Below are 72,089 nucleotides of genomic sequence, written 5' to 3'. Positions count from 1 at the left end.
TGTGATCTTAATGATTTCCATCCTGGTGAACACATATACTCAGACATTTGAATGAGTCATTCCACCACTCTAACAAGAAATCTGTTGTAAAAGTTACTGTACTGTTTGTGAGTGGGAAAACCTGATACTTTTGCCAGCTAATGGTTACACAAGACAAGGTGCTAAAATGAATCTTCTCCTTCATTATCACGTTAAGACATTCTCTTGGGTTTCTGATATATAGAGTCAAGTCATCTGCATAGAAGGACGTAAATATATGGTGGCGGGTATAGTGCAGGGCATATTCTGGGCAGAGCTGCTGGAGTTTAGCTGCTAGCAGTTGTAGAACCATAGAAAAAAGAATGATGGTGTGGGGGGCAACCATGTCGGATGCCAGAAGCAATGGGATGTTTATTAAGATGATTTTCATTCATCCGGATCTTGAATACTGGAGATGTATAAAGCAGCTTTATCCAGTTTGTAAATGCCTGGGGCATTCCCATTCTGTCAAGTAAGTGAAAGAAACATCCCCGTTCAAGGGAGTCAAATACTTTTGAGGCGTCCCAAAAAAAGCTGCAGTGTCTAAGTCGAGGTTCAGGTCATTTAACAATGGGAAAAAGCTTTGTAAGTTATGGGCTGTTACACGACCATATATAAAACTAGACTCATCATGTTTTCTGATGATGACTGAGGTTAGTAATTAGCTTACCTCAGATTTTCACATGGCAGTTGATCAGTGACAGCATTGGTTTTCCACCTTCAAAAGCCACATTAAGAGAGATTCAGGAAATGAGGGGCGGTAGCAGTGTGACACAGACCTCAGCAGCCCCTGCTGTGAAGGCGGTCCTCCAACCATTCAAGGGGGCCCCCTATTCAGCTGAAGACCAATGAATATATAAAGGATGTAGCAGACTCAGGGGCTTCCTCTGCATGTTCTGTAGGGCGACAACATCATTTTGTGTTATGCCTCTGGGGCGGTGAGTATGTGCTGCTTCCTGGCCTCTTTAAATCCTGCCCACAAGTGTGTGCCCGAATAGGAACAAATTGTTTATAAAAGTCAGCCGTCAGGCTGTCTGAGCCAGCGTTTTAACCTCTTGAAGGCCACTTATCATCCCTTCATAAATTCATCCAATATGAATGGTTGTACCAAGCATAAATGGTGTGTATCTCCCAGCCATCCAGATGAAGTGCGGTAGGTTCTTTGAAGGTCTAATTTCAGCCTCTTAAATAGTGACAATCCTAAAAGGATTTACTTAGCAACACCTATTAGATCCACATTTCCCTAACGATCTTTACATTTTCTTATTTATAAATATTTACACATGATAAATATTTACCATACCTCTAATTACAAGCTATACAGTCCTACATTGAAATGAACATCCTCACCACAATAAGATAAGTCTGAGTTCTTCTTTTGATAAGATTCAGTCATTAAAAATAATACAAAACATATACCAAGTTTATATTTGTAGTCTTGGAAAGTTAGAAGTGTGAAAGCACTATATCATTACACTCTCACAGCAAATTCGAGAATCCCCGAGTGCTACTTCAAATTTCAGTGGAAATTTCTCATCATTCAAAGCCAAGTTGAGAGCACATAGCATCGACAGGTAGTAGAACGTGGAGCATCACCATAAATATACGTCAGCATGGATGAAGTGCGACAAGATAGAATTTCACAGCCATTACGGGTGTTTGCCTGGGTTCGGGTAAGTGGGTTGAGAAAGGTCCCACCTTGCCCTTGAACAACTCAAAGGGGGAAGTAGATTTTGGGGGGATTAACTGTGTTTTCAACGTGCACAAAAAGTATTTATTGAGCGCTGTGGGTATGTTGACAAATAGATATACAAGCTTAAATAGGATTCCCATCTTCATCAAACCTATGTGTCGACCAACTATAGCAGGAGTGACATCCAGTGTTTGATCTGTTCTGTGATCTTAATGATTTATGTCCTGAATGTTTGATGTTTTCCTCCTTTTTGATGTTTTTTCTCCTTTTTTCCAGTAGCAAATATACATAGGAAATTGTATTGATATACAGTAGCTGTTCTAAAGGTTAATGCAATAATAACAGAACTGCACACATATTCACCTTAGATGTGAATTTTATCATGCGTGTCAAGATCCTACATTTCCCCGCCTATACCATTGTTCACTACAGGTCTTCCTTGCTCAGCGTTAAGAAATGGCATATCAATTTGTAACTGCATTTACAAACCCCCCAATTAATCCTGAATTAATCTAACAATTATCCATTAAAACAGTCCGACTCCATATTTCCAGATGTGCTGATGTGTTAAATAATCATGAAGTCGCGATTAAGCAACAGTTGGTCTCATAAAACCAGTGTTTAAAGAAACAAAAAATCGGAAATTATTGTTATGGTAATTAGGAATGGGAACCTGATGCACTTGTTTAAACGTAAATTAAAAATGTAATGATTTTGTTGGACGTCAAACACCATATACCAGATAGCATCATTTGATCTGCTGCAACAAGCCACTAAGAAGGAGTGCTGGAATCGATATACCGTATTGGGAACCTTTCCATATGATTAAATATAGAACATTTCAAACACAAATACAGAGTATATTTTAAGTGGCACCGTGGGAAGCATAATAAACCTAAAGGATTACACATCTGCAAGAGGTGTTTATTCACTGTTTGGATACATGTATAGGTTTATTTTTTAATGTTGGACACATTGCTGAACATAATTGCTTTTCGATGCATTGGCAGTGTAGTTCGGGATACATTTACACAGATCATGTTCGCAGTTTAATGGGTCATATAGCTCATCCTTTCACATAAATCCTCACACATGAATTCAACAAGGATCTATTACCTCTCCTCTTTAACTTATCTCCTACATAACTCTTTAACTTTATTTGATCCATCCCCTGTGCTATAACTACGCAGGTGATGTTCAAATCAGCTTGAAAATGGAAGAGCCCAGAAGACCAACAAGAACTAGAACTGAATGATTGCCTTTGCACCATGTAAACATGAATGATGAATAATTTCCTGAACCTTAACATTGCAAAGACAGATATCTAGACCTCTGGCAAATAGCATAAACATCAATCTATGGACATATTGCAAAGGGACATGACACCCTTCTAAAAAATAAAGATAGATTGTTGGAAATGGCCTTTCTGCAGGGTCACCCCCAAACGTTTTGCCTTCCTCCTCCTCTTTTTCTGACCTCATTTTTGCTGGCTTTAGGACTCTGCTCACTTTACCACTTCTAATCGGTGCTAAAGTGTACATGCTCTCTACTTAAAACATGGTGACATTGGCTCATACCCAATTAGCTTATTTAATTTACTTGTAAGTCTCTAGTCAAGTGCACTACATGTGCCAAGGCCTGTTAATTAAATGTTACTAGTGGGCTGCAGTACTGGTTGTGCCACCCACATAAGTAGCCCCCTAATCATGTCTCAGACCTGCCATTGCAGGGCCTGTGTGTGAAGTTTCACCGCCACTTCAACTTGGCATTTAAAAGTAATTCCCAACTTTAAACTCCCCTTTTTCTACTTATATGTCACCCCTAAGGTAGGCCCTAGGTAGCCCATAGGGCATGGTGCTATGTAGGTAAAAGGCAGGACATGAACATGTGTGTTCTAAATGTCCTATTAGTGTAAAATTCCTAAATTTGTTTTACACTGCTGTGAGGCCTGCTCCTTTCATAGGAAAACATAGGGGCTACCCTCATATACTTTTTGATTAGTAGATCCTGATCTGAAAGGAGTAGACAGGTCATATTTAGTATAGCCAGAATGTTAATAGAAAGTCCTGCTTATTGGTGAAGTTGGATTTAATATTGCTATTCTAGAAATTCCACTTTTAGAAAGTGAGCATTTCTCTACACTCAAATCCTTCTGTGCCTTACAATCCATGTCTGGCTAGGTTTAGTTGACAGCTCCCTTGTGTATTCACTTAGACAACCCCAAACACAGGATGCTCAGTCACACTTACACATATCTGCATACTGAATGGGTCTTCCTGGGCTGGGAGGGTGGAAGGCCTGACACTTACATGTGAAAGGACAGTGGCCTGCCCTCACACAATGGACTGCCACACCCCCTACTGGGACCCTGGCAGACAGGATGGAACTGAAAGGGGACCTTGTGCACTTATAAGCCACTCTATGAAGTCTTCCCCACTTCAAAGGCACATTGGGGTATTTAAACAGGGTCCCTGACCCTACCGACTTAGACACTTCTGAAAAAGGTACCACTGGAGAAGAATCCCTGAACCAGAACCTGCAACCTGCCAAGAGGAACTGCCTGGCTGCCCAAAGGACTTACCTGACTGCTTTTCTGCAAAGGACTGCAGTGCTGCTGTTGACTTGCTGCTTTGCTGCCCTTTGGCTCTGCTGAGAAGTGCTCTCCAAGGGCTTCGATAGAGCTTGCCTCCTGTTCCTTGAAGTCTCAGGACCAAAAAGACTTTATCTCTGCAAAATCAACACACAGCCTGCAAGAAACGATGCACAGCATGCATTGCGGTGAGAAAATCACTGCATGCCGAACCAGAATGACGCAGCCTGGCTCCCTGAGAATAGATCGGTGCAGCGCCAGCGTTGCGACCGGAACTTCGATGCACGTCCCACTGGATTGAAACAAAGCCAAACTGGAATGAGCCAGCCTGACTTCCTGTGAGAAGAATCGATGCAGCGCCTGTTGTGCGACAAAAAGTTCCATGCATCACCCACCAAATCGATTCAGCCCCTGTGATTTCATCCTGCACGCCCAGGATTTCTCTGCTTCCAGAAACCCTGCAACCCGAAGAGGATCCCAGTCTATGTGCCGGAAATCAACGCACACCTCCCCGTTTTCCACACATCTCCTCCTCTGGAGCCCCTTGCGTAGAATTTAAATGCAAACCAAGTACTTTGTGCTTGTAAGAGACACTTGTTGCTTTTTAAGAACTAAACACTCCTTTTATCATTTTCTAGAGTGATAATTCAAAGAGTACTCATCAAATCTTGATCGTTTTTGACCTGCATTTAACCAGATAAATATTATATATTCTTCTAAACACTGTGTGGTGTATTTTTGTGGTGTTATACTGTGTTTTTGCATGATTTATTGCACAAATACTTTACACATTGCCTTCTAAGTTAAGCCTCACTACTCAGTGCCAAGCTACCAGAGGGTGGATACAGGCTAATTTGCATTGTGTGTGACTTACCCTGACTAGAGTGAGGGTCCTTGCTTGGACAGGGGGTAACCTGACTGCCAACCAAAGACACCAATACTAACATAGATGATGATTTTCAGAGCGATCATGCATGCTAACTTGTCCATAATACCACCTGCTAACTAGGTCATGAGAATCACCTACCACACTATGTAAATCTTTTGCAGGATCTACCTTGTATACCAAATAGCTGTTGGTCATTCTCACTCTCATCATATGCAGGTCTGAGTATGCCAAGGGCACCTACCTTGATGCCTCAGGATTCATTATACATGAGTGTCAACCCATTCACAACACTACAGCAAGATTGCTCCTCTGCCTACACCCCAGGGAACACATGACACCAATCCTAAGACTCCTGGTTTCCGGTAGCAAGAAGAAACAGAGACATTGCACCATCCACTCTAAATAGGCTGGGTTTGTAATATCCTTCCCCCCCATGGCCCCTCCTCAGAACACTGGAGAAAGCATTCCGTCTCGGATCAAGTGGGGCTACTTTGATGAAATACATAAGGCCCCCTCATCTCTAAATGCGGCTGGCAAAGGTTTGGTGAGCAAGATACTCCACTGCGCTTGTATCCTGTCTGACAAACTCTCAGTCATTCTCTGGTGGTGTATGTTTAAATAGCGGAGGTCATAATTCATGGATATATTTTTGTTGCAGCTAACATTATCTATATTACTTCCATTAAATAATATTCTCAGGCTGTGCATGTTGCTCCACATTGTTTTGCAAAATATCTCAATTTTTCCGGTAAAAAGCTCTCAAAAAAATGGGACCTCAGTAGTGTTCTCTTTTAAATTGACATTTATGTATCCAAATTAACTGTACTAGATTGGAAATGCACTCGGCTCACAGTATTAAATAACAGCTGCCAAATTAGATAAAAGGTCCCAGGACCATTAGTATTTGGCTCATTTTAAAATATGTTTTTCCGCTTGATTAACATGTTGCCATCGTTTGACCTTTTGAAAACCCACAGTGCATGTTAGACTGGAACTTTACAATTATTCTCTTTGCTTTGTGGCTTGCAGCAAAATTCGTTGAGTTAAATGCGTACAGCTGGAACAAGTTCTGATCAGCAGTTAATACAATAGAATTTCGAAGCACATTTATATCCTTCCATCTTTCTTTTTGTGTGGTCACTGAGTGACAATATTATATATGTATACATTATTTTCTATTGTAGTTATAATTAGGTCAAACTTTCGCATTTTTTGTTTTCTTAATAACTTTGGCACCTTTTGTCCAATCTTTCATTCATGTAAAGTGTTGTGTAGATTCGTCAAGCCCAGGCAAGAAAAAGAATGATTTCTCATTTTAATCCCTAGTGAAATGTTTGTTCTCCAATATAAAAAAAAAAAAAAAAAAAAAACAAAAAAAAAAACGTTGTAAAGTGTGATTTTTTTAAATTCGGTGGAAACCAAATGGTTGACCGTTGAGTACCACAGTACCTGCGTGGCTTCTAAAATTAAAAAAATGCTATCTTCTGATTGGTCACTGCAGTTTTTTTCCCGTTGGTCATTTCAGTACCCAGGATCCAGAAAAGGACCCACAGTACTAAAATGATCTGATTGGCTGGCTGTGAAATGAGAGAAAGGTCGCAGATGCCATTACAGCCCTCAGGAACTCGGTTAAGAGTCCTGACAAAAATTAACAAGCATTTACAATGCTCTAACTCTCCCATTAGCGAGAGTTAGAGCTGTTGGCGTTGTAAATGATAATGACAACCTCGCGTTTAGGACCTTATAAATATTTAGCCATGCAGCACATTAAGGCCCGTATTTATACTTTTTTTAGCACCGCATTTGCGCCGCTTTTTGGCGCAAAACGGCGCAAACCTACAAAATACAATGGCATTTTGCAAGTTTGCACTGTTTTTGCGTCAAAAAACGACGCAAATGCGGCGCAAAAAAAGTATAAATACGGGCCTAAGCCTTTATCAGAAATAACTGTGTTTGTGCATTCCTTCATACAATTGTCATTAGACTGTAATGCTCTCAACAGCCTCCACAGAGCACCACAATAAAAATAGCATTTTGAGGAAATATGGTCATATAAACATATATTCATAAAAATGATTGCAGTGTAATCATATAATCAGCCCCTCGAGCCAGCCAATCAGATCATTTTAGTACTGTGGGTCCTTTTCTGGATCCTGGGTACTGAAATGACCAACGGGAAAAAAACTGCAGTGACCAATCAGAAGATAGCATTTTTTTAATTTTAGAAGCCACGCAGGTACTGTGGTACTCAACGGTCAACCATTTGGTTTCCACCGAATTTAAAAAAATCACACTTTACAACGTTTTTTTTTTTGTTTTTTTTGTTGTTTTTTTTTTATATTGGAGAACAAACATTTCACTAGGGATTAAAATGAGAAATCATTCTTTTTCTTGCCTGGGCTTGACGAATCTACACAACACTTTACATGAATGAAAGATTGGACAAAAGGTGCCAAAGTTATTAAGAAAACAAAAAATGCGAAAGTTTGACCTAATTATAACTACAATAGAAAATAATGTATACATATATAATATTGTCACTCAGTGACCACACAAAAAGAAAGATGGAAGGATATAAATGTGCTTCGAAATTCTATTGTATGAACTGCTGATCAGAACTTGTTCCAGCTGTACGCATTTAACTCAACGAATTTTGCTGCAAGCCACAAAGCAAAGAGAATAATTGTAAAGTTCCAGTCTAACATGCACTGTGGGTTTTCAAAAGGTCAAACGATGGCAACATGTTAATCAAGCGGAAAAACATATTTTAAAATGAGCCAAATACTAATGGTCCTGGGACCTTTTATCTAATTTGGCAGCTGTTATTTAATACTGTGAGCCGAGTGCATTTCCAATCTAGTACAGTTAATTTGGATACATAAATGTCAATTTAAAAGAGAACACTACTGAGGTCCCATTTTTTTGAGAGCTTTTTACCGGAAAAATTGAGATATTTTGCAAAACAATGTGGAGCAACATGCACAGCCTGAGAATATTATTTAATGGAAGTAATATAGATAATGTTAGCTGCAACAAAAATATATCCATGAATTATGACCTCCGCTATTTAAACATACACCACCAGAGAATGACTGAGAGTTTGTCAGACAGGATACAAGCGCAGTGGAGTATCTTGCTCACCAAACCTTTGCCACCTTTTTAGCTCCGCAGTGCGTCGTTTTTTGGAAATAAAAAAATGACACAAATGCGGCGCTAAAAAAGTACAATTATAGGCCATAGTGCTTTAAATATTTTCTTTAAAATATCATTTAACTGTGGAGTCAATGACACAAGGGTGCCGTGCCACAGATCATTACTAGATGTCCCTGTAGAGTCAATAGCAGAAGGTGCATTACTACTGATCGTGGCTAGATGTCCCTGTAGAATCAAAAACAGAATGTGTGGTACAACTGGTAATGGGTAGATGTCCCTGTAGAGCCAACTGAATTATTAATGCCTTAGAATCAATTACCATTTTGAGTGAAACATAGTGCACTACACATTTGCAGGCCAACCACATGACTGTCAAAACAATAATGCCAACAAAGCCCTTAAAACACAAACTTCTCCCAACTACAAAAAACAAAAGCTTTAGCTACAGAAAAGAAAAAATATATATAAACTTAAAGACACACTTAGGTTATGATATTTGGGCCCCCTCTCACCTAGTGTGACCCACAAGATTGCCTGAACAGAAAGAGCACAGCATTTTAAATGTTTCGGGCAAAGGTCCATTGCCCTAGGACCACCACAGGCTGAGTTATGGGCACAAATGTGTTGTAAACTGAATGCCTGCAAAGCATTATGGGCTGAGTTTCTGTGAATACATTAAACCTTTATCAGAATTAAAGTGTGTTCATTCATTAGCAGAAGGTGCAGTACCACTGGTGGTGGCTAAATGTCCCATTAGCAGAAGATGCAGTACCACTGGTGGTGGCAGCCGCATGTCCCTGTTGAACCAGCGCTGTATATAGTGGATTATACACCTACAGGCCAGGCATAATTGTCAGAATATTAACAAATCCCTTATAACCAAAACTCCTCTCAACTATTTAAAACATGAATAAACAAATGTTTCAGCTATGAAAGAATTTCAATATGCCCTGAGTGGTGGAAGAGGTTATGATATTTGGATCCCCTCTCACCTAGTGTAACCCACAAGAATGCCTGAACAGAAAGAGCACATCACTCTAAATGTTTTGGGGGTGGTCCCATTGCCCTAGGACCACCACAGGTTGAGTTATGGGCACAAGCGTGTTGTAAAACAAATGCCTGCAAAGCATTATGGGCTGAGTTTCCAAGAATTTATTACAAATTTATGCAAAATAAAGTGTGTTATTCTTTTGTTCACTATGGGCTGAGTTTCCATGAATACATTAAACCTTTGTTTCCTTGAACACATTAAACCTTTATGCAAAATAAAGTGTGTTATTCTGAAGGCCAGGAAGAATTGTCAGAACACTAACAAGGCACTTATCACACAAACTCCTCTAAGCTGTAAAAAACAAGTTTCAGCTAAGAGAGAATTAGAATGTACATTGAATGGTGAAAGAGGTTGAGATATTTGCTTCCCCCATCACCCTCTCCCTCACTCTCACCCTCACCTTCACCTAGTGTGACCCACAAGATTGCCTGAACAGAAAGTACACATTGTTCTAAGTGGTTTTTTTTTGTGGGGGGGGGTGGGTCCTTTGCCCTAGGACCACCACAGGTGGAATTATGGGCACAAAAGTGTTGTGAAACAAATGCCTGCAAAGCACTGTGGGCTAAGTCTCAACAAGCGCATTCAACCTTCATCAGAAATACATTGCATTCTTCTGCAGAAGATGCAGTATCAGTGGTGGTGGCTAAATGACCCTGTTGAGCCCACTAAGTCAGTATTATTTTGGAACAACTATTCCATCAATATCATAGTACACAACAGATCTGAAGGACAGGACAGGCCAGGCCACAAGAATAACACAAACTCCTCAGAGCAATAGAAGCAAAAGTGTCAACTACAAGAGAGTTCAAAAATGCACTAAGTGATGGAAGAGGTTATGATATGTAGGCCCCCTCATTCCTAGTGTGACCAACAAGATTGCTTTTACAGAAAGAGCACATCGTTATAAATGTTTTTGGGGTGGTCCCATCGCCCTAGAAGCACCACAGGCTGAGTTATGGGCACAAATGTGCTGTAAAACAAATGCTTGCAAAGCATTATGGGTCGAGGTTTCGCAAGTGCATGGAATATTGTAGTATCGGCTCTCCCGCTGTGCCGAAGAGCATTAGGATTCATTCCTAGGTCAATTTCATGTTTTATATAGCAAGAAAAAAGTACAAAACAGGTACAACACTACTTGTTATTACTCACTATGTGAAGTAAGGGCCCAGTGCTAGGCAAACACGGGAAACGAACTGCGCCCATGAACATGAGTGCTGACAAACACGAGAGGCAGGAAACAAAGAAAAATAGTCCATCTAAACAACAGAATAACATGTGAGGTGTAAGTAAACTGTACTTGGCCGGTGCGTTTTGGATTCCTATTGCCCAGTGAGAATCTCTTATGTGGTACTGATGGGTTAGCAGTTTGTGGAGGGGTGGGAGTTGGCCAACTGTGGGGTTTGGGTGGAGGACCCACTTTCTCATTGCCTCCACTGCCCCTGTCACTCTCTGCTTATGACCTCACATATTACATGACTCATAATATGTTAATTGCCATAATTGATGACATCATGTCAAATGACACAATTGATGACATTGCTGATGCCCAATGCCATGCATAGTGATTGGCTGCCCACTGCATTGTTGTATGTAGTGTCTGGCCTGAAGGCAACCGACCGGTACCAGGAGAAAAATCCTATGGTATCTTAGTATAGTAATAGTTTAGGATTGTAGAACTATGGAATGTGGAACCAAGATCTGAGATGGTTGGCAGACGGTGGAATGATGCAGGTCAGTTATCCGTTGCCAATCTTTGTGGATGGGATGGCTCCCATATGCTGATGTACTTAATAAAGCTGACCATGTCCACTATTACTGCCTGGGCGTCCTGCTTCTCTACAATGGCAACGATCATGGTGTGATCCCCTATACTGCAAAAAAAGATCTTACTAAAGAAGAGAGAAGTGAGGCGAGGAGAGAGAAACAGATCGTCTGTTAGTTCTGTGGCTGCGGCCCAGTGTGTGGAAAAGGCAGACTGACCCTGTTTATTCAGTGGCTGCAGCCTAACATGTTTGTGTAGGAAAAGGAGATGTCCCAACATGTGGTATTTTTATTTTGAGCAACATAAGGTACTTTGTGGGTTATCACTTTCCGTGGGTTGGTTGACTTTCAAATTGCACAACCTGAGGAGCTGTTTGCTCTTACTAGTTCTCTTGCATGGAGGCTCTTCGCTCCCGTGCATTTGTTCTGTTGCCACTGCCTCAGGCTTCATGTTGCATGGCTCCTGTGTTCCCCATCTGTAAAGACCGTCTCAACGTGGTACCTCTCATCTACAAGCTCATTGGATGGGGAATGCGGCGCATGTTGTGTTGTATATTTTGAGCCCAAGCTGTTTGACTCCTTTATGCAGATGTTGCCATTACAATGGCTTGTTTCCATGGCAGAAAGGAAATAGAACACTGTGGTTTGTGGTTGTGGTGTTTATTCTACCGCATGTTCAAGCGAAGTCGCAGAGGGTGATGCGCCACTGTTAAGTTGATTTGAGCAATGCAGAACTCTGATTTTTGTGGGAAAACCCCCCAAAAAACACACTATCGGACCCTATGATTGAAGCACTATATAGTAAGATACCTATGATTTAAGCAGAATTGAGGTGTGCTGTTATTACTAAGCTCTGACTTACTTGACATGTTGTTTAATCGTAATACAGTGGGTAGGTTTAAGGGGGTTGTGTTTTGTGATCTCGTGTGTGAGTCACACACCGTTGGGGAAGTATGGTTTTCAGGTGTGAGTCACAAACTGGCGTTTTGCAGACTAAGAAAGTATTGTTTTAGGAACCCAGATTAAGGTTAATGGGGAAAAACATCATCATTCAATTCAGTAATAATTGTCTATATCGCCTATTCAATCCTTGTTGATATTTTATACGGTTATCAATCAATCCGTCAATCAGTAAATTTAAGAAGCGCGCTACTCACCCATTAGGGTCTCAAGGTGCTGGGGGGGTAGGGGGGAAGCTACTGGTCGAAGAGCCATGTTTTGAGGCATTTCCTGAAAAGTTAGGAGGACCTGGGTCTGGCGTAGCTGGAGTGGTAGCGCGTTCCAGGTCTTGGCGGCGAGGTGTGAGAAGGATCTTCCTCCGGCGGTGGTGCATCGGATGCGGGGGATGGTGGCGAGGGCGAGGTTGGCGGAGCAGAGATGACGTGCGGGAGTGTGAAAAGTGAGTCTGGCACTGAGGTAGGCGGGTCCTGTTTTGTAGAGGGCTTTGTGAGCGTGGGTCAGGAGCTTGAAGGTGATCCTCTTTGGTATGGGTAGCCAGTGCAGGTCTCTGAGGTAGGGGGAGATGTGGTTGAGGCGTGGTACGTCGAGGATGAGGCGGCGGCCGCATTCTGGATTTGCTGTAGCTTTGATAGAAGTTTGTCTGTTGTTCCAGCATAGAGGGCATTACCGTAATCCAATCTGCTGCTGACCAGGGTGTGGGTGACAGTTTTTCTGGTCTCGACGGGGATCCACTTGAAGATCTTCCGGAGCATGCGGAGGATGTTGTAGCATGAAGATCTGCTGAGTCGTGCTGAGAGTGAGGTCCAAAGATGAAACCAAGATGAAACCAAGGTTGCGAGCTTGGGTGGTGGGTGATGGTGCAGTGCCTAGGGATTTTGGCCACCAGGAGTTGTTCCACACTGAACGGTTGGGGCCGAAGATGAGGATCCCAGTTTTGGCTGTGTTGAGCTTGAGGTGGCTTGATTCCATCCAATTGGAGATGGCCTGAAGTCTGTTGTTGAGGTTGTTTTTAGCGGTGGTGGGGTCATTTGTGCGGGAGAGGATCAGCTGAGTGTCATCTGTGTATGAAATTATGTTGATGTGGTGTGCTCGTGCGATGTTGGCGAGTGGGGCCATGTAGACATTGAAGAGCGTGGGACTGAGGGAGGAACCCTGGGGGACTCCACAGATGATCCTGGTGGCTTCGGACTGGAACGGTGGAAGGCGGACTCTCTGGTTTCTGTCGGCGAGAAAAGATGAGATCCAGTTGAGGGCTTTGTTGCGGATTCCAGAGTTGTAGAGGCGTGTATGTAGGGTGCGATGGCATACCGTGTCGAAGGCAGCGGAGAGGTACAGCAGGATGAGGTTTCGCCTTTATCTAGCATGATTCTTATGTCATCCGTGGCAGCGATGAGTGCGGTCTCAGTGCTGTGATTTTTTCTGAATCCGGATTGGGAGGTGTCGAGAGCCTTGTTGTCTTCCAGGAAGCGGGAGAGTTGGGCGTTGATGATTTTTTCGATGACCTTGGCCGGGAAGGGGAGGAGGGAGATTGGTCGATAGTTCTTTGGGTCATCTGCTTTGGGCTTCTTCAGTAGTGCGTTGACTTCTGCGGGTTTCCAGAGGTCTGGGAAGGTGGCCGATTCGAAGGAGCTGTTGACGGTGTTGCTCGGGGGGTCCTGTGACAGAGCATCAGGAGTGAGGTTGTCGGAGGGTTTGAAGCTGTGGCGAATTTCTTCTATCTTGTGGCGGAAAGGGGTGGCGAGGGAGTTGCCGAACTCTTGCGTAGCGGGGGGTTCGTTGGAGCAGGTCCTGGGGTTGGATAGGTCTCTGAGGATGCCGAAGAGTTCTTTGCTGTTGTGGGCGTTGTTATCTATGCATTTTTTTAAATGGGCTCTTTTTGTAGTGCGGATTAGCTGGTGATGCTTGCAGATGGACTCCTTGAGTGCGAAGTGGTTGTGCTTGCTGGGATCAAGGCGCAGGGCTTTCTCTTTTTTCCGGCATTCACATTTGGAGGCTTGTAAGTCATGTGTGAACCAGTTGGGTTTGGTGTTGTGCAGGGTGTTTGAGGGTTTTTTGAGTGGTGCAATGGTGTTGGAGCAGTCTGCTAACCAGTGATGTAGGTTGGTGCCTTTTGTCGGGATGCGTGGTTGTGGGTGGTATGTCTGGGCCAGGGTGGAGATCAGATTTTGCTCCAGTTGAGTCGGGGTGGTTGTGTGCGGTGTTGGTGTGTAGTTGGTTTCTGTTAGGAGAAGTGGATGCAACGGTGGTCTGTCCAGGCTAGTTCGGTGCTGTGGCTGAAGGAGACGTGGCTGTTGGTGGGGAAGATGGGGTTGAGTGTGTGGCCTGCGGTGTGAGTGGGTGATGAGACGAGTTGTTTGAATCCGAGGTTGGCAAGGTTGTCCAGTAGGTGGCTGGTGTTGATGTCATTGTTGTTTTCAAGATGGAAGTTTAGATCGCCGAGGAGGATGTAATCTGCTGAAGTGAGGGCCTGTGCGCTGACGATGTCGGCAATGGAGTCACAGAATTGTGCTCGGGGCCTGGGGGTCTGTAGACCAGTGTTCATTTGAGGGTGGTGTTGGAGTTGATGTGGATGCTGAAGTGAAGGTGCTCAGCGGAGTTCAGTGTGTCGAGGGTGCTGGTTGAGACTTTGATGGTGCTTTTGTGGACTATGGCGATTCCCCCCCGGCTTGTTGGTGCGGTCTCTCCTGGAGATCTTGTATCCTTCAGGGATGGCAATAGCAATGTCAGTTTCAGAGGCTAAGTTAGTCCAGGTTTCGGTGAGGAAGGCGACGTCTGGTGATTTGGAGGTCAACAGGTCCCAAAGTTCGATGGTGTGTTTGTGGATGGAGCGAGTGTTGAGTAAGATACAGTTGAGGTGGTTGTTGGCGGGGTTTGTGTTGTGTATTAGGGTGCAGGAGAAATGACAGGCTTGGCAGGTGGAGGGTCCTTTGGTGGTCCTGGGGGAGGCCTGGAAACAAGTGGAGATGCTTCCTGGGTTAAGGGCATGGAGATCTCTGGGGGTGTAGTGGAGTCTGGAGGGCGAGGACCAGGGGGACAGGCGCTGGGCGCGGTCCAGACGCGGACGGGCGCAGACGGGCTTGCCTGTGGTGTGCGCCTCTGGTGCGCCAGCGGCTACCACCATTAAAAAGGGAGGAGGGAGAGAGGAGCAGTTGGGAGGCGGGAGGAATACAGCGAATGGTGCACAAGGGGGGAGGGGCCACAGGGAGGCAGCGGCGGGATGCACAGTGCAGAAATCGAAGGCAAAAGTCAAAGAAGGCAAAAAGACCCAAAACGAAATCAAAGTCACAAAACTAAGTCACAAATTCCTAAAACGAAGGCAGAAAGTCTTAGGGCACAAATTCTACCAAAGACACAAAGCGCAAATCTAAGGACGCTTACCTGCAGCCCACTAGACACCAGGGATGAGGCGCAGGTGGGTGCCTGTGGGTGGAGTAGGGCCTCACACACGCGAACTGTAGCGTGGGCAGGGGACAGGAAACACAGCACAGCAAGGTGGTGCTGCAGGCGTGGGGGAGCGAGCTCCTGACCAAAATTAGGTCGGAGGTCACTCACCCGCATCGCTCAGTGACCACCATTAAGAAGGGAGGAGGGAGGGAGTAGCAGCTGGGAGGCGGGAGAGAAACAGCCAATGGAGGCGTAAGGGGGGCGGGACCGCAGGGAGGCAGCGGCGGTATGGCACGGTACAGAAAACGAAGGCAAAAGGCAAAGAAGGCAAGAAGACACAAAACGAAATCAAAGTCACAAAACTAAGTCACAAATTCCTAAAACAGAGGCAGAAAGTCACAAGACACAAAGTCTACCAAACACACAAAGCGCAAGTCTAGGGACGCTTACCTGCAGCCCACTAGACACCATGGATGAGGCGCAGGTGTGTGCCTGTGGGTGTAGGATGGCCTCAAACACGCGAACGGTAGCGTGGGCGGGGCACAGGAAACACGGCACAGCAAGGTGGTGCTGCGGGTGTGGGGGAGCGACCTCCTGACCGAAATTAGGTTGGAGGTCACTCACCCGTGTCGCGCAGCGACCGCCATTAAGAAGGGAGGAGGGAGGGAGGAGCAGCTGGGAGGCGGGAGGGAAACAGCGAATGGGGGCGTGAGGGCGCGGGCCGCAGGGAGGCAGCGGCAGGATGGCACGGTACAGAAAACTAAGGAAAAAGGCAAAGAAGGCAAAAAGACACAAAACGAAATCAAAGTCACAAAACAAAGTCACAAATTCTTAAAACTGAGGCAGAAAGTCACAAGGCACAAAGTCTACCAAAGACACAAAGCTCAAGTCTAGGGACGCTACCTGCAGCCCACTAGACACCAGGGATGAGGCGCAGGCGGGTGCCTGCGGGTGGAAGAGGGCCTCGAACACACGAACAGTAGCGTGGGCGGGGGACAGGAAACACGGCACAGCAAGGTGGTGCTGCGGGCGTGGGGGAGCGAGTTCCTGACCGAAATTATGTCCAAATCAATTTTGAGTCTGGATCATTATGCTCTAGTACCTTGATTTATTGTAAGTATGCAAAACATTACACCATCACCATTTTTCTTTTCCTCTCCTGGGGAACCATCTATCACATAGTCAAATTGGAAGAACGTTTTCTTACTTTATACCCACGTTTGTGGCATCTCACCGTTACTACACTGCCTAGAGTTTGAAGGCCAGGAGGTCTTTGAACACTTGCCCAGCCTAGAAAGGAGTGATTATGATGACCTAAATGAATTCAAGGTGTGTTTAAGTAAATTAGATAAATATTATGGGCCTGATTACGAGTCTAGCGGTGACTAGACCAGGCTTGTGGTGGCGGTCAGGACCTCAGCTGCTTTGGTGGTTCAACCGCCACATTATGACCCTGGCGGTCAGACCGCTGTCTGATGGGTCTGATGGGTTGATGGAGGGTGCAGGTCACAATCAGCTATGGAAGCACTGCATGTTTTACTGCCATGAAAAAGTACTACCAGGTGCTGGTGCCACCTGCTGTAGTAGCATTGCCGCTGGCTCAATTACAAACCGGTGACAGTGCTGCTGCCACTTTCCTGCTGGGCTGACAGGCAAAAACCTTGGTTTCTGCCTGTCAGCTCAGCGGGAAAGTCATAATAGGTCCGGCAGGGGGCTCGCCAGTAAAGGTGGCAACCTCCCCGTCGGAAGTTCTGCGGACAGGTCTTCCCGTCTGCCGAATAAGTAATCAGGCACTATCTACCGAAAGAGAGCACGATCTTAGAACATTATCACTAAAGTAGAAGAGTCAAAAAACCACAAGAGTCTGTTAAATCGTATGTCACTGATCTACGTGAGTTAGCCACTACGCGCAAATTTCCTGGTTCCCCAGAAGAACATCTATGTGACCAATTCATGTCGGGTTGCAATTCATAGGTCAGCGTTGGCAGAAAGATGATCTGAAGTTAGACGAGGGATTACTAGTGACTAAACGTATTGAACACTCACTAGCCTGTGTGGAAGTCATAAACAATTAATAACACTACAGAGCCCACAAAGATAGCACAGAACACAAACAAAGCACACAGTAAGCACTCAGAGGGTCCGCCTGGTTCTAATCTCAAGAAGACATTCAAGGGAAAGTGCTTCAAATGTGGAAACATCGGCCACCTAGCTAAGAATGAGTCATGTCCAGCCTTTTCTGTCTAGTGCCGCAGTTTGGGTAAAAAGGGGGCACTTTTCCAAATGCTGCAAGACCACGCAGAAAGCCAAAATGATGAAAGAGGTGGAGCTAGAAGATGATAATGACTGTGATTATGATGATCTGCATTGTGGTGAAGTTGTACTTAAGGCCCCGAGCGAATAATAGGCATGTGTAAGCCATCGCAATTAAATGTGCGAGCACGGAATACTGAGGCAGCGTCATCGTGAAGCCATCTCGAACATCTTTAATTCATTTACAGACAGTTCCTGCCCCTTCAGCTCACTCTTGCAGCTTTCTCCCTTAGTGACGCTTTTTCATTTTTCTTTTCCTCCCTCTTTCCCATATGTGTCTTTTGCTCACAGTAAATGCCTGAGGCACAAAAACAAGTGGCGACCCTCAAAAATAAGTGCTGGTGCCCTACACCGGAAACCACAGGCTCAAATTAGGCACTGCTAAGAGGTACAGCTAGACAGGGAGCTGCAGAGTGATAGTAGGCAAAGGTCAAATAGACAGAATGTTCACTTTTTCAGGAGGCCCCTTGAAAAGCAGGGGCCCTGGGTAATTGCTCACTTTGACCATGCCTCGAAATGTCTCTGCCCTAACTCGTCTCTCTAATTTCAGAGCCTTTGTATTTTCTCTCATTAAGGCCCCGAGCGCGTGTAAGCCATCACTAATTAGTGTTGGTACAACTTTTCAGTTAAATAAGTTCGATTATATCAGGAAATCAAAATTAAATGATATAGAAAGTTTCAAGTCTTCTCACGTGCACACCATCTTTTGGTCTTTGTTGGTATGTATCCAATGTAGAACGCAAGCAAGAAAGAGACACTGAGGGTAAAAGTTATGAATCTGCAACCACCGTAAGGGAGTGCCTCAAGTTAGCTGGTTCTGCCAGCAGACGGAACACAAATACTCTCACTCACTCTCACTCACTCTTTCATGGTTAGATACGCTTACTCAGCTACCAGAGATATTTGCCGCTGCACTGACTGCCAAAGTGCATGTAGATTTTGCTCGATTGCCCTCAAGGTTAATAAAAGCACTCAACAGACGGATTACAGCACTTTGCCACAATAACATCATGTGCTTATATAAATGTACTCTCAGCAATAATGCTTAACCATATATTTATGTTGTGCGAGTGCATTGCAATCATGCATCTGGAATACTAATATGCCCAGAGCTGGTAAAGATTGCAAGCCATATCTGCTTAGACAGCTATCGACTGGCTGCAGTATTCAATATCTGCAGGAGTTCTCATATAAAACAACCTTGCCAGCAATTGAGAAATAATAAAATTGAAACAAGCAGGCTTCACATGCAGTCCCCATAATAAACACTTTGCTCTGTGCACTGGGAAAAAGCAGGGAACTGGAAAATGCAATAACCCTTCAAGAATAAGAGAGGCATGAACCTTTCAGAAAAGAAATGCCGGTCTAAGACTAAAGGGAGATAATAAAATCACAAACACAAATCAGTTACCTCCTCACAAACATCAAGTGCAGTATTCAGAAGCAAATACGCATTCAACAGTGTTTAAGTCTACAAAGGACCAAGACCCATATTTATACATTTTTTGCATCTCATTTGCGTCATTTTTTTTACGCAAAAGTGGCGCAAACTTACAAAATATAATTGTATTTTCTGTTTGCGTTGCTTTTGCGTAAAAAAATGACGCAAATGCGGCGCAAAACAAAGTATAAGTGCCTCATGTATTGATATTCCAAATAAGAAATCAAAATTTGCGAATTTACAGCAATTCACAATTTCTTATGTCTTATTTGATATGTACTAATCTGTATTCGGTAGAAGTGGTGACAATTTGACTTCCACTGAATGCATTGGTATTGTGTGAACCATCCTATGCATTAATAGGTTGGGTCACAAAATACCAAATCCTAGTGGGTTGCAATTCGACCTACATCTTTAATATTCATAAAGTAGGTCACAAATTGTGACCCACTACGGTTGGCTAGGGTCAAAGGCATGGTCCTGAGAGAGCGTAGCTTATATAATCTATGTTAACATGAAATTATTATGAACTAATGTGTGATGATGCCCCATAGAAAATGTATTAATGTATTTTGCTAAAATGTGCTCTTGAAAATGTGCCCATGGGGAGTGGCCGTCAACATATACAGGGACTAATGAAACTAACTAATAATGTTGAAATGTTATGTTATGATATGATTTGACACTAATAATAAAAGATATATGTAAAGGTTTTGCTAATAAATCATTAGGCTTTAGTTAGCATGAGTCGAGGCTTAGCTGCCTGACTCTCATGTTAAATGTGTTTTTTTTAACGTGCAGTGTGCTGACTTGCTGAAGGACATGAACTCTTGTTTTTCTCCAAACTAGAAGCTGAATGTAACCTTAGTAGATCCGTTCTCATGAAATTCGACTTGCTTGTAGAAACATTTTAGCTGAATGCAACACTGTAGACCAGTCATAGGTACAAGGTCGCCTGAACCGGTACAGACAATGGAGCCACTGACCGAAGATGTGCAAAGGACCACAAGACTATGAAATCATACCGGACATTCCACCCGTTAAAGACGTCAATCATAAGGACCAATAAAATACGTGAGAACTTTTATGGGGTGACAAATTCGATGACCTAATATGAAGACAATTGGTTAAAGATAGTGGGGTGCAACCCCTTGTCCAACCAAATTTTAGGGGAATGTACAACAAAAAGGGGATAAAAACCCTTGACACCAGGAAGTAAATTAGAACGGAGAGGGAGAACAGTAGAGAATAGGAGAGAGTTAGGGAGATGCTGATGCGATTTGCTATGATCCAGAGACTTTGTCACTTTGCTTAGTGACTTGCTAATTTTACTTAGTACCTTGCCCTTAGATTGCCCGTTTACACTTTACCTCCTTCTGAGGGAAGTGCCCCCTTTTCCCAGAGCTGAATTCTTGATGGCGAATCAACTGATGTTCTGAGGACGAAGACCGAACTTGAATGCTGACCCCAAACGGAGGGTAACTATATGACAATGAAATTGTGATTATCTGTTTGCTTTTCCTTTCTAGGTACCAACTGCTTCTTTTGACAGAGACCATAGTTAGATGTTTTCCAAATTGGTGTTACTAATTTGTTTTGCATGAAGCCCAACATGCCAATGCTAATTAGAGGTTAGTTAAGAGGGTTCACTAAACTGACGCAAATAGACAAATGACTGAATCTATGCTTTGTTGAATAACATTATGATGATACTCTGGTAGAATAACCTGTGCTGACGCCGTGTTATATTCTAATGTTCGTGATTCTTGCTTGGATGAAATCTTATCAGAGTTGCCATATTGTGACTATGCTAATGTGTTTCTTGGTTTTGAGACTAATAAACTTAATATTAGAATTGTAATCAATAGGGAATAAATATCACAAAATTCATATTATTCTGGTGTGGTTATTCATGGCTGAAAGGTAATGGTGTTTCTGAGTTTCATCAAATGTCATTGACTAAGATGAATTGCATTGTTTTAATAAATATTGATGACGTTATTGACATATTGATTGACATGCTGATTAGCTATCTCGTCATTTAGGTATGCCTGATTACACAAAGCCTTTTCTACTGTTTTGTCATGAACGTGATGCATGTTCTTTGTCTGTTTTAACACAGGTCCATGGAGGTGCAAACTGCCCAGTAGCATATTTGTCAGCTACCTTGGACCCAGTCGCAGCAGCCTTACCGGGATGTTTGCGTGCAGTTGTAGCAGTTGGTCAAAGCCTCACACAGTGTGAAGGCATAGTGATGGGAAATCCCTTCACAGTAATGGTTCCTCATTTTTCTAACCCGAACCAAGACACAGCATATGACAAATGCTAGGTTAACTAGATACGAGACCGTTATACTGGGGTCTCCGAATGTTTCCCTCAAGAGATGTACTGTATTGAACCCGGCAACTTTACTTCCTATTGAAAATGCAGACATTAGTGATGCTGAGGAAGTGGAACATGATTGTCTTGAGGTAAAAGAACTATGCACCAAACTAAGACCTGACATAAATGATACCCAGTTAGAAGAAAATTATTACATTATGTTTGTTGGTGGTTCATGCTTGAGAGACTCAGTGGGAGTACTGAGAGCTGGGTATGCCGTGTGTACAATCACCGGTATTCTAGAAGCTTCCTGGCTTGAAAGAGTGTACTCTGCATAAGTGGCTGAATTAATTGCCATTACTAAGGCATGAAACGCAGCTGAAAACCTGAAAGTCACTATCTATACTGACAGCAGATACGGATTCGGAATTGTACATGATTTTGGCCAACTATGGTCACACAGGGGTTTCATGACCTCTTCTGGTTCAGCAGTGAAAAATTGTGAAAAGATTAAGGATTTGTTGCATGCGATTGAGTTACCTATTGAAATTGCCGTGGTGAAATGCAATGCTCATGTTAAGTCACAAGACTTTGTGTCAATGGGAAACGGCTATGCAGATCAAGTCGCAAGGTTTTGCACATTGAACTGTATATCGTTCCGAGATCAGTGGGAATTGTTGCCTGAAACTGAAAATGAAACATGTTTGAATTTTGCATTAAGGGTGGTTGACACATTAGATTAGCTAAAATTACTGCAGGGACGTGCTGGCAAAGAAGAGAAAATCTCCTGGCAGAGAATGCACTGTATACAAAGAGCTGATGACTTATGGGTCTCAGAGGAGGGGAAATGGTCTTGCCAAACAGTCTTCTGTCACAGTTTGCAAGGTTCTCTCATGGCCAAGCCCATATAGGGAGAGACACAATGATCAGATTGTTCAAAATTGATTGGTTCAATCCAAAATTCAGACAAGCTGCAGAGGTTATCTGTCAGAGGTGCATCATCTGTCTACAGATGAATGCAGGAAAAGGGACGGTGGTAAATATGAGCCACGTTGGGAGAGCTTGCGGTCCATTTAGCAGGATGTAGATGGACTTCATTGAGATGCCTATGTGTGGAGGATTGAGATATGTGTTGGTGACTGTGTGTGTTTTCAGTCGCTGGATTGAAGCTTACCCTACACGAAGGCTGACAGTCTCACAGTAGCAAAGCTGTTGCTTAGGGAATTAATACCACATTTTCGATTCCCGATCTCTTTAGAATCAGATAGGGCAGACACTTTGAAAATGAGGTGATTAAGCTCTTGTGTGCTGCATTGAACATTGAGCAGAAGCTGCATTGTAGCTATCGCCCTGAAGCATCAGGACTAGTGGAACAGATGAATGGTACCTTGAAGTCGAGAATGGCAAAAATGTGCGCAGCTACCAATCTGAAATGGGCAGATGCACTGCCCTTAGTACTGATGTCAATGAGAAACACACCTGACAAGAAAACAGGACTATCTCTACACGAGATTCTGATGGGTCGAGCTATGTGATTGCCCGCAGTACCTGCAAATGCTCTTGTGAATATCACGGATGATATGGTGTTGGACTACTGCAAGGGTCTGGCTGATGTGGTCCGCCCTTTTTCTCACCAGGTGGAGGCTAACACATTGCCACCGATCAGTGATCCAGCTCACACCCTGAAAGCCGGTGACTGGGTTGTTGTCAAGAAACATGTGAGGAAGTCGTGTTTGGAGCCGCATTGGAAGGGGCCATATTAAGTAATATTGACCACCACTACTGCTGTGAAATGTGCTGGCGTTCCGAATTGGATACATGCCAGTCACACAAAGAGAGTGACGTGTCCAACTGACGAGGAACTTGAAGTATCCAAAACAACAGCTGCAGAAAAGGAAGTCTCAGGGCCGGAGAGTATTCAAAAGGGAACTGAGACTGAAGGAGAACCCACTAAGGACGGCTTAGTCACTCAAAGTGAATTCCAGAGGGGTGACAGTGAGCCTATCTCAGCTGAGGTAGCAGGGGAACCGACACAAAGAGAGGTTCTCCCAGAAGCAGAGGGGTACGGGTTTGAAGTTGAGCCCGTGACAGACCCTGAAGGCGAGGGGAAGAAGCAGAGGGAGGTCAAAGTGGACTGACTTCTCCTGAGCTGATTGCAGGTCCATCAAGAGAAAACACCATAGCACAAGAGGAGGGCGCTGTTCAACGTTCTGAAGGGCCAAACAGAAAGAAAACTCATAAAGGAGATAACTGGCCGAAGCAACAAGCTGCAGGAGAGAAAGTGATCCCTTGTGATACAATAGAGGAAGAAGTTGACACAACCAGAAAAGAAGATCTCAGTGAAGGAGAATTACAAAGTGAACGCAGACTGAAAAGAAAAAGAGTCACAAACAGGAGGTACGCAGGTCCGGAATGGGCATATGAAACAACAGCTGAATGGTAACAAGAATTCTTGGCGTTCTGTTTTGATCGGGGGTAACAGGTCAATACTACGGCACCTGAATTCAACTCTAGAAAAAGACTGTGATAAAATATTGACATGAAAAATGGAAAGCTGAGAAAAGAGACTGATAAATTACCGGATGTGACACTGATAACCTGAATTACCATTGAAAACCGATTATGACAAACTGCTAAACCTGATTTGACAAAAGGGTCCTGGGGTGAGTGAAACGCTGTGAATACTCGCAGAGAGAGAAACTTTGCACAAGAAAAAAAAAGAGCTTTTCTATTGTCCTCAAGTTGATTGTTTGCCTTATATTTTTCTGATGTCTGATTCTTTACAGATCCTGGGTTACACTAAGAGTAAGAGTAAAAAGGGAAGGATGTGTGGTTGGTTGAGTGCTATTCTAGGTATTGTGTGTGCAATAATAATTATGGGTGTGATTGTGGGAATGCCATGGATGGATAAGAAAGTGACTAACAATGCTTCAAAACCTGAGACTGTACACTAACACCGTGAGAGAAGTTTGAGCAGGATGTGAATTACTTGCATGAGGGAACTAATTCAAAAGGGGAACTATCTACTAATGTCTTCTATCGCTTGTTGAATGAGTATGTTGACACAATGGATGCAAAGAATTGTTATGTGTGCACAAAGATCCCTTCGTAAGTGCAAGAAGGGGTTACTTATCATAGCTTGCCGCTAACTTACAGGATAAGCTGTAGTCTGCTATTAACAAGATTCTGTGATCAAGAGGATGTACAATACTTCTACTCTAACTTGGATGTAGTGTTTTCTTTTGTGCCTGTGATTGAGTTTCTAAACAAATTAGCTAAAGAACACAGCATAAAATTAGTTAGGGGTTTCTTTGGGCCAACACTGACATTTGGGACAGATTATGCGCACTTCAATAATCTAACCTGCTTACTTACGCCTGTAGAGAAGAGCTTCTTAGATCAAACTGAGGATAGACGAAAGGCATTAAAGGAAAGGTTAGAAAAGGGATTAGAAAAATGCACGCTTGCAAATGATTATGCTTACACTGCAATAAAGACACAGGGCAAGTTAGCTATAGACACATTACATGTAGGTAGGCTTTGTATATATAGGCTGAAATCTGAGCATGACACTTTATTTGTGGGAACGAGTGAATGCAGGAATGTGTTTTTGTTTCAGAGTAAATGGACATTCATGTTAAATGGACAGGATCCAGCGATCCCTGGGATCTATTATATATGTGGACGTAATGCTTGTTACCGTCTCCCGAAGGGATGGTATGGGACATGTTATTTGGGAATAGTTTTCCCAAAGATTTACCAGATTGATGACTTAAAGCAAATTCCTAAAATGTCTGAATTACAACATACTAGACAAAAGAGAGAGACCGCGGGTGCTGTCATTGGTGACATATTTGGAGCCATAATTCCTTCAGTAGGGGTCATCTTAAACACTATAAAGATTTGAAAGTTGTCTACTTGTGGATAACATGCTCACAAACTTCACAAGGGCTATACTCCTGATGGATACTGAACTTGCTGTGGAGAGAGCTATGACACTTCAAAACCAGCTTGCTTTAGACATTCCTTTAGCAAAGAGTGGCGGAGTCTGTAAGATGCTTAATGAGTGCCATTGTTGTGCATCCATACCAGATAACAGCAAAAAGATTAGAGGTATGCTTATTAACCTAACAAGAGATAGTGCAGATTTGAAGGAGCTGAAGGAACCTGGAGTTTGGGGAAAAAGGAATTACCAGAGTAGGGAATTGGTTTAGTAATATTTGGAATGGGGTTCTTGCAAAAATATTAGGGGGTCTATTGATTGTTCCAATTTGTTTATTGGGATTATGGTTATCATACAAAGTTAATGAAAGAATTAAAAGAAATTTGACAAAACTAAACAAAAGAAATGAAGAAAATGAAAGGGAGAAAATGTTTAAAGAAATTTAGGAAAGTTCACACAAAGGACAGGATGTTGAAATGTGCATTATGTTGAAAGTGAAAGGTTAAGAAGGGAAAGGTTTGTGTGATGACAAGTGTCATCAGAGGAGGGACTGAGAGAGCGTAGCTTATATAATCTATATTAACATGAAATGATTATGAACTAATGTGTGATGATGCCGCATAGAAAATGTATTAATGTATTTTGCTAAAATGTGCACTTGAAAATGTGCCCACAGGGAGTGGCCTCCAACATATACGGGGACTAATGAAACTAACTAATAATGTTGAAATGTTATGTTATGATATGATTTTACACTAATAATAAAAGATATATGTAAAGGTTTTGCTAATAAATCATTAGACTTTAGTTAGCATGAGTCGAGGCCTAGCTGCCTGACTCTCATTTTAAATGTGTTTTTTTTAACATGCAGTGTGCTGACTTGCTGAAGGACATGGACTCTTGTTTTTCTCCAAACAAGAAGTTGAATGTAACCATATTAGATCCGTTCTCATGAAATTCGACTTGCTTATAGAAACATTTTAGCTGAATGCAACACTGTAGACCAGTCGTAGGTATAAGGTCGTCTGAACCGGTACAGACAATGGAGCCACTGACCGAAGATGTGCAAAGGACCACAAGACTATGAAATCATACCGGACATTCCACCCGCTAAAGACGTCAATCATAAGGACCAATAAAATACGTGAGAACTGTTATGGGATGACAAATTTGATGACCTAATCTGAAGACAATTGGTTAGAGATAGTGGGGTGCAACCTCTTGTCCAACCAAATTTTAGGGGAATGTACAACAAAAAGGGGATAAAAACCCTTGACACCAGGAAGTAAATTAGAACGGAGAGGGAGAACAGGAGAGAATAGGAGAGAGTTAGGGAGATGCTGATGTTATTTGCTATGATCCAGAGACTTTGTCACTTTGCTTAGTGACTTGCTAATTTTACTTAGAATCATCCTTGCCCTTAGATTGCCTGTTTACACTTTACCTCCTTATGAGGGAAGTGCCCCCTTTTCTCTGAGCTGAATTCTTGATGGCGAATCAACTGATGTCCTGAGGATGAAGACCAAACTTGAATGCTGACCCCAAACGGAGGGTAACTATATGACAATGAAATTGTGATTGTCTGTTTGCTTTTCCTTTCTAGGTACCAACTGCTTCTTTTGACAGAGACCATAGTTAGATGTTTTCCAAATTGTTGTTACTAAATTGTTTTGCATGAAGCCCAACATGCCAATGCTAGTTAGAGGTTAGTTAAGAGGGTTCACTAAACTGACGCAAATAGACAAATGACTGAATCTATGCTTTGTTGAATAACATTATGATGATACTCTGCTAGAATAACCTATGCTGACGCTGTGTTATATTCTAATGTTCGTGATTCTTGCTTTGATGAAATCTTATCAGAGTTGCCATATTGTGACTATGCTAATGTGTTTCTTGGTTTTGAGACTAATAAACTTACTAGTAGAATTGTAATCAATAGGGAATAAATATCACAAAATTCATATTATTCTGGTGTGTTTATTCATGTCTGAAAGGTAATGGTGTTTCTGAGTTTCATCAAATGTCATTGACTAAGATGAATTGCATTGTTTTAATAAATATTGATGACGTTATTGACATATTGATTGACATGCTGATTAGCTATCTCGTCCTAAGGTGTCTTTAATCAGGGTCAAAAGATTCATTGGCCTAAAACGAATCCCAAAGTGAGTAAATTAGTCATGAAGGGACGCGTTATCAGTCCCATGCTGTGGTTAGCAGACCACCATGTCTGTGATTGTTTTTAAATATAGCGATCTCTTTTTTATAACAACTAGTTTGTTTTCCTACAAGGAAAATGGAATGCGTTTAAAAAAATGAAGTATGGACCGCTGCTTGCTCCTGAGATGTTTTTTACCACATTCACAAGGGGGAAGGGTCCCTCCTTTGACTTGGTGTTAAAATATGAATGTTTCTAACTGGATTGTGGTTGCAAAAATATTAACATTAATATTAACACATAGCTGGCATGCAGGGTCACTGATTCAGTCTGACACATGGGATACAGCCTGATCAGTACGAGAACGGATTCCTCACACCACACAAAGGGAGTTCCCATATCAGGGTTCACCTCTGGATTTCGCCCCCTTCAATGCTCTTCTCTCCCTCAGGAGGCACACTAGTCTTGTCGAGCAGGCAGGTGCATGGGCTCCAGTTTCCAGAGCAGGTAGTCTTGGTTTCCCAAGGTCCTCCATGTAATGTACCAGTGCAGGAACTTCTGCACTCTGTGTATATCCGCAGCACACTCACTGCCAAGTATTGATATGTCCCCTCACCCAGCAGGGAGACTAGCAGGCTTAGGCCTCTAGTCCTGATCACAGGCAGTAGTCTTCAAGACCTTCCCCTCCTCACACAGCCCATCTAGCGGTAGATGACAAAAATTGGGGATGCAAACTCCTCTTTTGATAGTCCTATTTCAGGCACAAAATGTAATTTAGTATCTGGGGCTTTAATGTTTTATGCTGGGGTTCTACTTCTTTGAAATAGACATCTTTCCCCTTTCTTCTTCTTCCTGAAGGATGTCCGTAACAAAAGGCAGGGCTCCGAAGCTAATTAACCCACAACAAGATTCATGGGAGCGACAAGAGTTCCCACCTGGATGTCAGCCACAGTGATATGCGCATCAAAAGGTTAATCTAGCATCATGGAATCCTCATCCTCAAACCCCTTTGTCACACTCTAGAAAAGAATCCTGGAATAGCAGTGTCCAAGTGCACTACAATCTGGCTGCAACAAATATTTGACAGTGGTCTGTATGACACCGCAGGTTCCCGTGGCGTCCCATTCACAGGCTGTGGTTAGATCAACGGTCCACATTCCAGGCGGCCGGTCCTGCAGCCGGCCGTTTTTTGAGACATGACCTGTTTTTTCAATCATGGCGTGGCCTACGAGTCCTAACTCGGACTCCAGGCCGAGCCGCAATTGCTGGTGGCCCACTTAATTCCCCATATCTCACCTGCATTCCTGGAACTTTCTTCTTTCTTCTTTCTTTTTTCTTCTTTTCTTTTTTTTCTTCGTGTAGCTATGTTGTCTTTCTCCCAGGTGTCTGTGGGTTTTTCCCTGCCAGCACTGCTGCTTCCTTTTCTGACATGACATTTTTTTCTGTTCATCTCTATGTGGCATTCCCAATTCAAGATGGTGTCATTAGTTCTATCTGCATGTCACTTCCTGTATGGTGGTATAACAGCACAGAAGGCTTTCCTATCTCTGTGTTGCAAACACATCCGCCTTGGTGGTGATCCTCACTCCTGCTTCCAGTTATTCTGGATCTCTTTTTTCCTGTTTTCCAGCAGTTTTTTGTTGATTCCTGATTCCGACTCCTTGTTGTTTCTCTTTTTTTCCTAATTTCAGGAGTTCCAGAGGTTTGAGGTTTTTTCCTTCTGGAGGGTATGGCCTGCTTTGGCATTATCTAGTTGGCAGAACCATGGCTACCGGAAGGGGTCACCCTTTTCTTGGCCAATCCAGGACAAGCAAGAAACCAGGCATTGTCCCAAGTCCTGCAGACCACAGCGGTAAGAGACGTGCAAACCGTGACAGTCTGGCCCCATCCCACTAACTGGAGAAGTGACACACTGAAATCACAAGTGAAAACACAGAACAGCCAGTCTGAATAGCCAGACGCAGGCTTTCAGACATTTTGGTATGGCGACAAAAACCTATCCACAAATCTTATAAAACCTTTAATATTGATAGAATAATTTAGCAGAACCTGGAATGTTGGCAGTACCAGTCTAATATCTAGTCAGAGTGTACTTAAATAGCTTGAAGGTACACGTGAGAGCCTCTCATACTAAGACGCCTAGGCCCATATTCTGGATCAGTTGATTTTAAGATTGTGTATTTGAAAATGCCACTTTTAGAAAGTGAGCATTTTCCTGCTTAAACCATTCTGTGACTCTGCATGTTTGTGGATTCCATGTCTGGGTCAGTTTGACAGTTGGGCTGTTTGCACCTCTCTCTAGACAGTGACACAAAGGGAGCTGGGGTGTAGCCTGCATATCCCGATGAGCCATCTGTGCTAGGAGGGAGGGGAAGAGTGGTCACTCACACCTGAAAGGGCTGTGCCCACCCTCACACAATGCAGTCTCCAAACCCAAGGTGTGTGTCTGGGGCCTGTCCTGGGCAAGGCAGGATCTCACAAACAAGAGAGACTTTTCTTTGAAGTGAGGCCTACTTCAAAGGGCAAAATGGGTATAGGAAGGGCACCCAAAACCACAGACTTGAGATTACTTCTGGAAACCAAGAGGAATCTCTGCCTGCAGAAGAGCTGAAGAACTGAGGAAGAAGAGCTGCCCTGCCTGTGACTGTGCTTTGTGGAGCTATCCTACAGTTGCTGCTTCTTCCTGTGCAAGAGGACAAAGACTGGACTTTGTGTGCCTTCCTGCTTGTGAAGAACTCTCCAAGGGCTTGAACCTGAGCTTGCCTCCTGTTGTTGAAGTCTCAGGGACAGCAAAGACTTCTCTCTGCCATCACCTGGAGCCTCTGCTGAGACTCCTGCCCTGCCAAGTGGTGCCCTATCCAGTTCCTGGGGTCTTGACAGGTGAAGCTGGTGGACCAAGGATGGAAATCCATGCACAGATTGCCATGGGGGGAAATTTCCGACGTAACCTCCGAGAGCGGCTAAAGAAATGACGTGCCGCCCGCTCTGCAGCTGAAATCGATGCAGTGCTGCTGGTAAATTGACGCACGCGGCTGGAGAAATGACACTCGGCATCGCTGATGGAGGCTGCAATGACGCAACATTGCTAGGTGCGCCAAAACAATGCAAGCCTGCCTGGGCCCGAGGTGTTTTGTCCGGATCAACGCATCTCTCTCCTGCAGGGAAAGAAATGAGAGAGCGTAGTTTAAATATTACATATTATAGACGTGAAATGCTTATATTTAACAATACCGCATTAACAATATTATTCATTGAAACGTATTAAACGTGGAGAATTGTTCACATGTGTAAACTAATGTCGACTATAAGAAATAATTGCTTGTACTATAATTAATTGAATATATTAACGTACGAAGACTGCATATATTACAACCCATAAGCCTTAAGTTAGCGTGAGTCGAAAACTAGCTGTGTAGCTCTCATATTAAAGTGTATTTTTCTGTTTCTCCAGTGTGCTGACTTGCAAAAGACCATGACCCAGCAATTGTTCTTTTCCTCACTTGTTTGCAACAATGCTAGATTTTCTCATCCGCATGCTAGCAGCTTTTAATATAAAATTATGAACTTCGAAACAAACATGGACACTCTCAAGGACATTAAAGCATGGAGAAGAGAACTCTTGACCTGATGTGTGTGCCAAAGAAATGAAGTAACCTCGGATATGCCACCTACGAAAAACGTCAATTATGAAGACCAATTAGAAACTCAGAATATATCATGAAATGACAAATGCATTACTTAATGTATAATTTGATAGGTTACAGATAGTGGCTTGTAGTGACTGACCAATAGAATTTTGGGGGAATGTATTTTAGAAAAGGGATAAAAACTCATGACACAAGGAACAAAGGGCATTAGGTAGGGAATGATATCGATTGCATCCAGAAACTCTGTCACTCTATTTGGTGATTTGAGACTTAGATAAAACCATCCTCATCCATAGACTGCCCCATTACACTTTCTTCCTTATGAGGGAAGTGTCCCCTGCCCTTAGCTTAGATATACTGACGGCGATCTAACTGATGTCCTGAAGACGAAGACTGATTCTGTATGCTGACCTATTCTGAGGAGGGTAATTATTTTGTTGCTAATGGAAATTCATTTATTGCCTTTTCTTTCTAGGTACCAACTGCTGTGTGTTTTTGACTAGAGACCTTAGTTAGATGTTTTCCAAATTGATGTTCTAAATTGTTTTGCATGAAGCCCAACATGCTAATGCTAATTTGAGGTTAGATGAAGCATTCATCTCGACTGACGAATCTGACGTGACTGACGTAGTGCTATGCTGAACTAATACCTTTAGGAGGTTCTATGTATCGCAATCTGTTTATAATCACATGATTGTCTTATGCTTCTGATCTTTGCATTATTGAAAACTTATCATAGTTGTCGCCTCGTGATTATGTTCATTTGCTTCTTGGTTTTGATATTAATACATTTGCTATTAGATTGTAATCAATAGGGAATAAAATTCACAAAAACTTCATTAAGGTGTGGTTATTCATGACTGAAAGGTCATGGTTGCGCCGAAGGTTTATTAATGCCTAAAGTGAAATATATTTTGGTGTTATATGTGGACAATGTTATTGACATATTGATTGATATATTGATCAGTTATCTCGTCTTACGGTGTCTCACCACTGGGTCCAAAGATTCATCGGCCTAAAACGAGTCCCGATGTGTATAAAATTAACATAGACGGACGCGTTAACAGAAACAACGCACGCCGATTAGACTGGAGAAGGAGAAACAACGCATGACCTTGCTTGGGGGTGAGAAATCGACGCACCGCTTACCTTTTTCGATGCACCCTTGCCCATGCGGGTTATTTTGACGCGACCCAGGTACAGTTTCACACTAACAGCGTTAGCGTTGTGTTTAAAAGAACCTGAAGACTCTTTTTGCTTTAAATTAGTAACTTGATTTGTGTATGTTCGATTTTCGTCGTTTTGGTCTTATTTTGTTTAGACAAATATTTTCTATTTTTCCATACCTGTGTTGTGTCATTTTGTAGTGTTTTCATTGAGTTACTGTTTGTGTTGGTACAAATACTTTACACCTAGCACTCTGAAGTTAACCCTGCCTGCTCGTGCCAAGCTACCAAGGGGGTGAGCGGGGGTTATCTGAGGGTGATTCTCTTTTACCCTGACTAGAGTGAGGGTCCTTTCTTGGACAGGGGGTAACCTGACTGCCAACCAAAGACCCCATTTCTAACAAGTATTTGAAGTCTCACCCATTTCAAAGGCACATTTGGATATAAGTACTGGACCCCAAACACCACCAAATCCAAACTGTACTGGAATCAAGGACATTCTGCCAGGAAGAAGGACTGCTGTGATGCCAGGAGGGATTGCCATTCTGCTAACTGCATTGCTGTGTAGGCCTACTGCTTGCTGTGAGCTGTGCTATAGGAGTGACTGACACTTTAGTATTTTATTTGCTGTGTGGCTTGCTGCCTGCTGCTTCTTGCCTGGAGTGAGAAGGACTGGACCTGTTCTCTACATCCTTGAAACCAAGATTCTCCAAGAGCCTGTTGGCTTGCCCTCTGTTCTTGTGCAGTCTGCTGACTCTGCCATCTGTGAGTTCTACCCTTGCCTGAGGTGCCCCTTCCAGCCCTGGGCCTCAGAAGTGGGTTCTGCAGCTGATTTCTGCAAAACCCAAAGCATTGCCTCACTAGTGTGAAAAAATCCACTGCATCACCCTTCGACACCGACACAAAGGTTGCTTAAAGACATGGGATCCACATCCTGCATGGCTCGATGATAACCCCCCTTTGCATGACTCGACGATGAAGCAATAGACTCTCGACGTCGACAAAAGCTCCATCCAAGGTATTTCTTCAGCAGGCCCTTCATGTGTTCTGTAGCCACCCTGTTCTCCAATGCAGTCAGCCGGAACTTTGGATTCGTATCAGTCCCTCATGACCCCAAGTGACCTTTTAACCTCTAGTGACTTTTAAGCACTGTTTTCATATTTATTCTTTACACATTCATATCTTCAGTTCTACTTATTGGACTTTTGTCATTTTGGTCTTGTTTTACTCGGATATATATTCTCTAGTATTCTAAACTGGAGTCTTTTGTGGTGTTTTCACTGTGTTACTGTAATTTAAGTGTCGCACAAGTACTTTAAACATTGCCTCTTATGTTAAGCCTGACTGCTCTCTGCCAAGCTAACAGAGGGTGATCACAGGTTAATTTAAGGTGTCCATCTGCCATACCCTGACTAGGATTGTGGTCCCTACTTTGACAGGTTGCATACCTCTGCTGAACTAGAGACCCAACTTCTTACATTGGTGATCAACGGTGAGGATAGAAGTTGTTTGCGCAGTGCCTTACTGTAATGTAGTCTACACTACCATCCACATCTTGACAATTGCAAGATTTGTTCCGTTTTCTCTCAATTGGCCATTTTTCTGAATATTACTCCTGCTTCGTTTTCAGCAACTTGGAACTCTGTTGGGTTGTTAGCACGCAGGCTAGCAGCACAACCAGATGACTCTGGGAGGACTTCGATGGAATTCTAAAGGATACAATGACTTGGGGTCTCCTGGATCCTAAAACAGAGGCCCAAGAGGGCAGTGGCCCTGAGAAGGAGAAAAAATACTGGACAGAGGCTCCAGAGGAGAGAGGGGAGCTCACCGAGAAGAAGTCCCTTTCTGGATCCACTGCATGAAGCAGTGTCTCCTCACACACCCTGTCTCCTGAGGAGTTAAAGGGCAGACAAGCTGAGAAGGACATGAGGCTGCAGCTGACCCAGCTGGCTTCAGAGGAAAGAATAGCTGAGGCTGACAAACCCATGGCGGAGGAGGGGAGGGCTGAGGTTGAGAGAGCCTTAGCCAAGGAAAAACTTGCCATGGAAGCAGCTGAGGTTGAGAGAGGCGAGGGAGACAGAACAATTATGTGGGATCGTGAACTGAATCTAAAGGAACTGGACTTACAAGCAAAGCAAGTAGAGTCCTATGGTGATAGCAAAAGTACCATGTCCACTACTGAAGGAAAGGTAAACACACTCAGAGATTTGGTGCCTGACTTCAGGGAGGAGGCTGACATAGACAGGTGGTTTGAGGCATATGAGGTCACACTAACAGCTCACAGGATCCCTGAGGAGGATTGGGGCTGTCTTATGGAGGCATATACCTGGTGATGGGAGGGATGTCCTACTGGCCCTAGAAGTGAGAGAGTCTGAGGTATCCCACCATGAAGGTGACCCTTGCCAAGAGATATGGCTTCACCCCAGAAGAGTGCAGGTTGAGATTCAGGAGCAGTAGGAAACTCTCTCACTAGTGCTGGGGGTATTTTGTGGGCCTCTTTGACAGGGCACTCAATGGTAGGGTGAAGGAAAGTATGGTGAATACTTTTGAGAAGCTGTACAGTTTGATTGCTAGACAGCATATTTTCAGTCACTGTTATTCAGAGCTCTGCTTGGAGTGTGGAGTTCGGCAAAAACTCCGCCTACACCATGTGGCGGAGGTTACTGACACTGTCACATAACCCCATTGCATGCACACACTCAGGCGTCATACCCAGCCAATCAGGAATATTTCTGTATTTGAAGTTTCGTCAGCCTATACTTCTTTCTGTTGCTTACTAACATCACTAACTAGCCAGTTCCTTCCAGCTGCAGAGAGCTTTTGCTTTCTGCCCTTTGTTCACACAACTATAGCGCAGGCCAGCTCCTTGCACTGAGGATTACCACACTGCTTCTCCCAATGAGTCCTCAATGTTGACATGTAACATGCAGAAGAATGGTGGTCGATGTCGCCTGCTCCAAAGTGCCCTTCCAGCCCGTGGTCCTGTCACACATCAAAGGTTACAGGCTGCATGAGACGACTGGCAGCGTGCAGGGAATGTATGTGGGTGAATAGTTACATGTCCATTTTTTGAAGCTGCACAAGACATGCAGGAATTTTCTGTGACAGAGCCAGCTTTGCCCTGTTTTTGCCTGCTGGGGTTGTGTTGCACCTTTGTGGTTTTCTTCCGCATTCAGCAGATATTGAAAACTGCTCGGATTTGAAGTGGTTTCTGCCGGTTTTTATTATCCCCTCCCCCTATTCCCTCCCAAGTCTTGGAACTGTGCTTGGTGTCACAGAATGTGAAGCCACTATCCAGTAAGGTATAGTTTGGGGGCTGGGCAGAGCCAAGTTTGTGTTGCGTAAAAGCGAAACATAGCTGTTCTCTTTTCAAACATTTTTTAAATCACCTTTTCCATGGAAACAACCTTGAGTGTCTCAGAAAAAAGATCTGGCAGGCAGATAGATCATCACTGTGCTTAAAAGAAATGTTCTGTATAATGCACTGTTCGGAAAATTGAGGTCTCTGTCGCGAAGCTTGACAGTGATCGTCCAACAGTTGCCTGTGAAGCTTTAAGCACGTTGTTTGGTTCTCGGTGCGTTGTTTAGTTCACTGTTACGGCGAATATATTATTTGGAACCGGTAGTGGGGTTTTATAAAAGAGCCGTGTACGATGGTTTTTGCATTTTCGTCACACAGAATTATTTTAAATCGTAAGGTATTTTAACAGTCCGTGTGAATCTTCAAGTACTTGACCTAGAGTGGGAGGTGGTCTCCCCGATGAATTTCTGAACCCGAATATCACTGAAGTATGCCCAAATTTATTTAAATATTGCTATTTAACATTGCAGCCAACCAGGATTACCATAAATATCTCAGAAAAAAACATGCGTTACGTAAAACTTATTGATTTTGTGATAATTAACTCAAAATAGACCCCAAACGACATCTTTATTGTGTAAAATAGAAGTCAAAACTCAAATTGGAAAACGCTAAGGAGAACAGGAAATAGTTTATGATGGTGAGTTTCATATATTTTAGGTAAGGACCTGTAACAACAATTGTACCCATGAAATGAAGTTACCAAATGCGAGGCGTCAGGCATTTATTTACTTTTTAAATAAACAAATACAGTCTTGTTTCCTGTACTCTTATGAAAACCAGAGTATATTGGTTAAAGTTGAACTGCTTTGTTTTCGTACAAATAAATGATAATAATGTCACCATTTGTAATAGCAGTCCCATCCATTTATCTCAGTTGGTTGTGTTCAACACATAGGGCCTCATTACGTGTGTGGCGGTCTGAGGCCAGCGGCTGTTGTGGTGGTCTGATGGCCACATTAAACCACCAGTATCGCCAGGATTCATGATCCCGGCGGCCTGGCGGTGGCTGCGACGGTAATCCACCAGGGTATTGCTACATGCAGCGCTGCCCTGCGGATTACGACCTTTTTCCTTGCCAGCCTTTTCATGGTGGTAACACTGCCATGAAAAGGCTGGCGGAGAACAGGTGTAGGGGGACACGGGGGCCCCTGCCTAGCACTGTCGTAATGTTCACTGTCTGCTTGCAGACAGTGAACATTGCGAGGGTGCTGGTGCACCCTGCGAGCTACAGCATTGCCGCCAACTTGATTACGAGCCGGAGACAATACTGTAGCATGTTTCCCGCTAGGCTGGCAGTTTCCACCCACCGATCTAGTGGGAATCTCTTAATAACTCTGGCGCAGTGGTCGCCGTGAAGGCGGGGGCCACCCTGTCAGGAGTTTGGCGGACAGGATTTCCCATCCGCCAAACTCAAAATGAGGCCTATAGTGTCTGGCTGCCTGAGGTCCATTGGATATTTTAAACATTTGAAATGAGGGAGTTCACAGTGTGGACCCTCCATGAGCAATAAAACCCAGGGTGCTGGGAATCAATCAGTTAGTAAATCGCTTTCTGCAAAAGCAGAGAAGAATGTCATCTGTATTTTATTTTTAAACTTCGAAGTGTGTAACTTGTCCGACTTCAATTACTTCACACTCTGCATTCCCTTCACTCCATGCTGCATAAACAAGAGTGCAAAGTCTAACAACCATAGGGCTCCTGCCCCTTTGCAGGTGACAACAGCACTCAAGCTAAAACAGTAATGCCCTGTCGCCATCTCTCTGCAACACCACTGTTAAGGTTAAGAGTTTGTTGCCATTAGTGAACACTGACTTCCCAAGGAGACACGTTGAGTTGTTCCAAGCACTGTCGCTCTTTTTTTCAATCAAAGCAGTTCATACACTGAGCTGTCACGGCAATGCATGGGCCCTACTCCACTCACGGAAGTCTGTGAAATTTGACAGAGTTTTTGGCAACTCCGTAGAATTGTGCAGAGTGAAACTCTGTGAGCTCCGCCCAGGCCTAGCCAACGCCTGGTGAATTGTAAGTTCTCTGACCCCAGGGAACTTGTAGAGGAGACAGACCTCTGGGTGAGTATCAGAGTGTCTGAGAAGGCATTTGAGAGTGATCCTAAAGGGGGTGGTTCAGGTTCCCCTCAACATAGTGAGAGGGGGTTCACTTTGACGCAGACAGGTCCCCGTATAGTGGGGCAAGGGTCCCATGTCCCTTCTAAGAGTAAGAGGAGAGGTGGGGGTGGGCAGAAATCCCTAGCCCCAGAGTTTAGATTGTTCCCAGAAGAGACATAAGCAAGGGAACTAGGTCTGTACCATAAGATCAGCCACTGAAGGGGACCTCACAGTGTCAGGAGAACTTGGAAGGGCGACTGCCACAAGCGTACCACCAGTTCTAGTTTCTGGCAGTACCACTCCACAGAGGAGGGTGCAGAAGCCCAGATGGAGAAGTAGGAGGTGGAAGCAGTGAACAGTGGAAGGACTAGAGGATCAGGGGTCACCAGCTCTGAAATCAGAGCACCCCAAGACTGACCCTAGTGAGGCCACTTCTGGCCAGAGGAAGGGGGCTCCATGCACTGTAACAGGGACAGAGGGCTGAGGACCTGAGCCAGGCGGACTCTTGCACGACACTTGCAGAATGTGTTTCCCTTGTGCGGTAGTTGTACTTCCCTGGGAGTCCTGGCTACCCAGGTTCATGTTCAGCCTCAGGGTAAAGATCCTGGGTTGAAAGACCAGGTTCAGGATATCACCCCTGGCCTGGTGGGAGGGAGGGTGGAGAATGGATCTAAGTCACCTGGGGCTAGCGACGCATTCTCAGAAACCTCAGAGATTAGAAAGCCATGAATGGCCTGTGGCCCGGTTCTGGACACTGACAGTTGTAAGTGACCGCTGTTGGTTGCTGTCCACGTGGACAGAGTTTTCCTTGGGTTGGGGACAGATGTCATCCCCAAGGGGTGGGCTGGGCCACACCACTCTGTTGGCATTGGTGGTACTGTCTACCTACTGGGATGCATCTGGAGCAGATTAAAGTTAAGTGCGGCACAGATGAAGAGAAGTGTTCCCTATGGGTCAGTTCAGTGGTCTAGAGAGTATAGACAGAGGGATCCAGCTGGATTCAGGAAGGCATAGGGCTGGCAAGTGCCCCTGCATTAGTGGGCCATTGTCCTGGTTCTACCACCCTAAGCAGGGAAGTCCAGAAAGGTATTGCTTGGCCTACCCTGGCTTTAGGCTGAGAGGGGTTGTGCTGGAAACGGTCCTTTTTGCGAGGTGATCCTCAAACGTTTTGCTTCTGACCTCCTGTTTTTGATCCTGTGCTGAATTTCATTTTTGCAGGCTTTAGGACTCTGTGCACTTTACCACTGATGGGCACTTTTAAAGTGCAGGTGCCCCCTGTCTAAATGGTATTGGTGATTGGTTTAGCCATGATTGGCATATCTGATTTACCAGTAAGCCCCTAGTATACTGCACCAGATGTGCCCAGAGCCTGTAAATCAAATGCTACTAGTAGGCCTGCAGCACTGATTGTGCCACCCACATGAGTAGCCCTGCAAACATGTCACCTTGCTGTGCTGTACTGCATGATAGGGAAAGGGCAGAATTGTGCCATTTTTAAGGCAATGTGGTGCATCCCTGCCCTTTCTCTTCTGTGGTGCCCTACGCCCAACACAGGTACCTTTTGCACCATTGCACCTTGTACCCTTGCATGCAGCATTGTTTTTGGATTAGGATGAGACACCATCCTGATATTTCACCTTGTGACACCTCCCCTGGGAAGGTGTAACATTTTGGAGCATTCCTAGGTTTAACAGTTATGGTAAATCTGGAAATGTGTAGGAATCAATGGGAATTGCAGGGGCACACCCATGCAATACTTATGGAATGCCTTTCCTGGTCAGAGTAACGCAATGCAGAGATTTGCACTGTGTTGCTTTACTCGAGATTTATGGAGCCATCCAGTGCCAGGCAAAGTTGCCTCGCGTGACATCATAAATCGCATTTATGGTTTGTGTCGCACATGAACCACATTACTTTGTGCAAACTCAACACAAACCTGCTCATAAATATGCTACTAAGTTCTGGGTGTGCTGTTCTGAAGCAAGAACTATATTTAGACAGGCTTTCCTCTGAACTGCTGCATACACATGCATCCAGCTTCCATAAATTATTGCCCAACATCACCATTTCCTCCACCCCTTATTTGTGCTTCATGCTTGCTGTGTCACAATTAGAACCCATTTCTGGCAGTGATGCAGTTTAATGAAAAAACAACACATACTAACAATACAAAAGTAGCACTCACTCTGTCACATCTTCCACATACTCCATTATTGCTACTGTGAACCTGCCTATCCAGAGCCTCGTCTCACCATGTCCATCACATACATCTGTTGTGCCTTTCTGCTACATACTTCCTGTAATACAACCAAGGCACTTCTCCAGTAGTCACTACAGGTTTCACTATTCATATAGGCTATACTAGCCAAGAGCTATTTCATCTACATGTGTACCCCTGCTAGCATCTGAGAATATCAGCAATGTGCTAAATCAGTGACAATGAGAAACTTTTCTTTAACTTTTCCACACCTAATACTGAGACATGGTATTCTAAAGTGACTGATGACATATTTGGAAATGTTTGTTGTGGCCCTTTTTATGTCTTTTGTAAATACAACTCTTTCAAAATTGATCTATTCAAATTTGCCTTTAATTGAGCTCAACACAAAACAGACCTTGTAATTGAAGAATATCAGAATATCAGAATATCAGATTTAATATTCCCTCTTCTACCCGAATGAACTCTAGCTTCCAATTCCTATAATAAGGTTGTGTTTCTCTTCTCTGTCAGTCACCAAATTGTGATACAGAGTACTTAAGAAGTCCTTAATAAATAAGTAAACAGTGACATACTTTTTACAAATTCTCTTCAGCTAAATATTTGTTTGGTAATGGGTTATACTGTTTTCAGTGAGGAAATTGTTTTTTTCGAAGGTGCATGCACGCCCTTGAGGCTCACAGTAGAGAACTGCCACATTTGCATGCCTTTTGATGGTTCTGAAGAGAGGTGAGACGAGTGTGAATATGAGGACCCACTTAGGGCCGGCTTTAGCGCTGGTGGCGCCGGGTGAAGCAGTCTCTCTTTTGGCACCCCCACCCCATGACCACGTCTTCAGATCCCTTCACCACTCGGCATAAATGTCCTCATCGCTTCATAGGCCGTCTCACATACATTTCATTTGTTATAAAGCGCTTGTAAAGACTGGCTTCACTAACCCATTCAGTTATACACATAAAATATAGTTATGTTCTTTACAGCAGGCATATTAACCCTCTCCATAATAATAATACTTTACTTTGAGTCAAAATTGCCACTGGACAAAACTCCTAGCTCTCTCTCGAAATAATATTAATCACAAAAGTTATCTTGACATTTTAATTACTTCCTGAAGGCAATATGCACAAGTAACTTTTCAGCAGGTGCTTTTAAAACGCAAGTTTCCTAAGTTATTGGTACACACAGCGCCTCACCCTCACCTGAGGTCAGTGGCCCCCATTCAGGTCAGCACCTGGTGCGGCCGGACTGGTCGCACCGCCCTAAGGCCGGCCCTGGACCCACTCAAAGAGGCCTGACTCAAGCAGTACCACTTTCGGTGCTCATACATGAAAGAGGGTTCGCCTGCTCTGAAGCCATTTGTGGCCCATTAAACAATGGCCCTTCATGGAGCTCTGAGGCTGGTTTGTGGCAGGGCCTGGGGTGGTGATGCTGAACAGTGGAGGTTGCCAAGGAAGCTGCCGGCCTGGGCAAGTGGTGAGATCTGCTCAGTGATTTTCTAGTTTCTCATTCACCTCCTGCAATCAGGGACACTTATGGTTACAGCAGTTCTATTTCTTCAATCTACTGTATTTTTGTGTTTTACCTTTCAGCCGGCTCCTGATGGAGTGTGTGGTGCACAAAGATCATGGCAATTGGGGTAACTGCACAGAACACCTTTGGTGTCTTTAGTACTTGATGCACTGTGCTGCACCACTGCCATTTATAGGTAGAAACATTAATACATGTGTTATGTAGGGACATTAATACATAAAATTAAGCCCATTGTTCCATCTACTGTTTGGCATCACTAACGCCATTGACTTAAACCACTGATGCATGCACTGTATGGGGCAATGGACATCCTTTACTGGGACTACTCATGCAGAAATTGTGTAGGGCTACTGAAAATTATTACCTGCCCCACTGATACATGCAGTGTGTGGGTCCACTAACGCACATAGCCAGGATCATTGATGCCTGTAATCTGTGTGGCTCCTTTTACTAGTTATTATGCCAAGTGTTCATGTGCTGGGTATGACAACTGATACTCACTATTAGGTTCAGTAATTCATAAATGGCATGCAGCCACTGACATGGGTTACTAGACCCATTAGGCATTTAGGGCCAGATGTAGCAAAGGTTTTTACCCATTCTGTGTCTATGGGAAAAAGTGTTCGTACATATGGCCCTTAGTCTGTTTGACTGTGATTAGAGAACTTGCACTGATACACAGGTTCTTGAGTGCCGTTACAGGCCTTCATTATGCTTGAAATCAAAATCTCAGGATCCATTTTGACGCTCAAGTTGGTTTTAGCTCCGGCAACAGTCAGTTTTGACTGCCCAACTAAGTCAGTAACAAAAATCCATAAACATAATTGTTGGATCTGGCCTTTTTCACAGGGTCATCCCAAACTTTTTGCCTCCTTTCTCCTATTTTTTCTGACCTGTTGTTGTTGGCTTTTGGCCTCTGGGCACTTTACCACTGCTAACCAGTGCTAAAGTGCAAATGCTCTCTGTGTAAATTGTACTATTGATTGGTTTATCCATGATTGGCTATTTAATTTACTTATAAGTTCCTAGTAGAGTGCACTATATGTGCCTAGGGCCTGTAGATTAAATGCTACTAGTGGGCCTGCAGCACTGGTTGTGCCACCCACTTCAGTAGCCCCTTAACCTTGTCTCAGGCCTGCCATTGCAAGGCCTGTGTGTGCAGTTTCACTGCCACTTCGACTTGGCATTCAAAAGTACTTGCCAAGCCTAGAACTCCCCTTTTTCTACATAGAAGTCACCCCTAATGTGTGCCCTAGGTAACCCCTAGAGCAGGGTGCTGTGTGGGTAAAAGGCAGGACATATACCTGTGTAGTTATATGTCCTGGTAGTGTAAAACTCCTAAATTCGTTTTTACACTATTGTGAGGCCTGCTCCCTTCATAGGCTAACATTGGGGCTGCCCTCATACACTGTTGAAGTGGCAGCTGCTGATCTGAAAGGAGCAGGAAGGTCATATTTAGTATGGCCAGAATGGTAATACAAAATCCTGCTGACTGGTGAAGTCGGATTTAATATTACTATTCTAGAAATGCCACTTTTAGAAAGTGAGCATTCCTTTCCACTTAAATCTTCTGTGCCCTTCAATCCACGTCTGGCTAGGTTTAGTTGACAGCTCCTTGTGCATTCACTCAGACACCCCCCAAACACAGGGTACTCAGCCTCACTTGTATACATCTGCATTTTGAATGGGTCTTCTTGGGCTGGGAGGGTGGAGGGCCTGCTCTCACACAAAGGACTGCCACACCCCCTACTGGGACCTTGGCAGACAGGATTGAACAGAAAGGGAACCTAGTGCATTTCTTAGACACTCTTTGAAGTCACCCCCACTTCAAAGGCACAATTTAGTATAAAACAGGGCCTCTGCCCTACCTCCTGAGACACTTGCTGGAGAAGAAACCTGAACCAGAAACTACATCCTGCCAAGAAGAACTGCCTGGCTGCTCAAAGGACTCACCTGTCTGCTTTCTACAAAGGACTGCTGCCTTGCTGTTGGCCTGCTGCCTTGCTGAACTCTTGTCTGGCTGTGAAAGTGTTCTCCAAGGGCTTGGATAGAGCTTGCCTCCTGTTCCCTGAAGTCTCAGGACCAAAAAGACTTCTCTTTTTCACTTGGACGTTCGGGCGCCGAAATTTTCGACGCACAGCTTGTTCCGCGGCGAGAAAAACGGCGCACACCGACGCTGATCGACGTGACGCCTTCGGGACGACCGGAACTTCGACGAACGGCTTCGCAAAGACAACGCCGCCCGACCTGCAGAGGGGAAATTGACGCGACGCCTGCTGTGAGAGCGAAACTTCGACACACAGCCCCGCAGAACGACGTGCAGCCGGAAAACAAGCAGGAGAATCCACGCACAGACCCGGGACATCTGGTAATCCCCACGATCCACAGAAAGAGACAGTCCGCGTGCCGGAAAACGACGCACGACTTCCCCGCATGAAAAATAACGACACAAGTCCGTGTGTACTTGGGAGAAATAGACACACACACCCTTTTTCCACGTATCTCTTCTTCTGCGGCCCTTTGCGGAGATTTTCCACCAGAAACCAGGTACTTTGTGCTTGAAAGAGACTTTGGGGGTGATTATAACCTTGGCGGACGGCAGAGGCCGTCCGCCAAGGTACCGCCGCCAAATGACCGCACCGCGGTCAAAAGACCGCGGCGGCCATTCAAACATTTCCTCTGGGCCGGCGGGCGCTCTCCAAAAGAGCGCCCACCGGCCCAGAGGAAATGCCCCTGCAACGAGGACACCGGCTCAGAATTGAGCCGGCGTAGTTGCAGGGGTGAGACGGGTGCAGTTTGCACCCGTCGCGTATTTCAGTGTCTGCATTGCAGACACTGAAATACACAGTGGGGCCCTCTTATGGGGGCCCTTGCAGTGCCCATGCCATTGGCATGGGCACTGCAGGGGCCCCCAGGGGCCCCGCGGCACCCCCTACCGCCATCCTGTTCCTGGCAGGAGACCCGCCAGGAACAGGATGGCGGTAGGGGGTGTCAGAATCCCCATGGCGGCGGAGCGCGCTCCGTCGCCATGGAGGATTCCCCCGAGCAGCGGGAAGTCGGCGGGAGACCGCTGACTTTCCAGGGCTGAACCGCCGTGGTCAGAATGCTCGTGGGAGCACCGCCAGCCTGTTGGCGGTGCTCCCGTGGTCCGCCAGGGTCAGAATGACCCCCTTTGTTTGCTTTTTAAAGACTTAAGACACTTTATATCACTTTTCAGTGATATCTTTACAAATTCATATTGCATCTTTGATCGTTTTGACCTGCAAATACCCAGATAAATATTAAATATTTTTCTAAACACTGTGTGGTGTATTTTTGTGGTGTTAAATAATGGTATTGTATGATTTATTGCACAAATGCTTTACACATTGCCTTCTAAGTTAAGCCTGACTGCTCGTGCCAAGCTACCAGAGGGTGGGCACAGGCTGATTTTGGATTGTGTGTGACTTACCCTGACTAGAGTGAGGGTTCTTGCTTGGACAGAGGGCAACCTGACTGCCAACCAAAAACTCAATTTCTAACAATAAGCAATAGTTGACTACAAAAAATACAGAAGGGTGTTTTGAAGGTAATGGCTCTCACATTTTTTTTTCGCCAAAATCCCAAATGCACATAGGTATATACGGTGCTCCTGGAAGGGAAGAACCACCCAACTCCCTCAAAATTCGCCCACTGGGTAATGACACATTTATTACAATCAAAGGCACTTGTCTGAAGTAAATTGAAAGTCAATATCAATATCCTGTGTGTTCTCCAAATTCAGCTTGTTTTTATTTCTTGCTTTTGAAGTCTTCTTCTAACATAAGATCATGATTCTTCACAACTTTTATCAACATTCCAGTCTCCTCCAAATGTTTGTTAACACTTCAGCCAATTTTCTGTTAAACACTCCAGCCAGCAAACATGTGTTTTGTCTTGCAAAAAATAATCAGTAGTGTTAGAAATGGGGTTTTTGGTTGGCAGTCAGGTTGTCCTCTGTCCAAGCAAGAACCCTCACTCTAGTCAGGATAAGTCACACACAATCCAAAATCAGCCTGTGCCCACCCTCTGGTAGCTTGGCACGAGCAGTCAGGCTTAACTTAGAAGGCAATGTGTAAAGCATTTGTGCAATAAATCATACAACACCATAGTATAACACCACAAAAATACACCACACAGTGTTTAGAAAAATATATAATATTTATCTGGGTATTTTCAGGTCAAAACGATCAAAGTTGCAATATGAATTTGTAAAGATATCACTGAAAAGTGATATAAAGTGTCTTAAGTCTTTAGAAAGCAAACAAAGTCTCTTTCAAACACAAAGTACCTGGTTTCTGGTGGAAAATCTCCTCAGAGGGCCACAGGAGAAGAGATACGTGGAAAACTGGTGTGTGCGTCGATTTCTCCTCAGCACACACGGACTTGCGTCGTTATTTTCCACGCGGGGAGTCGTGCGTCGTTTTCCGGCTCGCGGACAGTCTCTTTCTGTGGATCGCGGGAGTACCAGATGTCCCGGGTCTGTGCGTGGATTTTCCTGCTTGTTTTCCGGCTGCGCGTCGTTCTGCGGGGCTGCGCGTCGAAGTTTTGATCTCACGGCAGGCGTCGCGTCGATTTCTCCTTGGAAGTCGGGCGGCGTTGTCCTTGCGAGGCCGTGCGTCAAAGTTTTGATCTCACGGCAGGCGTCGCGTCGATTTCTCCTGGGAAGTCGGGTGGCGTTGTCCTTGCGAGGCCGTGCGTCAAAGTTTTGGTCGTCCCGAAGGCGTCGCCTAGATCAGTGTCGGTGTGCGGCGTTTTTCTTGCCGCGGAACAAGCTGTGCGTCGAAAATTTCGCCGCACGGAGCGTCCAAGTGGAAGAGAGAAGTCTTTTTGGTCCTGAGACTTCAGAGAACAGGAGGCAAGCTCTATCCAAGCCCTTGGAGAGCACTTTTACAGCCAGACAAGAGTTCAGCAAGGCAGCAGGCCAACAGCAAGGCAGCAGTCCTTTGTAGAAAAGCAGACAGGTGAGTCCTTTGAGCAGCCAGGCAGTTCTTCTTGGCAGGATGTAGTTTCTGGTTCAGGTTTCTTCTCCAGCAAGTGTCTGATGAGGTAGGGCAGAGGCCCTGTTTTATACTAAGTTGTGCCTTTGAAGTCGGGGTGACTTCAAAGAGTGTCTAAGAAATGCACCAAGCCCCCTTTCAGTTCAATCCTGTCTGCCAGAGTCCCAGTAGGGGGTGTGGCAGTCCTTTGTGTGAGGGCAGGCCCTCCACCCTCCCAGCCCAGGAAGACCCATTCAAAATGCAGATGTATGCAAGTGAGGCTGAGTACCCTGTGTTTGGGGTGTGTCTGAGTGAATGCACAAGGAGCTGTCAACTAAACCTAGCCAGACGTAGATTGAAGGGCACAACAAGATTTTAGTGCAAAGAAATGCTCACTTTCTAAAAGTGGCATTTCTAGAATAGTAATATTAAATCCGACTTCACCAGTCAGCAGGACTTTATATTACCATTCTGGCCATATTAAATATGACCTTCCTGCTCCTTTCAGATCAGCAGCTGCCACTTCAACAGTGTATGAGGGCAGCCCCAATGTTAGCCTATGAAGGGAGCAGGCCTCACAGTAGTGTAAAAACGAATTTAGGAGTTTTACACTACCAGGACATATAACTACACAGGTACATGTCCTGCCTTTTACCTACACAGCACCCTGCTCTAGGGGTTACCTAGGGCACACATTAGGGATGACTTATATGTAGAAAAAGGGGAGTTCTAGGCTTGGCAAGTACTTTTAAATGCCAAGTCGAAGTGGCAGTGAAACTGCACACACAGGCCTTGCAATGGCAGGCCTGAGACAAGGTTAAGGGGCTACTGAAGTGGGTGGCACAACCAGTGCTGCAGGCCCACTAGCAGCATTTAATCTACAGGCCCTAGGCACATATAGTGCACTCTACTAGGGACTTATAAGTAAATTAAATAGCCAATCATGGATAAACCAATCAATAGTATCATTTACACAGAGAGCATATGCACTTTAGCACTGGTTAGCAGTGGTAAGGTGCCCAGTGGTCAAAAGCCAACAACAACAGGTCAGAAAAAAATAGGAGGAAGGAGGCAAAATGTTTGGGGATGACCCCGTCAAAAGCCAGGTCCAACAGGTAGGACTTCATCAAGGCAATTTCAGAAATCGACGGTTTTGAAGCGTACACGCCTGCACTGGAACGCCGACTGAAAAAAAATGTGATGATTCTGGAACTAAGAAGATTATAACCGGGTTTTCTGATGAATTTTGATTACTATTTGTTTGAGATTGCTGAAACTGCCTTCGAAGAATCATTATCTCATGTTGGAAGAAGGCTTCAAAAGCATAAAATAAAAGCAAGTTAAACTTAGCGAACACACAGGCTATTGATAGTGACTTTCAATTTACTTCAGACGAGTGCCTTGGATTGTATTCCATAAGCAATAGTTGAGTCCTCCCAAAACATTGGTTACTTATTGAGTCTTCATTTCAACCATTGTTTGTTGTAAGGGTCGTACTTGACTCCTGAACTGTCAAAAGGTTGTACATTGGGTGGATGAGTCCACTCAGGCAGTGTTTCCATTGAAATGAATGCTCGGTAAAGAGCTGACACTCTACAATGAAAGACTGCTAAAGGTGTCAACATGGCATGGGGCTACTTGTGACTCTGTCAATGTAACAATTAGCGTACTAGGCTGGGTAATTGCAGTATCTCTTTGTGCACTACCTACAACAAAGAACACCTGACCTCAGTTTCTTTCCATCGCATACATTCTCAAATTGCATGTTGCCTTAAAAAACCTTTTCACACTATATTCTAAAAACCTATCTGAAAATCCGACCTTGGCTTAAACTATCAATTGTTCAATCCTCTTTCTTTCAAATGATTCCCTTTTTACTTCCAGCCTCTATGGCTAATGTAATCAGCGCCTACTCTAAATTGAAAATCCGTCTCCCTTAATTTCTTTTACCGTATTTCTTCAAATTGCCTAAACCTCATTTCATAGTACAACATTTCTCTCTTTGAAACCATTTTGAAGGAATCTAACGATAGCTAATCTATTCTAACCTATCTTCATCTCCTAAACGTGCAAGAACTCACATAACTCCCACCAATTATCATACCTAACTCTTATTGATCTAGTCTACCACAAAGAACTGGGGAATTAGCCTGGAATGAGTCCACTCGGAGTACAGTCTAATCTCAATACTCAACAATAATCAATAACCACTGTATTAACTACAAACTTTGGGTTCTCACCATAAATGCTTCTACGTCTCTTCTGTAGTAGTAAGTGCTATGTATATCCAATCACAATGCAGTAACTAAAATCTAAAATAAGCTAGATGTATTGTCTTTGGCAGTGCTTGTTTCTTCTTTCCTCTGCCAAGTTCGTCTTTTCACTTCAATTTGATGCGTTTAATTTTGTTTACCTCTCCTGTGTACCATGGAACGCACCGAGCCTTTTCTTTTCAATATATTCAAGGAACTGCTAAGTTTAATGTGCTAGGTAACTAATGGATTAATGGAGGTAGGATGGCTTTATTACCGTTTTTCTATTTCTTTTCCCGCTATTAATGAGAACACTATGTCTTTTCCTGATTATCTGTGAAATAGTCTGCATGCGAAGCCAATATCTGCATGATCTAACCAAGTGTATTCTTGAACTCACAAACTTCGGCCTAATGAAAGATAAAGCCAGGGTAACTGCCTCCATTGCCTGGATAGGAAAGTATGTTGCTGTTGCTTATTTTTCTGCTCAGAGCGCCTATGCTTGTTGGATTTGTCTTAAGAGTTGGAAATAGTTATAGATAACTAAACAGTCCTTCCATCTCTCAGTACAGTTAAACATCTCTCAGCTTTTCTTTAGTGCTGTTTTCAAATATAGATTTGAAGAAGAACACTAAAGACGTATTTTGAATGTTTCTATGCTTGGGATATTGGCTGTAACTTTCACCAGAATGCCCTAATTAGGGAAGTAATGAGGGCCTCGTAGTGGACTACTTATGAATCAAAACTGCGCCCAGAAATCCCACGTTGTGATGTTCGACATTTTCAGAGTGCAGAATTACAGCCCTACTCTAATATTGATACATATATTCTCTGCATTCTGGGCCATTTTGCATGGACATATTCAACCGGGTTTTATCTGAGGAGAAGTGATGTCAGAAGGCCCTCATGTCTGAATTCCGATTCAGAGGGAAACTCTAGTTTCCGCCCGAATTGACATTTCTGGTGATCTGGGGATGGGAGTCATTATCAAAGTCACATTTTTGAGGGTCATTTATGTTTTAGAACAGAATATTGAGAAATTCCAATCTCCCCTCCCCCTCTCCTCCGCTTTGATTTGTCCAAGCTGGATCAGTGAGTGGTAGGTGTAAAGTATTTGTACCAACACACACAGTAACTCAATGAAAACACTACAAAATGACACGACATAGGTTTAGAAAAATAGGAAATATTTATCTAAACAAAACAAAACCAAAACGACAAAAATCCAACATACACAAGTCAAGTTATGAATTTTTCAAGATTAAACAAAAAATATTGCTTGGAAACACAAAATGCTTCAATGAAGTGTTAATACATTGTAACAGAATTGTTCCCAACAACCTGACACCAGCGGCGCCGGACACGGAGTTGCGTAGACCACCCGGTACAGTACCTTGGTGAAGAAATGAAAACGAGGCAATGCGCAAAGTCGGGGATCGTGGCGTCTGTGCAAAACATTGAATCCGCGCACTTCAAGCGGCGTCTGCCACGACGTGGTGTGGCTACTTCCACAGAGTCACAGACTTCGGCGGAGCTGCAGTGATGTCGGGCCTGTGAAGGTCGTTGCATTCCAGCGAAGATCACGAAGTCGGGTGCAGGCGGCGTCACCGTATTCAACAGCGGCGTCCGGCCGAAGTTGTCCGAAGTCGATTTCCTTGAATTTCTACCAGCTTTCCTTCCAAGGGCCCAGGGACAGGATAGGGCACCACTTGTCAGAGCAGGAGTCTCTCTAGAGAATCCAGGTGCTGGCAGAGAGAAGTCTTTGCTGTCCTTGAGACTTCAAACAACAGGAGGCAAGCTCTAAATCGAGCCCTTGGAGATTTCTTCTCAAGATGGAAGGCACACAAAGTCCAGTCTTTGCCCTCTTACTTTGGCAGAAGCAGCAACTGCACGATAGCTCCACATAGCACAGTCCCAGGCATGGCAGCTCTTCTTCCTCAGCTCTTCAGCTTTTCTCCAGGCAGAGGTTCCTCTTGTTTCCAGAAGTGTTCTAAAGTCTGTGGTTTTGGGTGCCTTTCTTATACCCAATTTCTCCTTTGAAATAGGCCTATTTCAAAGTAAAGTCCCTTTTGAATGTGAAATCCTGCCTTGCCCAGGCCAGGCCCCAGACACTCACCAGGGTGTCGGAGACTGCATTGTGTGAGGACAGGCACAGCCCTTTCAGGTGTAAGTGACCACTCCCCCCCCTCCCTCCTAGCACAGATGGCTCCTCAAGATATGCAGACTACACCCCAGCTCCCTTTGTGTCACTGCCTAGTGTGAGGTGCAACCAGCCCAACTGTCAAACTGACCCAGACAGGGAATCCACAAACAGGCAGTCACAGAAATGTTATAAGCAAGAAAATGCTCACTTTCTAAAAGTGGCATTTTCAAACACACAATCTTAAAATCAACTTTACTAAAAGATGTATTTTTAAATTGTGAGCTCAGACACCCAACACTCCACATGTCCATCTGCTCCCAAAAGGGAATCTACACTTTAATCTGATTTAAAGGTAGCCCCCATGTTAACCTATGAGGGGGACAGGCCTTGCAACAGTGAAAAACGAATTTAGCAATATTTCACTGTCAGGACATATAAAAACACATTGCCATATGTCCTACCATAACCATACACTGAACCCTGCCCTTGGGGCTACCAAGGGCCTAGCTTAGTGGTGTCTGACATGTAAGAAAAGGGAAGGTTTAGGCTTGGCAAGTGAGTACACATACCAAGTCAAATTTACAGTTAAAACTGCACACACAGACACTGCAATGGCAGGTCAGAGATATGATTACGGAGCTACTTATGAGAGTGGCACAACCAGTGCTGCAGGCCCACTAGTAGCATTTGATTTACAGGCCCTGGCACCACTAGTGCACTTTACAAGGGACTTACTAGTAAACCAAATATACCAATCATGGATAAACCAATTACATACACATTTTGTAAAGGAGCACTTGCACCTTAGCACTGGTTAGCAGTGGTAAAGTGCCCAGAGTAACAAAAACAGTAAAATCAGAGTCCAGCACACATCAACCACCTGGGGAACAGAGGCAAAAGATTAAGGGAGACCACGGCAAGGATGAAAAGTTTAACAGCTAGGAAAACAGCAGTAGTGACAGATGAAAGAGAGGTGAATCTGGCACTGTGGACGACCAACTGGAAGAGTTTAAAGAGGGGCACAGACGCCCCCACAGGCCAGTGCAGTGTTTGACTGCAACCACCAAGAACCATTGTGAGTTCTCCCACAGTGGCTGTGCTCTGTATACAGTTTTTAAAGTTCTTCTTATTGGTTGTGCCTCTCAAAACCTGCTTGCCCCTGCAGCACACATGGAGAATCTGTTCCCCCATTTGCCTAGAGGTATAAAACGTTCAGATGGTGCGGGCGATGGGTATTATAGAAGGGATCATATATGCATCCGCAGCCCCTTCTCTAATACAAAGGTGCCCAAAAGACAAAAATAATAAAAAATAGACAAATTCCTGTTGTGCTAGTGGGGCACTTCTGAAATAAGAACACAGGTGCAGATACCGGATCGAGTCTTTGGAGTCTTTCATTTGCCACAACTATTTTTTTTTATCCACTTAAATCTTGCTACAAATTGCTAATCAGTGCTATGTAACTTGTTAATGTGAGGCAGCTTCCTGGAAAGTCAGCTTTGAGACAGTTCCTATAAAGCTGCGAGCAGATGTGTCTAGGACTGCGCAGAATGCCACCTGACAGGGCACGCTGCTGGTTGGAACAGAACGACAAGCTGATGATTAGTTGCAGCTGTTGTGAGGCTCTCGCTCTTGTTGCATAGAGTAAGGTGACACACGTTTGTATGAGACATGCACAGTGACCCGTGAGATGCCTATGGCACAGCACGTAGACAGCCTTGTTTACCTTGAATAAATCAGGATGCCCACCCCCTCAGCTACGTGCATCATAAATATTTCCCTCACTACCCCAATCCATGCATGGCTCAAAGTAGTATGTCTCCTCACTGCGTGATATCTCTAGTTTTACACGCCAACCCCCCACCAACACCTTCTCTCTGGCTTCACACCTCTCCTAACATGAAGGGTTAGAATGAAACCATGGCAACTGACTCCGCTCTTCAGACAGTATATGTAGGGTGAGTGAGGGACCTCAGGTTTCAGAAAAAGGCGCACTGTTTTTCCACAGCATCTGATGACGCAGAAATGAAGGTTTTACATTTATTAGCGCATAAACGTAGTACTGCAATAATCAAGTGTGACTTTAACCGAACTAATAAAGATTGTACGGGGACAAATGTGCCCTCAGAGTAGTTCGCCAACATTTATAAGCGTGCTTTATATAACGTGATGTATTAGAATTGTACTAATCTGACATAACCGTAAACGTGTGCCATGATTTGCTTGTTTGAAATGTTTTAGCTTAGCATGACTTTAGTGGAGGCTTCGGCCTAGTTGCCTTGTCTCATGGTTTAGATGCTCGTATTTTTCCAATGTGCTAATAAACGTGCATTCTTGCTTGAAGCTGTATTTTTCCAGTGAGATCAGTTCACATGCTTATCTTTAAGGTTTTGTGCCAGCCTGGCATCTTCTTCTTTACTCCAAGGTCGATCTGCAGGTGCGGACAATGGAAGCTCTGAAAGTGAGTTAATTGGTAAAATATGTTGCAACTTACGTACCCGACTTCAAGGATAATGTATGCCAAGGTAGAAGCTTGTGAACTGTTGTTTTTGATTGGACAATTTGAAGCCAACCTATGAACCCTCCAATGGAAGACCCTACTGGATTTGAACTGTTGTCTATAAAAACCAGGTGCACAAGGAGAAAGCAGCCATTATAGCCATTACAGACATTACGGCCATTGAGGACATTGCCCATTGAGACCTTGCAGATATTATGGCCCATCTTGCCGCGATGCCATTTTGAACGAGACTTTGATGCTTTCTCTAATCGAGAGAAAGAGACTTTAAATAATTCTGGCCCTAGAGACTTTAACTTTGATTTGTTCCTTTGCATGAAGTAGTAGTTTATCTTGCCGCTGTGAGGCAATTGCCCCGTCCACCCTACCCCTTTGCCCGGTCCCATGCTGATCGAATCCGGTACCTGTGAGACGAAGACTTCCTTGAATGCTGATTGAATTTGGTAAATATGAAAGATAAAATGTACAATTGCATTGTGTTTTCTTTTTAGGTAACCAACTGCTGATTTTGATAAGAGCCCTAGTTAGGAGTTTTCCAAATTAATGTTGCTAAATTGTTTTTGCATGAAGTCCCACATGCATATGCTAATTTGAGGTTAGATGAGGATTCATTTGACGCACGATGCAATTTGAGACCTTGTTATGCTGACTAAATGTATGCAATTAGCCCATTACAGATTGTAGTTTTAGTGGTTTGTGTTGCCATTATCGAAGGCATTGTTATTCAAATGCTGCATAGATTGCATCTTTTCCGCCGATATGGACAGCTATTAATGTTCATTTACATATATCATTTGGTGCTGAGACACATTTACATTGTGCTAGCTTTGCTAATATAGGGAAATAAATTCATTAACTTTGCATAAACTGGTGTGGTTATTCATGACCGAAAGGTCATGGTTTCGTCCAAATGTATTCTGGATTAATTGTGAAGTGTTATGTTGACCAGGGCATTGCTTATGTCCGTTATTGATTATTGATTTGACTAAATTGATTACTCTCGGGTGAAGGGAGTCCCACTTGGTCAAAAGATTCATCGACCCAAGAGCGTCCAAAATACAGGTAAATTTATATGGTCGGAACGCTCTATCAGTAGATGGTAGCAGAGGACGGTTTCGCCCTTTGGAACCCCACTCTAGAGGTACATGGTGTTCGATTAACGGTTTCGCCCTTTGGGACCCCACTCTAGAGGTACATGGTGTTCGATTAACGGTTCCGCCCTTTGGGACCCCGCTCGAAAGGTTGAATTAGATTTTTCCCTGGGTAAAACAGATTGAGAGAATGATGATGCCCTAAGTCCCCCGCGACTTTCCCGGGATCTCGGAGCTTGCGAATGGAGAGAATGGAGGTGTGAAATCGGCGTTAGCGGTACTAGTGACGGTATGAGTGAGGTTAGGGTTTTGCGCTTGCACAGCTTATTGCCGCAGATTGTGTGAAAAGGTTGCGAGGATTTTAGAGAATAGCGGAGGTGCGACTCCGAGTGTAGGAGTAGCGAAGTCGTCGAACTTCATAGAGAATAGCGGAGGTGCGACTCCGAGTGTGAGAGTAGGGAAGTCGTCGAACTTCATGTGCATGTGGCGCTTTGTGCAGAAAAAGGTCCACGTGGTTGTTGTTGTTGAGACGGGGCCTGCGAGGTCAAGAGACTCCGGAGTATGTTGAAAAGTGTATGAGACACTTGTTTTATGTTGTGGTCTGGTCGGTTTAGTAGGTTGATCGGGGGTGGTCAACGAGTCGGTACGTGTGTTAAGGGAGTGAGAGAAAACTTCGACTTCGGGCTTTGACAAATTCTAAGTGCACTAGAATAGATCATTGACAAGTTGAGAGCAGAGTCTGCGGGTCAGGATTTGCTTGCGAAAGTGGGGACCGAGAAAGATGGAATAACTGCCGAGGCTAGTGAAAAATCCCTAAGGTCCTGAAGCGATTGTGTTACCCTTCCTGTAGTAAACCGACAGATCTGTTTTATTATTATTTGGTTGCTCGCGATACATGCCAGAGTTGTTACGAGAGGAGCTGAGTGAAGGAGGACAAGCCACAAGGCTTTGTCAGCCGCAGTGTGTGTGAGTGTGACGTCACTAGGAGCCGCGCTGGGATAGGTTGGTTGCAGAGAAGGGTCGCGCACGGATTGGACGCAGTCCGTGGGGCTCGATTGGGAGGGGAAAGGCAAGCGAAGAGTATTCCGGGAATTAAAGTCACTTATTGATTACAAATTTTGTGAAATAAAAGACGAGAAAATGAAATTTTTGAAAGCATTAAAGAGTGCGATGAAGGGGGAGTCTTACATTAAAGCGAGCGTAGGAGAGGAGACGCCACCCGAAGGTACACCAGCTTATATTGTAATGGAGGAAAAGGGGGTAGCTCCGTGCCTTTGGCTAAAGCAATGGCACAAACTGACAGAGAAACATGGGAGCGTAGCATTCCCGATCCATGGGACATTCAATATAAGGATCCTAGAGAATTTGAGATTCGCGATGTACGACATGAAGGTACCTCCAAGGCCAGCACAGTTTGAGGCTCTAGCGATTTGGGAACTAATGGCTAGACAGCAACAGCAAAAGAAGTTCGAGACCAGGATAAGAAAAGTAGAAAAGACACTAGCGGACGCTTGGTGGGATAATGCACAGAAGGTGTGGAGGTCAGATATATTGCAGGGGATAAAAATGTTTCCCGCAATTGTTCAGGAAGAAAAGGCGACAGGCAAGAAAGCTACATGTAAGACAAACAGGAGGTGTTCCAAAGATAGAGAAGACGAATCAGAGGATGAGGAGTTCATTACTCAGTTGCTGAACGACCGACCACCACCTTATGCAGAAAATGAACAAGGTCCAAGTACCAGTACTGCCCCTCCGGCACCGGTACAGAATAATGAAACTTCGAATTCAGAAACGCCATCGGGATCTAAAGACCCGAGTTTACTGTTCACCCCGCAGATACCGCAGGTTAGGAGAATATATCCAGATGTGCCTGTGTTGAAAACAGCAGAAAGTTATCAACCGCAGGTCCCAAGGTACTACGGCAATGACAACGGTACGGGAATGATTTTAGATCCAACCGTAATGGGAGTACAGAATGGTCGCAACCCAACATTGGCACAAGCTGAACCAACCCAGCTTTTGATGCCTCAAAAGCAGATGCAGGGGGGGACCGCACATGCTCAGATGACGGGGAGTCAGACGGGTATGCCAGCAATGATGACCCATGGTGTGGGAATGAACATGCCCCAGAACCTGGGAAATGGACAGAACACAGATGCGATATCCCTACCCATTACTGTAGGTCCACCGGTACCTTTGTACATTCAGCCTAACTCAGGTATGAGCGGTCAGGGATCAGTGGTGCAGAATGGGATGGAAAGGAGGTACATAGAAAACACTCCAGAGACAACTCCGATAGCGGCTCTGCCAACTGGATCTGGGTCCTTGATGGAGTTTAGCCCCATATGTGCTCAGTCAACAGTGGTGAGGTCGAGTCCCCCACTGATGAGACCGCTATCATCGAATACTGAAAAGTTGCCGCAACCATCAATGGCAGTCGATGTGAATGCTACACTGATGGGGTTGAATGCGCAACAGCTGACACAGTGGTTCAACAGTCTGAATTCCACACAAAGCTCAGCCAGTGGGAAGGGAGAAGACTATTTGAACCGGGTCAGGTTGAACATGGAAGCAGAAGAATTGGTGGAAGGGACTATGGGTTTGAATAGGTTAGAGTCCTACTCGGAAGAAGAGCTGAGGTATCTATGTCCCAGGATTACGAGAGAAGTGAACAAGGTACATAGAAGGTTGCAAGAAATAGCTGACAAAAATGGGGTTGAGATAGACAAGACAAAACACTTGAGCAGGAGCTATAAATTGGATTTCGGGACCACAGACTTTGAACACATGAGGTCAGCAGGCATGAAAACGCACCTTAGAGAATTGCTGCAGAGTGCACAAGTGTGGAGGTGCTTAGACAAATGGGAGAGCAGATGGGCGAAGAAAAAGGAAAAGAAGAAAGACAGTGTCCCAGAGCACAACGAGAAAAAGCCACAGAGTAGTGATGCAATAGCCATGTTACCAATGAGGGAGACAGCAGGGGGGAAATTGATACATGTACCGTGGCACAGAAGCGACATTCAGTCTTTTACGGATGATTTTCCCAAACTGAGAGAGAAACCGATTGAATGGTATCAACAGACTGATAGGTTTGTGAAGCTTGCAAAATGCCTTTGGGAAGACCTGAACACCCTCTTTGAGATTGTGGTTCCGGCAGATTTGTGGGAAGACTGCAAAAGGGCTGTAGGTTGGCCGACAAGTGAACCAGAGAGAGACAGGGATACGGGTGCACCATCACCTATGGTGATGAGCTTGTACTATAAGGTGATTGAGCATTTGAAGACGAAGGTTGCCGCGAAAAATGTGGATTGGCAGAAGATTGATCGAACTGCCCAAGAGGCTAAAGAGTCAATTCATGGTTACTATGAGAGGTTGTTGAAGGCGTTCAAGAACTACAGTGGCACGGAAACAATAGAGGCGAAGGACATGCTCCATTTTGTGTTTAGGTTTGTGGAAGGGCTGAGACCAGAGATAAGTCAGATGATAAAGACGCATTTGATTTGTTGGCAGTCGAAACCGATTGATGAGGTGTTGAATTATGCGAAATACTGTACTAACGAAATTGAAGTGAAACAGAAAAAGTTGAAAGAGAAAGTGATGGTGATGCAACTTAAGGCAGCTCAGACAGGTTTGCAAGGGTTGCAAGGTTTCTCACAGCAGATACCGCAGCTGCAGCCGCAGGGAAATATGGTGTTTCAGCCACAAGTGAGAGGCAGAGGAGGCTTTGGGAGTAATGGTCCGGATTTGAGCACTGTTGTGACTCCGAATGGTGTGCAGGCAATGAAAAGGGTGATGCCGTGTCACGTGTGCGGAATCGTCGGACATTGGAAACGCGAGTGCCCGATGATGGTGCAGGAAGGTGCAGGTGTTGGTCAGCAAAACAATGATGTCAATGCATTCCAGACAATGAGGGGACCGAAAGTGAGAGGTCCAAACCCAAATTTTCAGACCATAAATCAGCTGCAAGGATTACAGCCCATGCAGCCGCAGCAGATGCAGATGCCCCGTATGCAGATGACGCAAATGCAGCCAATGCAACAGCAGTTTCCCCTGGTACCTAATCAGCAAATGCAAATACCCTTGGCACCAATGAATCAGCAGCAAGCGATGGTTCCTCCACAGGTCTCGGGTCAGGTGATGAACACAAATGGCACAGTACAACAGTTCCCATTACACAGTGAGAATGGAATAAACAATTTTTGGGAGAGTGAAAGTTCAGATGAGGAGGGAAATTGTGTGCTTGCAGCATCCCTGAAAGTTGATCAAAAGGGTCTGTATGTAGAGGGAAGAGTCATGGGTCATCGTGTTTCATTCTTGGTTGACACAGGAGCCACACGTTCAGCTGTTAGGAGCATTGAAGTACCAAATTTGCCCCTCTCAGGGAGAACAGTTCAAGTAGTGGGAGTAGCAAACAGGCACTTGACGAACCCAATAACAGATCCGGTACCAGTCAGAATTGGTAACTATGAAGGGTCACATAATTTTGTGGTATGTGACACAAGCCCGATAGCACTGCTAGGGAGAGACCTATTGTGCAAATTGGGATGTTCGATTATGTGTTCGAACGATGGAATTAAAATTCAGACGAGCAGTGATGGGGAAGAAGAGGACAGCGTAGAAGGGGATGAGATGGAAACTGTCGATGAAGAATATCCTCTGATTAACCTTTTTCCGATGATAACTGAAGAGGATATTCCAGCTGAATTACGAGAAACAGTCGGAAAAGAAGTGTGGGATATGACAGGAAAAGAAGTGGGATTGGTGAAAGGAGTGGAACCAGTGAAAGTGACCGTAAAACCCAATGTAACCTTTCCCCAGACCCCACAATACCACATGGCACAAGACACCCTCATGAAAGTCGCCCAACTAATTGACGAGTTTGTAAAACAGGGAGTACTGAAAGAAGTGTTAAGCAGTCCATGTAATTCACCAATAATGGGACTAATAAAGCCAAGTGGAAAGGTCCGAATTGTGCAGGATTTGAGGAAAATAAATGACATCATAGTCAAATGCTGCCCCGTAGTACCGAATCCAGCTGTGATAATGTTTCAAATACCTTGCGAGGCCGAGTGGTTCTCAGTCATCGACCTGTCACAAGCATTCTTTTCGGTGCCTCTTCATGAGGACAGCCAATTTCTCTTCTGTTTCAAATTCTTAGACAGAGTTTACAGTTGGTGTCGAATTCCTCAAGGGTTTTCTGAGTCACCGTCAATATTCAACCAGATTCTAAAGAAAGACTTGGAAGCGTTAGAATTGCCATTCGAGTCAACTCTAGTACAGTACATTGACGACTTACTGATTGCATCTAAGACAGAGGGTGGCTGCACAGCCGACACCATTGCTCTACTGAACCATTTGGGAAGGAATGGACACAAGGTGTCTCCTTCAAAATTGCAGTTCTGTCAGAAGAAAGTGAAATATTTGGGTCATCAAATAGAGAAAGGGTCACGGAGAATAATGAAGGAAAGAATAACAAGTGTACTTCAAATGAGTCCACCAAAGACGAGGAGGGAGGTGAGGAAGTTTTTGGGGATGGTGAGCTACTGTCGCCAGTGGATCCCCAACTTCTCAGCTCTAGCAAAGCCTTTACTGAAACTGACCCAGAAGGATGCATTGGATGAAATTGAGTTGAAAGGAGATGAGATGGATGCTTTTATTGAACTGAAACAATGCATGTGTAGGGCTCCAGCTTTAGGTATGCCTGATTACACAAAGCCTTTCACATTGTTTTGTCATGAACGTGATGCATGTTCCCTGTCTGTCTTGACCCAAGCCCATGGTGGCATAAACAGACCAGTAGCATATTTTTCAGCTACTTTGGATCCGGTCGCAGCAGCACTGCCAGGGTGTTTGCGCGCCGTAGCAGCAGTTGGTATCAGCCTCACTCAGAGCGAAGGAATAGTGATGGGACATCCAGTAACAGTCATGGTCCCTCACTCAGTTGAGATACTTTTGACCTGCTCCCGAACGCAACACATGACTGGAGCAAGACTCACAAGGTATGAAACAATAATTCTGGGCTCGCCGAATGTGCAGCTGAAAAGGTGCACTACGTTGAATCCAGCAACCTTGCTTCCCGGTGAAAATGCTGAAATTGAGAACGCTGAAGACGTCGAGCATGACTGCCTTCAGGTGACTGAATTTTGCACAAAACCCCGACCTGACATTAAGGATACTAAGCTTGATGAAAATGACCAAATTGTTTTTGTTGATGGGTCATGTTTAAGAGATGCATTGGGAGTATTGAAAGCAGGATATGCTGTATGTACTGTAGCAGGTGTCTTGGAAGCGTCCTGGCTTCAAGGAGTCTATTCCGCACAAGTAGCAGAGCTTGTAGCCCTTACAAGAGCATGTCAACTGTCTACGTTGATGAGGGTTACCATTTACACTGATAGTCAGTACGGGTTTGGAATTGTACACGACTTTGGGCAACTATGGTCACAGAGAGGTTTCCTGACTTCTTCAGGGTCCCCAGTGAAAAACGGGGAGAGAATAAGGGAATTGTTACACGCCATTCAAATGCCAGCCGAAGTTGCAGTGGTAAAGTGTAGTGCTCATACAAAAGGACAGGACTATGTTTCTCTGCGAAATGCATATGCGGATCAAGTCGCAAGATTTTGTGCCTTGAACTGTATATTGCTCAAAGATGAATGGAATTCAATAAGTGAGCCAGAGCTTGAACCAGCTGAAGCATTTGCCCTGAAGGTTGTAGATACAATGGATGAACTAAAAACATTACAGAATAGTGTTAGGTAGGAGGAAAGGGTTTCCTGGATTAAGGCACAATGTACAAAAAGACCAGATGAGTTATGGGTTTCAAATGAGGGAAAATTTGTTTTACCAAATAGTCTCTTATCACAGCTAGCGCGGTTCTATCATGGGCAGGCTCACCTAGGGAGAGATGCCATGATAAGATTGTTTAAAACTGATTGGTTTAACCCCAGATTCCGTCAAGTTGCAGAAGCAGTTTGCCATCGTTGTGTCATTTGTCAGCAGATGAACCCAGGGAAGGGAACGGTTGTGAACATGAGCCACATTGGCAGGGCGAGCGGCCCGTTCAGCAGAATGCAGATGGACTTTATTGAGATGCCTGTGCATGGAGGCTTGAAGTATGTGTTGGTGATTGTGTGCATTTTTAGTCACTGGATTGAAGCATACCCCACACGTAGGAATGACAGCCTTACAGTTGCAAAACTATTACTGAGGGAGTTGATACCACGTTTCGGATTCCCGATCTCTTTAGAATCAGATAGGGGAAGTCACTTCAATAACGAGGTGATAAAGTTACTTTGCGCAGCACTGAACATTGAGCAAAAACTGCATTGCAGCTATCGCCCTGAAGCCTCAGGACTGGTGGAACAAATGAATGGTACACTGAAATCGAGAATGGCGAAAATATGTGCATCGACAAATTTGAAATGGCCTGACGCATTGCCTTTGGTGTTAATGTCAATGAGAAACACCCCTGACAGAAAGACTGGATTGTCCCCGCACGAAATTCTCATGGGCAGGGCCATGAGACTTCCTGCAGTTCCCGCAAACGCGCTTTTGAATATTACAGATGATATGGTGTTAGACTACTGCAAAGGTCTGGCTGACGTGGTTCGCTCTTTCTCTCACCAGGTGGAAGCAACCACCTTGCCACCGATCCAAGGTCCAGGACACACCCTGAAAGCAGGTGACTGGGTCGTGATAAAGAAGCACGTGAGGAAGTCGTGTCTGGAACCCCGCTGGAAAGGCCCTTTCCAAGTGATCCTGACGACCACTACCGCTGTGAAGTGTGCGGGAGTTCCCAACTGGATTCACGCCAGTCACACAAAGAAAGTGTTGTGTCCCACAGATGAGGAAGTTGAAGCGCTAAAACTGCCAGTACCTGATAACAAAGTGCCGAGTGCTGAGGCAGAGCAAAACAGAACTAGAAGCGAACAGACAGAAACAGAGGAGAGAGAGATATTTTCTGAGGACGAAGCAACAGACTCACTTGGGGAAGACCAAGGAGAAACCTCAGAGAGCGACGAAGAAGCTGAAGGTGACAAAGAGCCTGAAGCAGCTGAAAGTGACACAGAGCCTGAAGAAAGTAACGGTGACAAAGGGCTCGAAAGAGGTGAAGAAGAAGGAGAGCCTGACCAGAGGAGGGCTTTCCCAGAAACAGACGGTACAGAAAAAGAAAAGGAAAACCTGATTGACTCCTCAGGAGGAGGGGACAAGGCAGAACAGAACGAAACTGTTCAAACTTCTTCAGAAGAGATCGTAGGTCCATCGAGTGGACACAGTGCAAAGAAAAGACCGAGTATATCACCAGTAAAACAAAGAACTAGAGAAAAGTCGAACGACAGTGAAGGGCCAAAAGTGAAAGAGAAAAGAAAGGAAGTGTCTGTCGTGGTACCAACATCAAGTGAAGAAAAAGACTTGACCAAAGAGGAAAGTACCAGTGAGACAGAATCAAAGAGAGATGCAAAATTGAAAAGGAAAAGAATACCAAATAGGAGGTATTCCGGTCCAGAATGGGCATATGTAGTCAATGACGATTGGACCGACGAATTTGTATCTCTTAGCCCCGAGAACGAAGAAGAAGAGATACCAATAGAAAAGAAAAGTTTTATGGACACTGTTGATTGAAAAGCTGATAAAAGACATTGCTTGCTATAATATAACGTGATACAACCAGCTGAGACATTGCTAAAACCGGATGAGACATTTGTTAACTTGATAAGACTTTGATAACCTGATTGACTCTTAAACCCGATTTGAGACAACGTTGCTAACTGAAAAAAAAAAAAAAAGAGGAGATTGAGTTATTGCCGAATTAAGACTTTGCTGCTAACCGATAAGTGACTGGCCTCCCGAAGAAAACTGTGTGAACATTGCGCTCGTTCCGCTTTGTAACAAATTGCTAAATCGTTTCTTTTATAAGTGCTTCTAACTCTCTGATTCTATACAGATCATGACTAGGTACGCTACACAAAAGAGTAGAATGAAATATTGTAAATATGCGTGTATAGGCTTGATAATTGCATGTATAATAATAATAATGGCAATAGTGCTTGGAATGCATGGTAAGGGTGAGAATGAGAAAATTGATGCTTCTACTTCTGCTCCTGTTACTGTCACTGAACTAACTGCATTGAAAAGACTAGAATTAGATGAGAGACACTTGCATGAGAAGAAGGAACTTTCGTATAATGTTTTCTATCGCTTGCTAACGGAATATGTGGAGACTATGGATGCGAAAGATTGTTATGTGTGTACACAGATACCGACATCGGTAACAGAAGGGGTGACTTATCATCACATGCCTCTTACATACGGGATTACATGTAGTATAGTAACTTCTAGGTTTTATGGTCAAACCAACATACAGTATTTTTATTCAAATTATGATGTTACCTTTGCATATGTTCCTATAATAGCGCAGCTAAGCCAGATTGCTAAAGATTGGGATGCTAAAATAATGAGGGAATTTTTCGAGCCAATGCAACCTTTTGAAACGGCTCACGCTCATAGGGAAAACCTTACCTGCTCGCTCACTGCAGTAGAAATAAGCTTTTTAGATCGCACAGATGATAGAAGGGCACAAATGAATGCGAAATTAGAAAAGGAGCTGCATAAGAGGACTTCAGTAGATAATTATGCTTTTGCAGCAATAAGAACACAAGGGAAAATAGCTTTAGATGCTTGGCATGTAGGGAAATTTTGTATATATCGTGGTGAGTTTTATTATGATAACATTTTCGTGGGTGCGAGTGAATGTAAACATACGTTTATCTTTAAGGCCAAATGGACATTCATGCTGAGCGGACTTGACCCTGTCATACCTGGTGTATATTACATTTGTGGGTATAATGCCTATTATCGTCTTCCAAAGGGATGGTGGGGGAGATGTTATTTGGGTATAGTATTCCCAAAGGTTTATCAACTGGATGACCTATCGATGATTCCAAAGATGTCTGGATCCCATCGTATCCAGAAAAGAGAGACCGCAGCTGCTGTGGTAGGAGATATATTTGGAGCCATGATTCCTTCATTGGGAGTTGTGTTGAATTCCATCAAAATAAGAAAGTTGTCTACTATAGTGGATAACATGTTGACAAAGTTTTCAGGTGCTATAATCCTGATGGATGCTGAACTTGCAGCGGAAAGAGCTATGACTCTTCAAAACAGGCTTGCCCTAGACATTCTTTTAGCAAAGGATGGCGGCGTTTGTAAAATGCTTGGTGCGCGTCACTGTTGCACGTATATTCCAGACAACAGTGTGAAGATTAAAAAAATGCTTGCAAATTTGACAAAAGAGAGTGCAGACTTGAAGGAACTGAAAGAACCAGGAGTTTGGGAGAAGGTTGGAAAGGGAATTGCTTCAGTGGGAAGTTGGCTGGGTGGAATTTGGAATGGAATATTACTAAAAATAGTACAGGGAATTCTAATAGTACTCATTTCCATCTTTGGGATTTGGGGAATAAAGAGGGGAATATTAATGATCATGGAAAGAATTAGGAGAAGGAAGGAAGAGAAAATTATGAAAAGAATGGCAGAAGAATACAAAGCAAAAACAAGGGGAACTAAAAGGCAAAGAGAACTGACAGAATTTTAATGGAATAAAATTTGTGGGAATGGTTTTGTGTGATGACAAATAGTCATCAGAGGAGGGATTGATGATGCAGAAATGAAGGTTTTACATTTATTAGCGCATAAACGTAGTACTGCAATAATCAAGTGTGACTTTAACCGAACTAATAAAGATTGTACGGGGACAAATGTGCCCTCAGAGTAGTTCGCCAACATTTATAAGCGTGCTTTATATAACGTGATGTATTAGAATTGTACTAATCTGACATAACCGTAAACGTGTGCCATGATTTGCTTGTTTGAAATGTTTTAGCTTAGCATGACTTTAGTGGAGGCTTCGGCCTAGTTGCCTTGTCTCACGGTTTAGATGCTCGTATTTTTCCAATGTGCTAATAAACGTGCATTCTTGCTTGAAGCTGTATTTTTCCAGTGAGATCAGTTCACATGCTTATCTTTAAGGTTTTGTGCCAGCCTGGCATCTTCTTCTTTACTCCAAGGTCGATCTGCAGGTGCGGACAATGGAAGCTCTGAAAGTGAGTTAATTGGTAAAATATGTTGCAACTTACGTACCCGACTTCAAGGATAATGTATGCCTAGGTAGAAGCTTGTGAACTGTTGTTTTTGATTGGACAATTTGAAGCCAACCTATGAACCCTCCAATGGAAGACCCTACTGGATTTGAACTGTTGTCTATAAAAACCAGGTGCACAAGGAGAAAGCAGCCATTATAGCCATTACAGACATTACGGCCATTGAGGACATTGCCCATTGAGACCTTGCAGATATTATGGCCCATCTTGCTGCGACGCCATTTTGAACGAGACTTTGATGCTTTCTCTAATCGAGAGAAAGAGACTTTAAATAATTCTGGCCCTAGAGACTTTAACTTTGATTTGTCCCTTTGCATGAAGTAGTAGTTTATCTTGCCGCTGTGAGGCAATTGCCCCGTCCACCCTACCCCTTTGCCCCGTCCCATGCTGATCGAATCCGGTACCTGTGAGACGAAGACTTCCTTGAATGCTGATTGAATTTGGTAAATATGAAAGATAAAATGTACAATTGCATTGTGTTTTCTTTTTAGGTAACCAACTGCTGATTTTGATAAGAGCCCTAGTTAGGAGTTTTCCAAATTAATGTTGCTAAATTGTTTTTGCATGAAGTCCCACATGCATATGCTAATTTGAGGTTAGATGAGGATTCATTTGACGCACGATGCAATTTGAGACCTTGTTATGCTGACTAAATGTATGCAATTAGCCCATTACAGATTGTAGTTTTAGTGGTTTGTGTTGCCATTATCGAAGGCATTGTTATTCAAATGCTGCATAGATTGCATCTTTTCCGCCGATATGGACAGCTATTAATGTTCATTTACATACATCATTTGGTGCTGAGACACATTTACATTGTGCTAGCTTTGCTAATATAGGGAAATAAATTCATTAACTTTGCATAAACTGGTGTGGTTATTCATGACCGAAAGGTCATGGTTTCGTCGAAATGTATTCTGGATTAATTGTGAAGTGTTATGTTGACCAGGGCATTGCTTATTTCCGTTATTGATTATTGATTTGACTAAATTGATTACTCTCGGGTGAAGGGAGTCCCACTTGGTCAAAAGATTCATCGACCCAAGAGCGTCCAAAATACAGGTAAATTTATATGGTCGGAACGCTCTATCACATCCAAGGAAGTCGTCTCTTCATGTCATTTCGATGAAAGAAATGAATATTTCAAGATATTTATCCATCCTTGGAAGATCGCAGCTGTTGTGCGCAGTACTATAAGCATCGTTAGCTTGTGGAAATAAATTGTTATAGAAACTGTGCTGTTCCAATCAGTCAAAAATACCATAAAAAAGTGGACCAGAAATTGGTGAGCAAACCTAACCAGTAATCGAATTAACTTAGTTTAAAGGTAAGTGACACAAATATTTAAAAAAAAAGGCAAATGGCAGAGTGCTCTGTGATAAGTGAAGCATCTCCAAGATTGGCACAAATACCTTTAAGGAACTGAACTGTCAGTTGTTTTGTTTCATGAGGGGTAAAATACAGTTCCAGTTGTCCGATGTTCTCCTCTATTACATTCTCCAGATAATCTCAGTTCAGGGATGTTGGCGTTTTGACCCTACTGGGAGTAGTCAATGGGTCTTTAGGTCTGTAAAAATACCTTCAGTCATAGATTATAAACAAAAAAGTTCAGACAAGCCCAGCCAACGAGAACAATGCCCCTGCTTCCCTTCAGGGATCGGTATGTCAGGGCAAAAACACTGATGCTCAAAGGTGGACCATGGCTGAGAAAGTCACACATCAATCCATGAGTGTGCCGCCCAAAGGAGCAGCGCACTCACGGACTATTGCCTGACTTTATCAACTGCGATCCACATTTCTTCACAATTTCTTTGCACAAGTTAACAATTTAGAGCACTGAGTATACGGATTAATCCCGAGTCACTATGGTGGCATGTTGATATTAGAAACAACACTTTGAGCTGCAGCTTATATTAGTATTTTTGTACCATCAAGTTAATAGCAAGTAATGTACGGCCATGTCAAGTTTTTTGAGGAAGGAGAAAATCAACGTTAAAGCTCACTGATTCTACATATATATATAAAGTGCTGTCAATGAGATTTGTCATTTGTAATGTTGTTTGTGCCATCAAGTGTGATGTCAAGAGCAGTGTACGGGGCGAGTGATGATTGCATTCCTAACCCCAACCAACACACTTCAGTGTTTTTTGACTAAAAATTGTAAATAAACATATTGTCCCCTAAATTAGAGTTGGACATTTCTTTGCTCAATTGTTTATTCTTCTGATTGTTTAAACTCTGATTTAACATTTATTTATCTACTCATACACATGCGCGCACACACACACATTGCACCACAATTGACATCCTCAATAACATATCATCTCTGGATTGACTTCAATGACGACATCACTGGTACAGCCACATATTTATTGTGTTGCATTGTAGTGTTTGCATATCTTTCATACCCGTTTACAAGAACACATCACTATTTCAATTTGGTTGCAAGAGTGTTTGTTTAAACTGTAGCTTATGTTTAGCATATTTAGTGACAGGCATAAGGTTTGGAACTGTGCTTCAATCATGATGCAGAACAAATGTGTGACACTGTGATGTAAAAGAGTGAACGCAATATGTTCGCAGTCTTCAAATCTGTACCGGTACATTCTATAACATCTACCAGGATAGTCAGGTTTTAGGGAGCCAGGGTTGCTTTTTCAAATTCCAGGTCGTATTGATTAACATTATTCACACAGGCGGTGTTCCACAACTTGTGTGTCTGTAGAGAGAAAAAGCTCCCGTCAATGTAAGATTTTTTTAATGGGGTGAATAGGAGTGTTGCCACTCGGGATTTGAAAGACCCCCTTTAACTGCAGAGTCTGAGTTTGGTCCGGTTCTTTGGTTCTCCTTTGAAACATGCAGAGAACTTTAAAAGAAATCCATCTCACAACTGGTAGCCATTGCAGACAAAAGTGGGTTGTGTAGTGTGCTTGTGCCAGATTAGATTTATTACATCTCTAGTAGAGGCCCTCTCGATGTAGTTTTTTGATCAATCACTTATGAATTGTAATATAGAGTCCAATTTCAAAGTTAATATATGTTATATCTAGAACTGTCGAGGTCTTGATTCTGTAGGGGAACCTCAAGTGAAGAAACATACACTGCAACATTCACATGGTTTGAAACGCACCATTGATCACTCAACCTGAATTTGGATTGAGAGTTTACAGTACAAAATCACACTGACATACTTGATATCTGCTGATGGGAGTAGTCCAATCTCTTGTGGCCCTGAGGTTGAGGGATTTTTTCCTATTGACAACAGATGGGAATCTTGTTTCAGGGAATTAATTTTCAGATGGTGCTGTCTCATCCAATGTTCAACTGGCTGAAGCCACTGGCCAAGGGCTAAGGTGTTCTATTCAGAGGTTTTGTCAGTTTACAGTTTTAGAATGATTTGTATATTGTTAGTGTAATCGTAATGTGATGGGAAATCATGACAGGGTGTAGGAGGCTGACCAGGGGAGTGGTCACTCCCTTTTCCTTTGTCCAGTTTCGCACCAGAGCAGGGCTGGGGGATCCCTGAACTGGTGTAGACTGGCTTATGCAAGGAGGGCACCATCTGTGCCCTTCAAAGCATTTCCAGAGGCCAGGAGAGGCTACTCCTCTCAGGCCCTTAACACCTATTTCCAAAGGGAGAGGGTGTAACACCCTCTCTCAGAGGAAATCCTTTGTTCTGCCTTCCTGAGACTGGGCTGCCCAGGCCCCAGGGGGGCAAATACCTGTCTGAGGGTTGGCAGCAGCGGTAGCTGCAGAGAAAACTCTGGAGAGTTAGTTTGGCAGTACCCGGGCTCTATGCCGGAGACCCAGGGATGCATGGAATTGTCCCCCAATACCAGAATGGTATTGGGGGGACAGTTCCATGATCCTAGACATGTTACATGGCCATGTTCGGAGTTACCATTGTGACGCTACATATAGGTATTGACCTATATGTAGTGCACGTGTGTAATGGCGTCCCCGCACTCACAAAGTCCAAGAAATTTGCCCTGAACAAAGTGGGGGTACCCTGGCTAGTGCCAGGGTGTCCTCACACTAAGTAACTTTGCACCTAACCTTCACTAAGTGAAGGTTAGACATATAGGTGACTTATAAGTTACTTAAGTGCAGTGTAAAATGGCTGTGAAATAACATGGACGTTTTTTCACTCAGGCTGCAGTGGCAGTCCTGTGTAAGAATTGTCTGAGCTCCCTATGGGTGGCAAAAGAAATGCTGCAGCCCATAGGGATCTCCTGGAACCCCAATACCCTGGGTACCTAGGTACCATATACTAGGGAATTGTATGGGTGTTCCAGTGTGCCAATCAGAATTGGTAAATTGAGTCACTAGCCTGCAGTGACAATTTTAAAAGCAGAGAGAGCATAAACACTGAGGTTCTGATCAGCAGGGCCTCAGTGTTACAGTTAGGCACCACACAGGGAACACATACAGGGCACACTTTATGAGCACTGGGGTTCTGGCTAGCAGGATCCTAGTGACACAGGCAAAAACAAACTTACATACAGTAAAAATGGGGGTAACATGCCAGGCAAGATGGTACTTTCCTACACAGGGTTTATGAGATCCAAGAATAAGGTTAGTTATGCACTGAAGAATAGATGGTTGATGGATGGGTCTTATTCGAGGGTGCCAAAGGTAATAAGCAGATTCAAGGAAGGGTGAATGGTACAAATTATAATAAGCATAATGGGGAAAGGGCGCACAATTTGAGTTCCATTAGCAAATATGGACTTGATCCAGTTATGTAAAAATCCTGGATTCCTGTGTTGCTAAGCCTTTGGAGTATTAGCTAGTGGTTGCCAGTATTGGAGGCTGATAAGAGGTTAAGTGAAAGCAGGGCAGCAAATCCTTTAGAATAAATAGTATTATAGGGATGTTACAGGTGGTGAACAGTGTTCAAAGTTGAGAACTTTCTGTCTGAGAGGAGGTTATTTAATTCAAGAAAGATTGACAACTGAGAAAAGTCTAGTTTATAAAGAAGCTTAGCAAGTAAAGGTCACCTGTATATATGTCAATAGGTGGATGGGTTTGACTGGTCAATTTCTTACTTCTTTAGGAAATGCTTTGTTAGAAAGTCCGTAGGTAGGGTTCCCATTAATTTCTTTGGTGTACCCATTTGCAAATTTGAGCTTTTGGCACTGAGGGCCTCATTACGAGTTTGGTGGAGTGGATTACTCCATCACAAATGTGACGGATATCCCGCCCACCATATTAAAAGTTCCATCATATCCTATCAAACTTGTAATACGACGGGCTGGATATCCATCACGTTTGTGACAGAGTAATCCCCTCTGCCAAACTTGTAATGAGGTCCTTAGACTGCTAAAGACCTTCCTGTGCAATTGTCCTATTCTGACTTCTAAAGAAAGAATATCTGACATTTATATAAGGCCACAATAACATGGCACAGAAACCATACCAGTGCCATAAAAAAAGATGTAATACTTGTGCTGCAGTGAGGATCACACTCAAGTGATAGGGTATCAGCGCTTCCTTGTAAGCCTGATTAGCAATAAACCAAGTTGCAGTCGCCCCTTTTCAAAATAAACAATTTTGCCATGTGAGAAAGGTGACTTTCTTAACTTGTCTTGAAGCTGACAAGCCTACATGCATATGTGTGGTAGTATGAGATGCCAAGGATTAGAATGACATTGCACAGCAGAAAGAAGATGCAAATGTGCTATTTACTTCATAGAATGGATCAGAATTTTTATTTTGTCAAAACCTGTGTTAAGCATACAATTACAGGTGTGTGAAATTGTGTCTTTTTTCAAATTTTCATGAAATATCATGAAAATTATTTTAAATTATAGTTTTTGCCAACTTGTAACTTTTTCTGAAAAAAACCCAAAGATTTAGCTGGATCTGTTATAGGAATTGGGTTTATGGTTGGCAGAGATATACACCCTGTCCAAGCAAGAACCACAATCCTAGTGAGGGTGAGTCAGATACACAATTTAAATGAACCTGTGCTCACCATTGGTAGCTTGGAACAGAGCCGGCAGGCTTAACGTAAGAGGAGTGTGTAAAGTATGTGTGCAATGCTTCAAACAGTACCACAGTGAAGACACTAAAAAAAAGACTCCACACCAAGTTAGAAAAATATATTATGATTTTAAATACAAAAGAAGACCAAAATGACAAAAATTCAATAAGTAGAAGTCAAGGCATTGATCTTTAAAGAATACACTTAGTTGTAGCACTTAGAAGCATAAAGTGCCAACTG

This window comes from Pleurodeles waltl, chromosome 9 (genome assembly GCF_031143425.1).
Source record: "Pleurodeles waltl isolate 20211129_DDA chromosome 9, aPleWal1.hap1.20221129, whole genome shotgun sequence".
NCBI lineage: Eukaryota > Metazoa > Chordata > Amphibia > Caudata > Salamandridae > Pleurodeles > Pleurodeles waltl.
Note: the sequence above shows the minus strand (reverse complement) of the source record.